This window comes from Micropterus salmoides, unplaced genomic scaffold, assembly GCF_014851395.1.
Source record: "Micropterus salmoides isolate LMB-PRFRI ecotype aquatic unplaced genomic scaffold, ASM1485139v1 Ms_hic_scaffold_22, whole genome shotgun sequence".
Taxonomy (NCBI): domain Eukaryota; kingdom Metazoa; phylum Chordata; class Actinopteri; order Centrarchiformes; family Centrarchidae; genus Micropterus; species Micropterus salmoides.
The window spans coordinates 16,275,406-16,343,424 of record NW_024041373.1 but is presented as its reverse complement, the minus strand read 5'-3'; the positions used below and the strand labels follow the sequence as shown (position 1 = coordinate 16,343,424).

Genomic DNA, 68,019 nt, shown 5'->3' with positions numbered 1-68,019 from the left:
AACAGCCATGCAGACCAATTTGAGGCAGTGTGTGGCGTATGGTCTGAGCACTGACAGGCGGACCTTCCCACCCCTGCAACCTCTGCAGCAATGCTGGCAGCATTCATATGTATATTTCCCAAAGACAACCTCTGGATATGACGCCGAGCACGTGCACTCTACTTCTTTGGTCGACTGTGGCGAGGCCTGTTGTTGGAACCTGTTGAACGAGTCACATGACACCGGGGAGGGAAAATGGCTTATTGGGCTCAATTTGGACATTTTCACTAAGGCGTGTTCTCACTTTTGTTGCCAGCGGTTTAGACATTAATGGCTGTGTGGTGTGTTATTTTGAGGGGACAGCAAATTTACAATTTTATACAGTGTTGTCACATGAAAAGATATAAACAATTCATTTTTGAGATACTGTATACTTATACATGGAGTTATGCATGTTTAGTGGTGTGTGTTTCTATGCAGGCTTACAGGTGTTTAGCCTTGCTCTTGAACGTACCTCTAGAGCATCAAATTATCTCCACCCAGATCAAACCCCCTCATTAGCTGAGCTTATTTAAGGCAGCTCAAGGATGCCTTTTTCCCTGACTGTTGGTTGCCATATGAATCCTCTGTGATGTTCAGGTAGGTGAGCGAGTAAAAAAACCTGTTATGTTTTTTCATTGTGTTTTCTGAATGACTGAGGTTGTATGTTTTGCAGCAGTCTGCTGCCCGCCTGTTTTATCTAGTTTGGCTGATTCCAAGGTTCCCTGTCTGGAGTGGCATGATGTGGTGTTCCTTACAGAGCACCCTGTGTTAAGATATGAGAAGCTTAAGGAGCAACAAGTAGGGTATGATGACTGCCTGAGGTAACTGTTATTTACTCTTATAAATCTGTTGCTAATATGTATGTTTTTAATTGTAGGTTGTCAGCTGCTGTTTTGCCTTTGTTAAACTAGGATTTTAACAATTGTTGCTGGTACACTGTAGCTGTAGTGCCTCCAGGTGGCACTCCCTAGTTGACTATACTGGTATTTTGGATATACCCAACTGGTCTATTGTGTTTATTTAACTTGTTGTGTTGCTCTTTTCAGTGATTCTAGTGGTTGGCTTGTGGTGGAGGCTAGGCACGCTGGTGTGGGTTCCTTCACCGACTAGTGTTAACGGCACTGGGACACGATTTGGTGGTAACTCGATTTGCAGTGAACCAGTTTGCAGTGACTATTGATTGCAGTGGGCACATGCGATGGGTAAGTTGGTGCACCCCTGGAGTACACCCTTAGTTTGCCTCTCCAGAACTGGACCTGGCCACCCCTGCCTTTTTTTTCTTTTGGTTCAATAATAGTTATAACTGGGAGTGTGTTAAAATTGTTATACTTTTATATTCCATTGTAACTTGATTAGTTGTATTATTGACCATCCTCTCTTCAGGCACTTCCAGTTACCAATTATCAATAAATGAATTATTCTTTTGGAGCCACGTCTGTCTTATTTCAATAAACCCGTCTAGCCTTTGTATAAAGGGTTAGTCAAAGCAGAAATAGATGCTGAAATGAGTCTGCTAACATTGTATCGTAGCTTTTGTTTAAATACTAGTGATCAGATGGAGAAGCTAAACCTACCAAAGTGAAAAACCAAACTGTATGCATCCTGTAGCTGAGATGTCCAGGAATCAGTCACACCTACCTGCATGCAGACAAGATGATCACATACAGAGACATTCATGAAGTTTTGTTACATGTAAAACTTACATCCTGATTAAGATCAAATCTGGGATAAACCAGAATACTAAAGTGCATGTAAATGTTGAGTGACATTGAAGGTTCCATGACTACAAAATGGATCAAATCAGTTCTTTTCACTGATACTTGATGTGCATGAGTCCTAAAAGAAATATTTGCAAGAAACTATTTTTGCCAAGTAATAGAGCTGGGATCTGCATACAAATGTGTCTAAACAGGATTGTTTTTAGGCCTAAGTTCAGGTTCTATAACCTCCGGCACATTCCTACACAAGGTTGTATATTAAAGTGTGTATTTATCCGTATGTTAAACATAATATTCACATCATATTGCTTTGCATTTGAATAAAGGCCCCGCATATGTGACTTAGCAAAGTGGGATCCTGGGAATTCATTTGGTGCTGAGTATTTAAACTCTCTTACAGCCTTTTAGAGTCACCCTGAGAAGAGTCCGTGGTCTTTGTGTGTTGGCAGGCCCTGCTCCCATGTTGTAATGATAAGAATAGATGTAGACCATTTAAGTATCAAATCAATAGCAAATTAAATTTTTCAGCAGTGCAAGCTACACTCAGAATCACCTGTAATTAGCTTTGACAGACTCTGGTTACGCTGTTCTCATGTCAGTTTGCTCCCAATACACACACTGCTTAGACCTACTCACAGCAGTTTCTGATTATAATTTAAATCTAATTAAAATAATGCAATTTCTTTTGTCTTTTTTTGGGGGGGGGGGGTGCAGGTCATCAGCATATTTCTGTGCTCACGTTCTTTATGGGTGCAAGTGGCACATGGATTGAACCTGAAGTAGGTTAAGCAGAAACTCATGCGTCTAGCCTGGTGGTGTGGTTTGGAAAATGGGCTGGGACCTGATTTAGATAAAAACACGATGACCCACAGGCGCTCTTATAATGAATAGTGTGTCCTCCGAGCCTTTCGTTTTCCTCCAGCTTACTACATTTGTCATCTTCATATGAATAAACAGGCCTGTTTAATCTGTCCTTTCATGGGATTTTGTGGCATTTATACACTAACAGCAGGCTCTGTGTAGCCTACAAACATGCTTGTTTTGTCCGGTTTCCACTGGTCATCAACAGAATCTCCATTGCAAATCAACTGCAGAGAGATGCAGTACCGATCAATCATTCTCTGAATTTGTGGGAACTTTGACAGTGTTTGGAATTCCGATCAGACCTCAGATTTGTGATCAGTGCGGTAGGATGTTTTTGTAACATAAACCTCAGTAACTGCTATAGCTTAAGCATAGAAAGGCCTTAAAAGTTCACCTAAGGCTGCTAAGAGAGGCAGGATGATGGTAGACGTGTTGATGCTGATCTGTCAGTCTCCCTGTGCTCACTTCTGCAACACATCTACTGAGTGGAAATTAACTGCACCTGAATGACACGCCATGCTGGGACTCTACTGTCTTTTTAATAGACTTACACCTCATTTGGCCTGTGAAGCCTCCTATGGGATGGCCTGAGGCAAAGACACACTCACGCACACAAATGCATGCACGTACAGAAAGCCAGAAGGAGATGTGTACGCCAGAGGGATAAGCTTAGAAAAATGTGGAGAGAGGGGGCAAAAAAAAGGAAAAATGTTAAAAGGAGAGCCTGGAAGAAAGAGACTGCTTGCAGGAGGAAGATGAGGGGGAGATTTGGGATGAGAGAGAAGAGTCACCAATGGTAGAGACAAATGTGGAGACAGGAACAGACAAAGAGACAATGGTAAATAAAGGAGAAAACACAGAATGAGCTTGTGCTGTCTGTGTTGGGCAGTGGCGACAATGCTGATTAGGCCATCGCTGCGCAGTCAGGGAGGGAGCGAGGGCTGAACAATGCATTCCGCTTCCCCTTCACAACAACAGACCTTCCCGCCTGACCCCCTAACCTCTGTCACCAGCAATACGTGTCACAGCCACGACGACACCCTGTCAGACCCACCGCTCCCTCCCTCTCTCCATCACCCACCGCCCTCCCACCCAACCTCAAGTCCGTCAGTCCAAACTTGTCAGCTGATGAACCCCAAATAATTCCCTTTTGGAACGGCAGGTGCGATAAAGGGATATGGAACTGGTCTTACATATTTTTGATTTCTAGAGGTACAATGTTGCTCAAAGGCTGTTCGGTGATGGTACAGATGTAGAGGGGATACGCTATGATTTAGCCCTCCATACTAAAGTACAGAGGAGTTTCAAGATTCTTTTTTGTCATCTTGCTATTGTTTTTCTTTCATATTGGGGTATTTTAAGGTTTGGAATTTGAATGGACAATGAACTAAAACTGGTGCAGGAAACAAACGTTTCTGACTTTATTTCCCTGGAACACACATGCACATAAATATAATAGTAATATATTTAATAATACAGTGAATAACTTTTAATAACATTATTAGAGCTAAAACAGTTAGTCGTTTCATTTATTAGTTGATTGATAGAAAATCAAATAGCAGCTGTTTTGTTAATCAGTTAACCACGTAAATCATTTTTAGCAAATATTCTCCGGTACCAATTTCTCAAATATGAACATTGGCTGCTTTTATCTGAGCTGTGAATTTAATATATTTTGCTTTTGGAATGTTGGTTTGAAATAAGTAATCTAAAAACATCACTTTGGGTTTTGTGAAATTGTGGTTCACTCATTTCTCACATTTTAAAGACTTAACAATTACTCAAGAAAACAATCATCAGATGAATCAATATTAAAAATAATTGTTAGTTGCAGGCCTGAACATTGTGACCCAAATGAGTTTGCGGTCTCTGTCCAATAGTATCTCTAACTTACTTGGTACTACAATCACCAAATCCCTGAATAAAAATCCCTTGCTAAACAATCTAAACATAACGTTAAATAATGTAGGAAAACAAAATTTTGTCACTGACCTACAAGTTGTCACTGAACATTTTGCAAATATATTCTGTATGAACATTTTATGACTGGGCAAATACACAATCATTAAAAACATTTACTCATAATGTTGACTAACAGTTTTTATATTGACTAAAACTGTAATTCTCCCGCCATCATATATCACTCATATCATTTGCTGCAAATTAGTAATGTACCCTAAATGTAATTTCTATGAAGATTTCAACTGCCCCCGCAACCCTGCATGCAGGATAAGCGGTTGACGAAGAAGAAGAAGAATGGATGGATTCCAACTACAAGAAACCTCCATAGATAACATACTAATGCTTACTAATTTGCACCTGTTTGTTTTGTATTCATTCTGTGTAGTTCGATATAACTCTAGCAGATGGTTACAGCAGAGTTAAAAATCTGCTGCAGAATGGCATCCCTCTATCAGATGTTAACAGTTAACAATTAAAGCAATTCTCCAGTTAAACCAGATCTAATTAGCTTTTGCCAGTTTCCCCCCTCTCTTGAACCCCTAAACATTCCATCTGCTGTATTGGAGCTCCTGATACTGAACTCCACTTCTAGGAAGATGAGCCTATCTCTCTCTCTCTCTCTCTATATATATATATGTTTTTTTTCTGGCTGGTTTGAAGTAATCTTTTGTCTGGTGGGACAGGGGGAGGGGGGGTTTATTGTTTACATATTAAGTGACATTCTGTAAGGGTTTCAGCAGCATCTTGACTCCCCTAAGCTGAGGAGCAGCTGAGGTTAAGTGGTCTCCTCGCTCATGGCACCCATCTTCTTCTTCTCCATGACAGCTGGGGACCACACCGTTGCCATAGATACACTCACCACTAGCCCCCCCGCCCCAACTCGACTGCTCAGCCACTATAGTAAGTAAACATATACATACACCTACATATGTGTATATGAATTGTATACGGTATCAGTTAATGTTTTTCCCTGGCCCTTTATATTCTCCTCTCCAAGTAACTGAACTAAAAAGTGAACACTGAACAACATGAATAATAAATCTGAAAGCAGAAAACTCTTTTCTTTTCATGCACTCTAAGGTTTAATTGTTATCTATTAGAACTGATTATGGAAAATGGAAAGTCAGTTTTTGGAACAGTAAAAATAAATTTCAGTCACTGTAGATGACTGCATTTCTGTTTGTTTTGCTCAAATTGCAGAACTTTTCACTGGAGGTGGAAGAATTCCAAGAGATAAACCAGTGATCAGGAAAATAATTTCAAATACTATTTTCCAATAACACACTCCACAGGACAACTTCTTGTGTGCCAGGCTACAAAAGACACAGGTCTTTTTCACTGATTGAATGGACTGGAATTTGCTTTGTATGCAGGAAACTGCAGTTTTAAAATGTATGAATACTACAGGATCATTTATTTCCAAAGCCAGCATAATTCACATTTGTCTTAAACTGTATCAATTATATGTAATTATTTTAAAGTATAAAAGATGGTGAACTAAAAATCATATAGTGAGAGATAAAATGACCCAGGACCAAACAGGATATTTATGTCTTTAGAATGGAAACCATCTACTAATCTTTTAATTACAGGCCGAGATTGTTAAAAAATAATACACATATAGTAACACAGGCTCACCAGCATCGTAGCTTGCTTCAAGTCATTTACCAGACATTACTGGTAAAGCACTTCTTGCAGTGGTTTATATTGGCTGTAAAAACTGTGCTTGCAAACAGATATAATATATAAGAATAAATATGTGTACCAAGGTAATATCTTATGGTCATAATAGTTTGTTTCTTTCATTCAGAAACTAATGAGGAGCAAAGGCCTAAAAGGCCACTCAGCATCACTGGACATTATGGGTATAATTCACATTTTCTTGTGAAAAGCCATGTTCTAACTATGTCAAGACAATATTTGCTTGGAGCAAGCAATTTCTTATGCTGAACTGATGTTGTCAATTTTAATATGATCACATAATGCTCTCTATTCATAACAACATAACAATAATTTTAATGCTCTTAAAAAACTGTGACTGTTCATAATTATAAAGGAACACCTACAGCAGCACCTCTGACTGACCACTTGAAAAACATAACATAACATAACATAACATCTAATAGAGGGAATGTCTAGCAATTCCATAATCTTACTAGTGTAAAAGTAAAGGTAGATGCTAGCATAATAAATAGATATAAACCCATGAAGTCCTGTAACAGGAGACTGTAGTGGTTGCTCAAAACTATGCATTGTTAATATTGTATCATATTTCAGTCTTGAACTGCCAGACGTAATAATAAAGACACTATGAACATATTGGTTTAGAGTTTAAGCTAATTTCCTTATTTCCAATGATGAATCAGCATGATGTATAAAAAGAGCTGGCATGGACTTGGCTTGTAATGATACATGAGATGTCACTATAACACCCCCGAAAGTCATTGATTGGCCTTGCTTGCCCAGCATGCATCTCTCTCAGGGTGAACGTACAGAGGACACAAAAATCCACTGAGTAGAATTTTCACATTTATGTAAATGTAGGAACATGTAAATCAACATGTATAATTGGATGTGTTTTTAATCGCACCTTATTGTTTATAAGAACAGTGAGCATTGTTGTTCAGTAAAACAATGTGTTTAGAAACTTTACAACAGCTGACAATGACATCGGGTTCACAGTGGATGACTTTGATGAGCGATTATGATAAGTTAAAGCTGAAAATCTGTAAATGCTCGGATACAAACTCTTGTAAAAGATGGCAATTCCACATTTCCTCACAAAAATAGTATTTTTAACTTTATTGACTGAAGAATTACCCTCTCTAATTCAAATTCAACAGTTTCAAGGATTTGCAAAGATACATTTTGATGGAAAGATATACTTATGTTTTGTAAAGGCAACTTATTTATTATGTGATGTCAACAAGTGTGACGTATTACTGCCATTAAATAATTTGGTGTAACGATATACTAATGATCTATTATGAGTTCAAGTCAACAATTTTAGATTCCTCATCTACTGGTATAAATGTATTTCTGCAGGTCACTATAAAAGGTCACATACAGGTGGAGCAGGTGGATTTTGATGCTGCTGGGACTCCTCTGTAGGCATGTCCTGTTAACATACCAATAACACTGTCCTGTGTGATCAGACTTTAAAAGCAAATAGGCAAAGTGTTTGGATGGGACAGCGAGGAGGCCCCACCCAGGACCCCAGACCAGCAGGCTGAGATTAGAGGACATTTGTTCCACAATATTGCTGCCTCCTGGTTTCCTAAGGCTGGTGCGTTTGCACAGAAGGTGCAGGCAGATATTTGGGCAGCGGCCAAAGCCTTTCCTCGCTAGCGGGCCACCTCGTAGAGCTGCAGGTGCTGAAAAGGACTCCCCACTGTTTCTTAGTGTGGTCTGCGACCCTACAGGCTGATGGAACAAATGCTTGTCTAGGGAAAATAAACTTATCTCATTTGGATGACAACACATAGCCTGGGGTTACTGTGTTGTGTTGCACCAGTTTTGAGAAACAAGTCGGATGAGGTCAGTGGCTCATCTTGCGTTGTGAAACAGAGAGAGTACTTCTGATGTAAAAGTGATAGCAAAGAATTCAGTTTATCTCAGGATTTGCCTTGTATTAATATCTGAACTGTCAAAAATCAATATTTTGTTACTGATTACTAATGCTAAACAAGCCTAATCAAACGGGAAATGATTATGATTTTACCTTGCACTTTGGGAGCCTTTGGTAGGTAACTGAGAATGTTGGAGGTATTCTCTGTGGAGAGGCTCTCTTTTCGATGACCTAGCCCTGACCCCTGAGGTGAACCCTATCACACAGAGGTGTTAGCGTGCCACCCAGCGTGATGGATCACCCCTCAGATGCCTGTGATCTAACAATCATGGCCAATCATCAGGACTCTCTCTCTGTTACTATAATGATCGGCAATGATTCTGGCCTGGAGTATTCAGATGATGGATGAAGGCTCATGCCGGGTCCTGAGAGAGGGCGATTCAGGCTGGATAGAGCCAGGACTCAATGTCTATTGACAGCGTTGCTAGGTTTTGTAGTTGTTAACATCTTTATCATAATGAAGTGAGGATACTTAACCCTGGAGTATGTGGGGGTCTCTTGGTGCCTTAACACTGATGTTTAAGGTGACCCCCCTCAGGGAGACGCCCACACATTGGCTAACCATTTTGCCAGATGATATGTTAATTTTTGTGACCTTAGATTGAGCTGGGTTACTCCCACATCTACTGAAAAAAGAGGATGATGAACTCAGCATGACGTGAGGGACTGTGATTTTTTTTTTTATATGTCTTTAATTAAACTTTCATGTTTATGTTGTTATCAGTTATTTGAGCCATCAAATAGAAACAAATCCATCTGCGGCACAAATGCCAAATGCTGCACAGTAACTGAAATGCATGCAACAATTTGAATGATGACTACAACAACTCTTTCTAATAAATATAGAAGATCAAAGCAATACAAACAATAATCTATACAGCATGAGCTCCATTTGTATGGAAAAAAAGAATTTCTGTAGCAATAAAATGTTTGAAGTTGGGTTCTGTACTGTATCTCTATATAATACATGCAGCTTCTATGTCTGGCCTTGGATTGGTAAAGGCTGTCACAAGCTCACATGAGTGCATGCATCACGGAGCAGGGGTACTCATCCAAACACCACCCAAAAACCCACTCCCCCGGTGTGGGGAATTACTGGGCCTCTCCCAGCTCCTGGTAACCCCTTCATTATCCACACACCAATGGGTCCGGATCAGATTCAGGGGGTGGGGAGTGGAAATTGGGAGGCTGGGGCTGCTGTTCATGCATCTGAACAATGCCTCAATGTTTAAGAATTGGCCTCATGGATGGGAAGTGATAGGGTTCAGTTGTGCTTGGTCTGGAGCAGGCTTCCTTGTTTGTTGTTTTCATTTGGTCATTTGTGAGAATCTGCTTAAATGGCTCCTCTGGATCTGTGGGTATTTAATTATTACGTGCTTAATTAGCAGCATTGCTTCATTGAAAAATAAATATTTGATGCTGTATTTTCCCTTTTCCATGAAGTGTGTGGTTGTGCTTAGCCCTCTCTCTGTCTCTTTTTCTCTCTCTATATACTCTATTCAGTTTTAAATTAACATCCTAATGGACCTCATCTGTCCAGAGAGAGCCTATTAACTATAAAGCCCTACTCTCATCCAGGGTCCCTGTCACAGAAGGGCTGCAGACCCCACCCACATGAACATGTCCCTCACTGTCCATCAAACGACCAGCCTCTCACATCAGGAAACAAAAATCAAATGTGGATAAAACCAAGGGGTAAAGGATTTCATTGTATATAGTTAATAACCTACTACTACCAAAAAATTAGATTGCTTTAATTGCTTTATCACCTAGGCCTTGTGAGCTCAGCAATTCAGCAATCAGCCTGATTTGTTTTAAATGAGCTGCCATGGGAAGGGATGGGGAAGCTTGATGCTCTCAGTCCTCCAGCACCTATAAGTGAAGCAGTGGACTGAAGGGGTGTAGAGTGTTCCTGAATAGTAAATTGAATGTCTATAAATGAATGAAAATCAACAGTGTCAGTCCCTGAAGTTCCCTAACATTTTCTGCTGGACAAAACAGTCTTCAAGAAACAATACGTTTAAGGGGCTCCTTTTTTGACACACCAACTCCCTCAGGAAGTGGTGGCAGCCCTGGGATTTGAACACTAGTGTTACTGAAGCAATTAGCATATTCCTGTATTAAAGGAGGGAAGCGTGACAGTGTTTTCCAAGATGTCAGTATGTATCATTAAAAGGCATATTTTAATTAGGGACATGTTAGTTCGTTACACTAAATGGATTAACATTGCTTGTCAAGGGTAGAGATATGTTTTACATTTAAGTCCACTGGGGAACAAGGTCTCAATTTAACAAGACATCTTAAGTTGAGATGGGTCTTGTTAGTGGGGATTCAGAAATGGCACTTAGACAGTTTAATATTTTGAAAATGTGTGAAGATACCATATCGCTGAGTTGCTGTTTGTGTGTGTAACTGAGTGTAGGAAGTCAATTATTATATTGCAATTGTCTGCAGGCTGTGATCTGGAAACAATACGCTCAAAGGGCAGACAGTTTGCTATCATTTGCAAACTATATTATTAACAAAAGACAAACTTCAACTCAAATCAGCTTAGTTTTACATTATAATTAAAAAAAACAAATATATCTTAAAGCTTCTTTGTCCCTTTCAAAGTTTATGATGAGAGCTTTAAAGCGAGGAGCTTGACAGTCCACTTTCTGACGATGCAGCGAGTCTAGGGTTCTGCATGACCGTTTGGATCAAAGAGTGGTTATCTCTCCTATTGAGCTGTTTTCACCTCTGTCTTCTCTCATTATGGGGTGAACAACTAGAATTTCCCTCCATTAATCAGAACCCAATTCTCAGGAAAGCCATCACAGAACTCCTAACAAGCCAAAATGCAAAAAGAAGCGTGGAAATAAAAAATAAAATAAAAAAACAAGACAAGCATCTCCTGAATGTCATAGATGTCCAAGAATTGATTTCTTCCCTGCTAGTAGGAGAAAATGGGCGAGAAACTACTGCTTAGCCAGAGGTTCTACTAAATTAGATTCACTTTGTGTGTGCAGTCAGCAATCAGTCAGCAAAGTCAACTTGAACTGGTTGTGCAGTAAGCACATATTCATATAAATTGGCTTTTTTTCTGCTGTGAATGAAATAATCCCCTACCTGACCACAGTGGATAGCTCTACATACATTTAGACAAGTTGTTTCCATATATATATGAATAATGGTTTGTGTTAGAGAACGTATTTCCAGAGTTTCCATAAAGAGCGTGTCAAAGGATTTTAAGACTATCAGGATGGTTACTGGGATGTGAACCCTGCAGCTGTGTTTTTACATTTCTTACACACCTGCTGTGCTAACAACACCCCTGCAAGGATTATATGCGAAAGGATTTGCAGCCTAGAGGCGCACAAAAAACCCACCAAAAAGTGCCAGAATTCTTGACATGTGCTGTACACATTAAGTTCCCACTAAAAGAAGAGATTAATTTAGACTTGCACAAACATAGACATGATGACAGATACATTTAGGTGAATCACAAAATATATGCATCCAGAATTTCCAAACCTTTCCATGCTGTGCCGTTTTCCATGAGTAAAAGATGATCTTCACTAGAATATCATCACTCCCTTCTTCTGGCTGTCACTGGGGCCTGTCTAGGTATAATGTCCTGCCCTACTTTGCCAGTTCTTGATTAAAATGTTGACTTTTTGCTGGGTAATAACCTGATTAATGTAATTGAATGTAAAAGGGCGTAGCTCAGCAGCACTGCTGATCACTGGAGATGGATTAGGAGAGAAGGCTTTCAAATTGAATACAGTTCTCCCTCCTCAGCTTGTTAATTGTGCCGTTTACCACTACCTGAGTCAGTGACCACTGCTATTTAGTCTCTCTAATGATGATGCACAGTCCGACCCAACCACAGATAATTAAAAAAGCCTTCCCCACACCCACCCCCCATCTCTCTCTGTCTTGAGTTTGGTGTTGCATTGACAAGCCGCACTAAGGCTAGATATTGAGCTGTCCGCTTCGCAGAGTCTTGGCTGCAGGACCACGTAGCCTTCAAAATGCTGTTGTGTTGTGTGTTTCCCAGAAAGAAAGTTAGGTATAGATCCTTGGTGTTTGACTGTGATTGACCGCAGAAAGGTTTAAGGTTTCATCATGTTCTTTCAGTCAAAATGGTTTCAATTTCTATTCTACTATTATTAATTCTAACATCAAAAAGAGAAGAATTTTATTTATTTTTACTTTGTCTAAGCTTTGGAAATCATTGATTTCCACATGGAAGTCTTTTTAAAAAGTGTGGTTTATTAAATCCCCTTAATCCATTGTGAATATTTTCAAGCCATTTGACTCCAGCTGAGGAAGTCAGTCAGGTTTTCCATCCATCATAGACAGTTTATGCTTAGGGAACTTCATTAGTGTCATAGCATGCCATGTTTGTAACCTGTAGCTGAATAAAATATGAATGAAATGTTGTTCATGGGAAGTTACAGCAAAAATGGTAAAGAGGCCCACGAAACACTGGGTGGTGTATATGTCTCTGGGTTTCACAGTACAATGCAGAAGTTCACTCGGTAAAACTGACAATAAGTTGCTTTGGAGGCATTACGAGCTGGACACAGAAATGAGTTTCCAGTTGGTGGGAACTGACATTTTTATTTGTGGTACTGTGCAAAGAAGCACTTGACCTCATTGTCAAGACCAGTGAGAGGAAGTACAAGCTGTTTTCATCTTTGCAGAACACAGTGGTGAAAAAATGTCATTATTATCATTATAGAGGGGTGGCGCGGTATTGCAGTGGTTAGCACTGTCGCCTCACAGCAAGAAGGTCGTGGATTCAAACCCTGGTTGCCCCAGCCTTTCTGTGTGGAGTTTGCCTGTTCTCCATGTGGGTTCTCTCCGGGTGCTTTGGCTTCCTCCCACCATCCAAAGACATGCTGACTAGGTTAATTGGTGTCTCTAAAATTGTGCTTAGGTGTGGATGTGAGTGTGAGTGGTTGTTTGTCTATGTGTGGCCCTGCGATGGACTGGCGACCTCTCCAGGGTGTGTTTGCAGGATAAGCGGTTGACAATGGATGGATAATTCTATAGGAAATTATTAAATGTAGTATAATGCACCATATTTATTTACACTGCTTGCAGTCTTGTGCAAGTGCTGAAATAATGAGGGGAGAGAAATCTTTGGCTTGTGCAAACTTCCTTCCACCATTGCAGAACAAAATAATAAAGAGAATGTGTGCGAGACAAAGGCAAAAGACCCCCACAGTGCCTGGGTCTCTGCTTCCTGTCATGAGTATTCCTACGGGGTTTCACATGACAAAACGCAGAAAGTTGTTTTGTCCCCGGGCCTGTCACGATACACCCTCATAACTGCAGCTGTGTGTTTGTGTGCATATGTGTGTGTGTGTGTGTTTGGTTGTGCACTTGCATATGTGTGTGTAGCTGTGCTTTTTTGTGCTGGCATGTTGTCTCGCTGTCTTCCCTGTCAGCTCATAGCCTGGCACCTGCTCTCGTGTTCCTAATTAGTCTTATTTAATTAATTATATTCTACAGCACATAGCCTCTCTGTTCTGTTTCTTTTTGTAGGTTTCAGTCCCGTCCTTCTACTCTTCTAATTCCTTACACTTTATATGGAGACAAATGAGAGTCTTTCCATGTTGTCTATTGCAGTAGCATGGGAGTTTGTTGAGAGGCAGAGGAGACTGTGTTCCCTGATACAAACATCCCTAATCCCTAACAAAGCAACATTATGGAGAACTTCTGATGTTCAACAGTACTCTAGGAATTGCCTCCGCATTACCCATAAAATTGCTGAATGTATCACCCTAATCAATATTGGAGTTTATGCTTTCTTAGCTAAAGCTACATATTTTGCTAGTGCCCTTTAAATATGAAAATAAATCAAATGCCTTTTTGAGTCAAATATTATTTGAATTTACATCTACATCTATTACTTTCAGATTGCTTTAATTTGAGCCAGAAAAACAGCAGTGCTCATCACTGGTGGCTCTGGCTAACTCTTAGCTCACCTGTGCAAGCTAATGTTACCGTACTTCCATTGTGGAAAAATGCTAATTTAAAAAAATATAGATATGTATTTTAATATCATCATAATAATAAAACTTTAGTAACAAACTAGTTCAAACTAATAAGTAAAACTTTCATGTTGGTCTCACTTTGTAATTTGCGCCTCTTTTCCACAGACTATATAAAAGCAGTGGACATTGCCAAGTACACGTAGTGATGTCCCCCATTGGTTTATGGGCATTTTGGCCGTCGCCAAAGTGACCATATGACGAGAGGCGTAACGAGAGGGTGACGCTAGTGAGGGAAACGCATTGCGTAGCCACACCCTAAAGCATAACCTGCTTTATCTTCTACTTTACTCTAAATTTGACCATAATTAAAAAATTTAACACCATTCTGTATTAAAGATTGAGACCATAAACCCATTAGGACTGTGTTTACTTAGGTAATATATCAAGTGATAAGGAGGGTAATTTTTTTTTGACTTCTATACACTTATTTTTGCAACCAGTGGAGTCGCCCCCTGTTGGCCATTTAAAAGAATGCAGGTTTAAGGCACTTCCACATTTGCTTGCACAGCCAATCTATTTTACTTTATTTTAAATTTTGTGGGCCTCTGCAGCAAGGTACTCTGACATCACAAACATCCATTGGTTGAGGCAGTTGAGCCAGGATGTGCATTAGAGTTACAGTAGTAAAAAATAAGCTGTCCTCTAGCTGAATCTAAACATGACAGCCCTTTTGGTTAAATATAACATGTTAAATAGAAAAAAATACTTTATCTAGTTGTCCATGTTATTGTACTTTCAAAAGCTGCACTTGGTAACTTTTTCCACAATCCACATTTGGTGTGAAATCAACGATTTTGCTCGCGAGACACACTGACATCCCGCTGACTCACAGACAGAATCTCTTCAGTAAGCTGCAGGAAAACAAGTCAAGTTTCAAGCATGGTGAGTAAACAGAAATCAGGAAAGCACATTACTTGTGACAGTTGGCCTAAGCACCTCTTTCTTCTCTGTTAGCTTTTCTGTTCCATTTGTCAGGTTCACTTGGCTTGTGTGCCCGTGTTGTCTATTAGGTGTATTTTCACTGTGCTTAGCACTACAGTAAAGGTCTGAATTGAGAGGAATGAGAAAGAGAGAAAGGAAAAGAAACAAATTTATTAGCCCCTGGAGTCACTGGAGCAATAACTCATCATTTGGCCACAAGAAATGTAAGGAGTATTCATATCTGTGATCAGTTTTGTGATAGTCAGGATATAAATACACAATACATGACACTAAAGCCACCAAAAACATATCCTAAAATCACCTTTATGTTGCATGAGGTGTGATAATTCCTTAAGCCAAGTGACACCAAGAAGGGGGCATCCAAGGTACACAAGCCCATCAATGAACGACGAGTGGAAACAGTGTTGAATTTCACTTCCTGATGTCAAAGAAGAGGGGTAGCCAGTTGCAGGCAGCCTCCCAGCTGCCCCTCATGCCGTGTTTTCCACTAGAGGATCCTGGGCTTAAAGAAAAGATGCCGTTAATAATTCAGAACCTGGATAAACATCACCCAACACCGCCACAAAAGACAAGATCAAACCTTTGGCAAAGCAAGTACTGCAGCGGGCTGATAGTGTTTCCCTGTGTAGCTCGCTGTACGTAGACCATATGGACATCATAATCACCCGTGGGATGAATCAGCAGATTCTTGATCTGGAGCCCAAAATCACACGACACCTTAATTAGCTGGTGTTGATATCGCCCTTCACAGTGCTAATTTGTCACCGCCAAAAAACACAGCTTCTGGCAAGCATTGTTCTGTTGAATTTTGTCGACACTGTTAAGGAAACAGAGATGGAGCATTGAAGGTGACAACATGTTTGAGTTATGTGAGTTTAATGCCCCCTGACAGGTAGCTCTACTTGGCAAAGCATTTCTTTTATCAACAAAGATTTCACATTGATGTTACATATCAACAGTCAATAATGAGGAAATAAGCGCAAGTTTGTCTCTGTTATTTCCTTATTAATATATGCAGCCATCATTAAATTATTTGGGATTGTGTTTATTTATTCTCAGTGACGGGCAGCTCCCAATAAGGTGTAAATAATTGCTGTTCTCCTCGGGAGGCATAGCCACCATGAAGCAGTGAGTTGAAAAGGTCAGACGTGTTCTGCACGCCAGCTCTAAAGTGGTTTATTAGCATCCCAACGACATATTCAAGAGATCGTCTGAGACATAATTACCTGAATAAGGTACAGATGAATACTGTATTTGGGGGAGAAGGCAAGGTTGGTTGGATATTGGCTTTGTCTCCATTAACCTGGAGCACAGTGTTAAAGGATCTGTTTGTGGAGAGAAAATGACAGGGAGTCGGGCTGACAGGGCTGGACTGAGACAGTTAAAGGCCCCTTGCTGCATAGGATAATTAATAAATAAAATACCAGGGGAGCCCCTGCCATGCCTTCGTCTATGACAGGGGCTGTCTCCAGTGCGCTAAAGCATTAAATGACCAATTTCTGTCAGACTAACTTCCACCTCGCTCTCTCTCTCCCTCTCCCTTTCTTTCTCCCTCTCTCTTTTGCTGCCCTCTCGTCTCCACCACACTCACCCCTCTCTCCCTTGTTCCCTCCCTTGCTTCCTCATTTTCTGAAGTGGGGCTACTTTGCTCTCTTTGCACTGAGTTTTTCAGCGACTGATGGCTCTAGTTCATTTCTGCTGAATTAATTGGTCCCTGAATGAATTCTGTTGACAGGGCAATTCATCATGTGTTTGGCCTGACAGTGACTGGGTGTTGGGAAGGGGGGAGGGGGGGCGTTGGGAGTGTGTGTGTGTGAGTGTGTCTGTGTGTGTGTGTTGTGGAGGGGTGATGTGGTGTGGGGAGCCAGTCAGAGGTGGTGGGGGTTGGTGATTGTGGCATCCCACTTTTCTTTCGCCCCTCTTTGCCTCGTCTCGTCATTTTCCTCTGTCCTACTGGAGCACCAGAAGGCTGGATGCTCTTATTGCACTGTTTTACCAAAACAGTTAGGACTCAAACAAATCAACCCCCCCTCAGTCTGGGCTTCTGTCAGACAGAAGACCCACTCTCAGCTTGAAGAGGGCATGCAGGTCAGTGCTACCCCATTTTACAAATTTGGGCCTTTTGTTCACTTCCTACCCAACCTCAAATCCCTCCTCTCCACTTGATGTGCACACACAGGAACACCATCCCTCACCCCACAGCTCCTCAGCCCTTTTGAAGAGTGACATAATCAGGTAGCGAGGCATATTTAGTGCTTAATTACACAATGTGTTGCACAATGACCATTCAACATGATAATTCAGCTCCTGAAGGGGAATGGCTCCGCACTGATAACTGAGATGGGAATGGTGTAATAGCATATAGTTGGCAGATGAGGCCTGGGTTGAGAAACCCAGCAATTGCATTTCTCCAGACAGCTCTGTGACTGCTCATTATTCTAATTGCAAAGTATGCTACAGTACAGGATACACACAGAGCCAGAGCATCCTTTGAGCTTGAACATGGAGGAAACCTCTTTAGGCTGTGTTGAGTCAATCAATGCTCACTCATTACAAACATCACAAAGTCATGTTCTTGTCGCCTGGATGGTCTCACCCGCCGACAGTGAAAATAACCTCATAATCATTGTTCTGTCACGATCAGGATCATCAGAGACCGGGCTTGAACTCTTTAACTCCCCTGCCACACTGAAATTATCTTGATATGAGATGAGGATTTATTTTCACATGAACAATTTCACAAATTATTTATTTATAATTAATTTATATAATTTTTCTAGTTTTCATCTTTGGACCAGGATAATAAACATACAGTTGCATCTTAATGGCAGCTTTAAGACATTTATATCTATTTAAGACCAACATATTTACTTTTAAGATATAAACCAGCAACACATAAAGTAACTTCACATTAGTCTGGGCCGAAGGACTGCTTCTTCTCAACCCAAATTCATTTGGGATTAACAGAGTTAACGAAGGCGGTGTTGTGAACAATACTGCACCCGTGCAGCCACTAATTAAAGCTGCTTCTAATGAGGGCTCGTTGATTGACACAGCAGGGTTGGCCTCTCCCCTAGCCAACATCAACTATGACAGCCACATGATGAGGCTGATGACAGGCTCCCATGCAGGCAGATGACAGGACGTCACTGCGAGACCACCACCGCTCCTTGTCTCTGAACAATACTGCACTCATATCACACCACGAACTTCATCCAGTCTTGCTCTCTAGTCATATCATGGATGTTTATGCAAAGAGAAACGATTATATATTGTAATCAAGGTATTTACACATTGTATTTTGTCAGGGTTTATTCTGTTCACTTGTCCACCACCGGTGGAATAAGTACTTAAAAACCTTTACTTTAAAAAGTATCAATACAATATATAAAAATACTCAGATATAAGTAAAAGTCCTGCATTTAAAAGCTTAGCAAAAGATGAGTATGAGTACTACTTGACCCCTGTGGCTGTTAATAATAATGCATCAGTGCAAGTTGTTTTTTACAATTGTAGCTGGTCCGGGTGCAGCCAATTTCACTACTTTACATACTGTTTGGTGATTTAGTCCAGTGGTTCACAATTTAAAGGGTCAAAAGATAAATCTTGGAGAGAAGAAGAAAGGAACGAAGAGAAATCAAAGCTCTGCAGCATACATTCATCTTTGTTTTTGTGAAATATTATTTGATCTCTTTGGGCCTTGAAGTTATTTAAATGGGACCATCTGAGAAGTTTTAGAGGGGAAATCCCTTTGTTGGTACTACTTCTAACAATGCAGAACATGTGAAACCTATGACAAGATTCCACAGGTAGATTCCACAGTATAATTTTGGTTTTGTATTATATTTTTAGAAGCCTATCAGGTTTTTTTAATGGAAGAGATACGCTATCAGATAAATGTAGTGGAGTCCAATCTTCCCTATGAAATATAGTGGAGTATAAGTATGAGTAGCATAAAAGAAAAATAGTCAAGTAAAGCACAAGTACCTCAAAATTGTACAAATAAAATTAGTTACTTTCTGTCACTGATAACAACCATCAATTTAATTTACACTTAAGAAGTCAAGATCATAAAAATGTGCAGTTTAAACCCCCCCCATATATATATATATATAATTTAATGCAATACATTGATATGTGAATATGACTTCAACTTTGCAAGGGATTGCTTCAGACTGCATCCATCTAGCAACTCTTTAAAATGGGCTTGTTTCACTGCATATATTCATATATCAGTAATAGACATGAATCATGCCAAAGAGGCCTAGCTGTAGGGCATCACCAAGCCAAGTTGACAATGAGGGTGAAGTGTTTGAGTAAATCTTGCACAAGGCCCATTGGCCCCCGTGGCAGGGCCTCTCTGTGTGGGTTTGAGAAGCCCCGAGGATGACAGGTGCTTTTCGTAATGCCTAACTGATGAGAGCCAATCAGTGCGCCCCATTCTGCTGGTGTGTGTCTCTTCTCCTGTTGTTGTCATCTGGCCCGCTAAAGTAAAGATGAGCTTGACTGACAGATGCATCCGGGTTCACAGTTTATTGGTTTCTACGAGAGAGCCAGATATGCCAATTTAGACAGGGTAGTGACAAAAAAGTTCCCATCTAAATGGAATAATTTTACCACTGGGAATTCTCAGCTGTGAGAGGAAAGAGCGTTTGTGTGTATGTGTGTTGGTTTTTTTTATCTTTTAACAAGGCCTGAATGACAAACACATAGGACAGTTAGGGGGCTGACAGAAACAGAAGCTTTTGATGCTTCACGGGGGATCCATGAAATAAACAATAGGCAGAGGAAGCAGGGAAATTGAATTACAACTGGCTGGGCTTGTGTGTTTCAGAGAGTGTAGAGAGGAGGTGAGGCAGCAGCAGTGTGGTATAGCAGGATGAAACCGATGCATCATTAAATATACTGGAGTCAGAAGCTGGGGCAACGCTCTCCTGCCTTTCCAACTGTCCTCCTTCTTTGTTTCACCCTCTTTTCTCTCCCTTTCTTTTTTTTTTTTTTTTACCTTCTTTCCCCCTCTGTCCTCCACACACACAAACACACGTGTTAACATAATGCAATTGTTCTTTTTCTTGTAGACACGTGCTACTTTTAACAGGAATCATAATATAGAGGATTTCTACAGACATCCACACACCGATACACACAAACAACGCACTCTTCAGCCATCATACATTTCATATTTTAGAACTGTAACCCGTATGAGTGCCTCCTGTAGTCCTGACTGTTCATAAAACCAAACATCAATACACCAGCAGCAGGAGCGCTCCCCGGAAACCTTGAACTCTGAATCATTTTCTTATGGGGTTAATAATGAGGGGACACCAAGTCAACGACTGACATATAAAAGAATTTATTTCTCATGTGCACAAAAAGAATTGGAACATAACTGAAACAGAACAATGATTGAGGCCACAAGGCTTTCCGTATAGATTTTCATCAGAAATCCTTTTTATGTCCATGACACATCTCCTGTATCATCTTTACAACAGCAGAAGACCCATTCCATGATGGTGGCTTGCCCTTTGCGCCAGAGTTTCATTTTCAGATACGTCGAGCTACATGTAGACAGAAATAGGCAAATCCCAAGTGCAATTTGTAGAGGATTCTCCTGAAGAGCAGGACTGCAGTCTGTTTCTGTTATCCGGTGCCCTCGGCAATGACAGTTAACCCTGGTACCAGATAACGTATTTGCTTGTGTAGGATTAAAGTAAACTTCATCTTGGATGCCTTACTCTAAAGAGTTATATTGGGTTGAGAGAGTGGAGGGAGGGAGGAGAGATGGGTGACTGGGAATAAGTGCGGATGTGTTTCTATACGTGGAGGCACAGATGACTGTAATTTGGATTAACATAATTATCACAACATCTACAAACAGCAAACAGGACAATATCTTTGATTGTTGCCAAGGACTTCAGTTTGATCAGATCTTCATTTTTGGAGCAAAAGCGAAACTAGTAGAGAGAAACCATTTCACACTGGAGGTCTTTTGTATGTCTTAATTTTTATGCTGTTCTCCATGGGGATTACTTATTTTGAGCCCAACAACAAAAGATGATACAGAAAGCCATTTAACTCATTGCATAGTGACATAAAACATCATCATGACATTATCATGAAAACAAAATAAAATGTCAAAGACAACCTATGTGATGTTAGCATCTGTAACCTGCTACTGCAGTATATGTAGCCACAGGTTATACAGTAGTTGCGCCTCAGAGCACAACATTACATTAAGACACAAATGTAATGCATGTTTTTTTTCTGTCTGTATATCTACAAGGGGAGCCAGTACATTAGTATGATACTGCAATGGTGTGTGTGATATTATTTACAGAGAAGAATTGTCTTCACATTATTCACAAATTATTCTACAAAGCAGCTTTTTGTTGCAACTGATGGAATTTTGAATTGCTGAATTTCACCTTTTTCATTACACCCATATTCATTATGTTGTTTGCCTGCAGAAAAGTCACGAGATACAGGTTCAGTGTTGACTACTTATTTAAAAGATAATACTGCTTTATTTATGCATACATATACTGTAAATAAAATATTAAATATCAAACTAAGTCTTTGGCAAATGTAGTTAAAAGTACATTCACAAAATATCTTCCAAAAAGCAAACTGAATCAGTATTTCCTTTCAGTCCCTATGGAGAGTAGAGCGTAAATAGAGGAGGGTGATGAGTATGTGTTTGTAAAGGCAATTAATTTCATTGAACAGGCATGAATTTACGTTGAAAAAACAGGTTTGTAAGGCAATTGTTGAAGCTAGTTTACAGTTGGTTCACTCAACTGCATACAGCTTTCTAAACTGTGTAGGCATCTAGTGGTGTGACTAAGAAGCTGAATGTAGTATAACCCAGTATAGTAAAGTATAACCCAGGAGAAGTGAATTTGTTCATGTAGCCATAGGGTTGTGGCTTACAAACTCCTCAGGAACTTGAAAGCATTGCTTTTACTCAGCAAAAGATGTCAGTCTCTCCGCTTTGTGTTTTTACACCTGCATTATGCAACATAAATAGTTTCAACTTATGTTTGAAATTGGTGAGTTAATTAAACTTAATTTTGAGTGAATGTACCAAATAAATTAAACAAGCTGAGGTTATAGTGCAAAAAAAGAGCAAAGGACGATCATGCATGGACATGGACATGACTGGAAAATGAGGGAAATTGTGACTACTCTGAAGAAACCTTTGATAGCTTTTTTTTACATTAAAAAAAATATAATTAAAAAAGTATTTAAAATTCTGGCAAGACCATATTGTTCTACCATGTTTTTTAATACTTTGCAAAATGATTTACATTTTTACATCTGATTGTTTACCACAGGGAGTGTGATGTTGCCATTGGTCTAGATAGGGTCAGTAAATGTTGTGGAACATGCTGTGTTTATCTGATAATGTAGGTGGGACTGGAGAAATGGGAGCAGAAGACGTAGTCAAAGCACCAGAGTAAAGCCCGTCCTACAGTGGGGAGCCTCATTAATTTTCCAAAAGGGCCCCACGACACTGGTTCAAGTTGCTACACCATCAAGCTATGGGACCATTGTCATCTCCCCTGGACTTCTCTGTCTAGAGCAGAAAAATACTGCAGTTCATCACATAAAAGGAATGTGAGGATCCAACAATAAAATAACAACGACAACAACAGCAACAAAGAAACAAAAATAAAAACCCACAACATTTTTCCACATGGTATTCTTCACACTGTTTTTCTTGAATTTATATTTTATAATATATATATATATATATATATATATATATAATCTCTTAAAGTCATTCTTGAAATGTTCAGGCCTGTGAGAGATTGAGGGCATGATGGGTGAGTTCTGAATGCCCACGGGGCCCTTTGTGACCCACAAGTGTGTAACGCTGAAGTAGGGCTAGATGCACTGGCGTCAACTTTGCTGATCCTTCCTCCACATCACGCAACATCACGGGGTTTCCTCTAGGATTCCACCACACTTCCCTTTGACCTCAGTGTTTCTCAGACGGGGACAATATGGAGGCCGAAACCCTGGCCCTGCAGTTTGAGCTGGTCTCCATGGTAACTAGTGGCGGTCGTAGGCAGTGGCAGCAGTGGGAGGTGCGGAGCCACGGGATGCGGCACTATAATAATAAGGGGAACCTGAAAGTTAACAGAAGAGCAAGCTGTTGGAAACCATGAGGCCAAACATCATGTAAGACGTGTAAGATGTGTGTAAAACTCCACGTACAGAGAATACATGGAGCCTGAAAATTTGTATTTTTGTTTTTGAATACGATTTTAATTTTACAACATTTCTAGAAGAAAAAAGTTCATTTCTGTATGTGTATGTTTGAGTTTTTGTTATTTAAGAGAAAGTTGCTTACTTAGTAATGCTGGATTGCTGAACCGCCACGCTTCATTGTAAGTGGTGTATTGTGGATGAGAGTAAGGGTTTCCAGAAAAGTCCCCTCCTAGAGAACAAACAACAACAAACATTAGCAAAGAGCTAACAAACTGAAATGACTGACAGCTTTTGTAAAATATATATATATATATATATATATATAAAAAAGCATTTTCACCAAGTTACATTTAAGTTGAAGTCTGGCATTTTTATCCTGGCTGTTTGTAGCCTATAGCTTGTCTCCATGGTCCCTTCAGGTGAACTGATTGTTTTATTAATCCTCTGTTATTCTTCAGGATTTCCTCTATTCTTTCCTTAAGTGAGTATTTCAGTGCTTTTCCCCCTGCTTTTAAATGATGATGCTTCGCTTCAAAACTCCCTAATAGGTTCTCTGAGACTCTCATTCGCTTTTTGTCCTCCCTGTGTAGGTTCTAGTGGAAAGGACGGGAGGCTGAGGGGATGTCAGAGAGTGATGCTGTGGGTCCACAGGTTTCTTTCTTTTTATGACACTATAAAGGTAGGGTTTAATATGAAGCTGCTGAAGAATGGCTTTTGCTTTAACAGTGTTTGGGGCCAGTCACTAAATCTTAGTCATTCACCACCAGTTGAAAAAAACCCTGCAACCTCTGGATTAAGTAGCTGTGTTTGTATGCTTGTATGTGTGTTTGCCTAAGTATATCTATAAGCACTTTCTAGTGGCATATAATGAAATAAAGCACAAGTAATTTTCTTAATTTGAGATATCAGCTTTTAACTCCATGCATTTCTTAAAATATTACCCTCCACACTGAGCCCACTTGTAAATACTGCACGCCTGCGTTGATTATTGCTCAGTGTGAAAGGTACATGTCTCAGAGCGATAAAGGGAATTGTGTTTTCAGTTGTTTGGAGGAGAGATCTACACACTCTGGCAGCTATAGCATCCTCACGGCTGGTCGTGTAACTCAAGCTCATCCCTGAGAGAGATAGTGATTTAAATATTTACAGGCCCTCCACGCCTCTGTGTTTTGACCCTTAACTGTTTGCTGTGAACCTGAACTGCAGGTTAAGTAGAGGGGAAAGAGATACGCTCTGCAGCCCTGGGTGTCCGGGGAGGCGAGGAGAGGCGCAAAAGCAGTGTTTATCGACGGGGCTGGTGAGAGTGCGCTGTGTGGACATGGCGAGGGTAATGAGTGCTGGGAGCTGGAGTGTAACTGAGAGGAACTGTCCTATCTCACGGCGACTGATTGTGGTGATCGCCTATCGAGTTCATCTAATGTCCTCGTCCGCAGACGCTAACTACACGCTAACCACAGTCTAACAAAGCTATAACAAGCTCTTTTCAGTCCTTTGGGTCAACAGAAATGCTTTAAGGTTTCTTAAGCCTCTCAGCAGTGAATGTGCTTTTGTATGTGTTACTGATGAGGACATCACAGAAAAGCATTACCACTTGTTCAGCTGAAAGTGACCTCAAATTCTTTAAATAAGAAGGGAACTACATTGTGAAAATAAAACATGTAAAAGCAGAATTAATGGCGTCATAAAAAGAGAGTAGTGTCACCTACCAGGAACCATTCCAGCGAGTGTGGAGGTGGGGTAGCTACCTTGTCCTGTGGGGGGGACATGAGGCGGGTAGCCAGGTAAGGTGGTACTGGCCATGTCTCGACCTGCAGGCACACAGGAGGAAAATTCTTACAGGGATGCTGATCACAGAAAAGTTGAATAACTTGCCATACACGCTAATTAACAACGTTTCCTCAATTAGGTTGATAAGAAACCTAATTTAGGCATTTGTCTCCTAGAAATTACAACAGCAGGGTTGATCATTTATTAGGGTACAACTACACATTGTCACCAGTATAGCCAAATATTTGTCTTTTTGATACTACTTTTTTGTAACGTCATGCATTGTATGTCATATTTATAGGGGAATGATTTCTCTGCTGCAATTATGAGATTTTATAAACAAGAAACACACTAAAATCACTAAAGTGAAGAGATGCATATAGTCACTGAAACTAACAAGCAATGACACTGTCTCCCACAATGCATCGCACCATTTTATTTCTTCCAGCATGTAAGATCATGTGTTGCAGAATGTGTCATGAAGGCACATGTTATCCATCCATTTTCTAAACTGCTTATCCTGCATGAGGCTGCAAATGGGCTGGAGCATGCACTGGGTGAGAGCCTGGGTACACAGGACACCAGGCTATATTATGTCAGGGCAACATACATGTTGCTCTGAGGACAGAATTTAAATGATTTATATTACTTCTGTAACATATAAACAAACATCCTAAGCAGCTTTAAAACTGCGAGGAGCATCAGGCTACTGAAAACTCCACATTCATTTCTGTGTAATAATGACAGTATCAGGCCTGGCTGGATGAAGGGGCACACAGGACAGGGAGATATGGTTCCAAAGCAGGCCCCAGCATCAGCCCTATGTCTCTGCCCCCCCCCCCCCCCCCGTGACCCCTCAGACCTTGGGCCTGTCACGAGGCTAGAAGGACCTGGAGGCCTATTGTTAACCAGAGAGATGGGCAAGGGGTCAGAGCTGGAGAAAAGCAGGGTGGAAAGGGGGAGAGAGCAGTCTGTTAATGAGGGGGCAAACAGTCAGCTTTGCTCCTGTATACACAACAGTAGGGCCACAAAGCATGATGGGATTGATGGCTTTGCAACGTGAGAGGTGGACACTTTAATTAAGTGCATCTTTGAAAATTGCTAAATTAATAAAAAATCATCACAGAGGTAAATCAACTGAACTGAGTGAGCTTGATTGGAATTTGATCTGGTTGCTGGGGCCTTATGGGTAAAGTTGTACCTGCTATAAAGGGCTGGCTGGCATACTGGCTGTAGCAGGAGCCATGGGCATGGGCACGGTAGCTGGGAGTAGAGGCATCTACAGAGAGGCTGGACTGGTGGGGCAAGATGTCAGCTAGATCAGAGTCCCCAACAGAGGAGGGGGTGAAGGGGGCAAAGGACGCCTCATGGGGCTCACGCTTTACACACATGGACGGTGGATATGATGGGTGAGAGTCTGCCGGGTGAAAAAAAAAAAAAAAAAAAAAAAAACTAGATGTAATTTAGACATGCAAATCCACACATGCTATACATGCATTCACCTTCAGTCACTCATATGCATGGTGGAATGGATGTGTAGCTTTCAAAATGTTCAAATAACCAACTAGGAAAACTGCGTGTCAAAAACAAATAAAATGTGTCGCAGCAGAAGTTTTTAGATTTGTTATGCACATAGACGAACACTGACAGAGACAGGACAAATCTTTAGCAGATTCGTGGTATAAATTAAAGGGAGCCTGAAGGATGAGGAACACTACAAGTGCTACTATACATTAACTTCCTATCTTTTACCAACTCAAGACCCAACACTTTCATAAGAATTCTGAATAGATAAGCAGTCTTTAGCAGTTGATTTGTTCATTTACATAGTTTATAATAATAATCTCATATGCACCCAGCAGTAATTCATTCAGCTAAGTGGAAACATACACCAGTGAAATGTTGCAACAACACATCGCGCCTGATCAATCAAGCTCAAATGCGTAAAAAATTTCCCCATGGTTTTAGGAAAACAAACAACATAATCTCACGGCTGCTTTCTCACAACAAAATCACTCCCACAAATAACTAAACAATCGGCTTGCAGACAGTTCAAAACTCTACACTTTGATCTAATTTGGCTGATGAGTCTTGGCATCTTTCATTTCACCGGCTCTGCCTCTTGAACCTATGCAATCAATGTGAGCTCTGTCTCCGGCCTCTCCACGTCTGCCGCAGAGCCCGTTCTGTTCGCTGGGGCCTGTAGGGAGAGATGGCTCTTTCCCGACACCATGATAGCCTCATTAGCTGCTTCCCCCATCATTGTTATTTTACAACAGGACTGTGTGTTGCAATTCCTCATTAAGATAAGGGCTGTTCTATGGAAGGGGGATGCAACCCTGTCAGCCCTATAACCCTAATACCAGGGAAACAGGCAGTGTAACTGTCTGCTTTCCCATACAAATCTGTAGCAGGTTCCCCTAATCTCTTTGTCTTTTTGACAGCTGTAAATGTGGAGGATTTAGACAGAGGTACTGCAATTACACAGAATACTTTGAGGCAAATACCATTGTCATGGAGGGAACAACTCAATGTAAGTTTGCAACAATGTAACTTTTAACTTATGATCAAATCATTAAAAAGAATGGTTTCTCTGGCAAGAACAGAACTACTCTAATGAGCAGGCTTTGAATTTAATTGGGTGGACCTAAAGCTTTTCATGCACTGTGTAAGTATGTCACAAATCTATTGAGAACAGGGTACGAATATAGGAATGATTAAAAATGGATAGTGCTCAGTTCGTTCCTCAGTTAATTATAGCTAACTTGCAGTATGTTAAAGCATTTCAAGTTAAAACAGCTTTCAAAAGTCCAGTTAACCAGAGGTTGATTTGAGTGCTTAACAACCACCATCGACAAAAGCACTATATTCAACAGCCTAAACTATAAAAAAAAACAACACTATGTGGCCCACCTAACCTTGGGACATTGATCTTAAATCTATGATAAGACTGTGGATGCCAAACAAGAAGCCCAGGCCAGTTTATACTGTATCTGAGTCTTCCCGTACACTACGGTAGGCTTGTGTTTTCTCAGCGCCTGAGCAACCGTTGTCAAACAGACAGGAGTTACGACGCAACAACAACCGATACAAACGCTGCGTTCAAGACCACTGAACTCTGAAACTAATCAGACATGGTGTTGCTTATTGTCCTGGAGACGAGGCAAAGCCTGGGTAAAGGGAGTCTGTCAAATCACAGGCCCTGATGATGGAGATGGAAGATAAACTCTGGGTCCTTGGGGACTCCTCTTCCCAGCAAACACATCTCAGAGTGGAGATGCTATAGAGTTCTCCAACATCTGTCTCTGCCCCACCACTGATACCACATCTACAGACCCCATCAACCATAGAAATGAACTATTAAGAACCTACAGCAGTCCTTGGAGTGATGCGTCCAGATATAGCTGCAACAGCCTTCTCTCATGTGAGCATTTCATTTTTAAATGCCCACCGAGGAACTTTGGTGCGCAAACCATTTGCTGGCAGAACTCTTGTTTTCAAAGGCTGACACTCAATCCACAGACAACTTTTTCATTCCAACAGCATGTTCAATATCACAGCAAAACTTGTGTCTTTTGCAGGTACACATTCATGTTTTCAAGTACAGCCAGTTATACATCTTCAAGCCTTAATTCCCCTGCATTGCTGCATTGTAGAGGTGGTCATTAATAACCACTTACACCAGAAAGGAACAAAAGAACAATGATCAAAGGCTGCATCCAGTCGTGAGTGAGTAAAGAATATTTGTGGGGCCAAATACTTTGAATTCCCCATCCACAGGTTTAAAGTAATTCATTATCAAATGTGTGCTCAAAGGTTAGTGTGCTATTGTGGAGGGTGATATAAACATTAATTTCCAAGCCCTGGGCTGCGGGCATTAACTGAGCTGAGACAAGCCGTTTGTCACTAGGCCACACACCAGGCACCGCAGGTGAGGCGGCTGCTTGTTGTTTGCCACCCAGCAGAGAATAGCTGGTACTGCCAAGTCGTAAACTGGGCTCGGAGAGTGGTGTACATTTCAGCTTAAATTAATCGGAAATAAAGAGTTTTTTATTTTATTTTAATTTTTAACTCTGTTCTCTCATCTATTCAATTTCTCACTCACAGGGAGTGAGAAATACATGGGTATGAAGGTAGATAGATTTAAAGAGAGATAGAATAGCAATGGATCTTCACATCTGCTAGAGTTGTAGTATGTCAGAAGGGTGCCCATTTACACCCAGCCTCCCCACAGGCTCTGGTGAGAGTGATTATCAAGCCCAGCCTGCACAGAGACTACTGTACTCACAGAGGGCATAATCCTATTTAAGTACTGATAAGCAGCTTCAATATTATACTATCATTTATTTCACATATAACGTTTATGTCAGGATTAGAATAACTAAAGTCAAGATGGATCTGCAGACCACTGTGTGTTGCTTGTTCAGTTCAGGTGTCAGTTAAAAACTGTGCAGATACTTGAATGCTGGGCCAGAGCCAGAGACCAGTTAATCACGACACGTTGTTCTATCCATGGACGCACTGAACAGTTCACAGTGTTCGTTTACTGGATACAGACACATACAAGTACAACAGCTTCTCCACAGCTTGTATACACCACTCACAAAGTTCCCTGTTTACTTTTTACCCCGTCGGACTTGCATAATGCAACGGAAACATGGTAACAAGTAAATATAAGACACCATTTTGATTTAATATAATCTACCTGCCAATATTAGTAAGACTTTAGTCTTTTTTTACTAAATGGTAACATTACAATGATTTTTACAATGATTAGTCATTGTCAAGGAGGGGAAACCATTTGTAAATCATTGGTGCTTCATACTAAATCCCACTGGTGTGTTTCAGTGTCCTAAATCCCTCTCTGATTTGGCTATTACCCTCATTCCTAGGTAACCATCTCTTCCACACATTAGGGTAAACAGAGGACACAAAAGATGGCCGACATTGCTTTCGCTAGCGCCCTTGGTACGCAAAACTGAGCACTTCATTAATCATTCATCTTTAATAGATTATGCAAATTTCAGGACATGAAAATCAACAAAATCAATAATGGTATGAATTTTAATTGGGAGCAGAAAACATTTAAAGAATGAATATAATCTCAGAGCTCCATCCAGTATGAGAGCATAATTTATTGATAATTGGCTCCCAGCCTAAGTGAGGAAGGTAATTTAGCATTTTTCAGCCTTGGCATACATTCCTATTTACAGGGTTTGCTAATGGCAGAAAAAATAATATTATGCACTAACAACCTACGTCCAATCAAATGCTTCATGCATTACTATGCAAAGTTGTTGAAATTAAGTAATAAAAGTTTACTATATATTACTTCTGAGTTTAATTTAGTGCTTAAAATACTCATTCACTCACGTACATTTTTTAATGCTTGCGCTAAAGTATGCTGTCATTTTCCACTTTAAAAAAAGTTTTGTTAGTTCGCATCCTCATTATTCAATCTGTGGCCCTGACATGTATTGCTTTAGGAGGCCCCATGCCCCCAGGTGGCTTGAAGGCCACCTGCTTTGAGTGTGCTCCCCAGAGCAAGACCGCTTTCATAGGAGGATCCCAGCATAAAAGACCAAAACACACCTTTCTTCTCCTGAGACCCAACTTTCTGGGGCAAATCTACCTCCCACATATCAGGAATAAAAGAGGGGTCTTTCTTTTCCCATAGCTGTGTGCCTGGGTCCAGGGCAGGACTACAGGGATCATTTGAGAAGGGCCACTGCAGTTTTCAATCATGCTGTCCACCTCTTTACTTACTCTCTCTCTCTCTCACACACACACACACACACACACACACAGTGGACTCACTTGACTTTGATGCCCACTGCATAATTATGGATGTTTTATTAAAAGGCTGGTTTATTATTTTCAAGTCAGAGTGGCCATCAGTAAACCTAACCCCTCCTGGGAAAAAAGCCTCTGCAGCCACATTGATACAATATTACAATTAACCAGGTGGACAGCAAAGGAAAAGAAGCCATAGTGCAATAAAGGGTGGGTTTGTGTGGGTTATATGATACAGATTAATATTACAACATATTCAATACATTGCACCTGCCATTACCTTTTTGCTCTCAGTGGAAGTTAATATTGAAAACAGCACTCAGCTCATAGGTTGTAAAAAACAATAATTCCAGGGTTTCTTTCACTGTCTGTGTCTCATCTGTATTTAGGTCTCTCTCTCCACAGCATGAAGCAGCCAGCCAGCCACGGAGCTATTCCAGCCGCTGTCAATCAACAGGCTATCATAGCCTTTGATGACAACGTTGTGGCGCGGCGAGAACAGCAGCTGTCTCTTATGAGAAGTGCTCCCAGTCAATCTGTTAGCAGGCCGATCCGGGCTAACACAATAGCCAGTTAGGAGCAGTGTGTGAAAGGCCTGTAGGATTTAATGGACTCAGATGATTTATCGCCTCGCTCTGTCTCTCAGAAATAAACACACAAAGTGCCTCAAAAAGTGGTTTGAAAGAGCGTTATCATTTGGTGATAAGATTTTTATATTGCTGAAAAATGTGTGTGCCTTAAGGATATGGCAGTCAAAATCAGTAATTTTTTTATCAGCTCCAATAGTGTGCACACATGGCCTCTGTTGATTATAGGATTGAATAATTAAACTCAAAAACGTGTGGAAAACAGTTACGGAGATGCCATGAATCAACATGGAAATAGGTAGCACCCGAAGCAGAGCTAAACACGCTATACTTGTGTTCTCTGCACTAAGGGCAGCTGTGTGTATTCTTTTAGGGATCAATCTAGTGTGAGTCAGATTGTACCTGTCACAACAGAGTAGCTCTGTGAGACACTGGAGGCGAGGTCGGAGCTGGCGCTGGTGGAAAGGCTCGGCTTCACGTCTTCCAGGCCAGCGTTCAGGGATGGGAGTGAGTATTCATTTGCCTGTACACAAATACACAACAAGTGCAAAAATTTGTCAGTGGAGAAATGCACATGTAAGTAGGTGGCAATCAAAAAGAGCAAGTCACACTTTCCATATAAAATATTTTCACATTCCACCATATTGTGTCATGATCTGGCCAATATAGCTCATGCAAGCCCATTTGCTGGGTGCTAAGTTTAGAGCAGATGTCCCAGTCTGGGAGACAATACATGAAATATGTCTGAAGGAAACCCCTGATGTATCTGAGGAAGCTGTCTGTGATCCTCTCACTGTGTTTCCATCTGAATATTTCCTGTGAGTTCTGTGAGCACCAGCAACCCCCCTCACCAACCCGTCCTGTCCCCGCTCCCCCATGCTTTACCAAGACCTATGATGTATGCATGCATTAGGGCTTGTCTGAGGAGAAGGCAGAAAGGGAGAGAGGGATGAGAGAGGGATTGGGAGAGGAGTGAAAGGATGGGGTGTCAGCTGGCTCTTTGTGCTCCACTGCAGTCATCCCTGTGACCAGTCAAGGGAGGAGACATTCAGGGCTTTGTTACAGGAGAGACATGTGGTGTGGTTTTTTAAAGGGGAGTACAACCTCAAAATCAACCTTTGTGCTTTGCCTCTAGGATGAACACATAAAACTGGGTTAATAAAATTATAAAATACCTCGTATTGTTTTACACCTTTTATACTATTATTAGTATTTTCTACTTCATATTGGAGGTTTTCTTTTCTGTTGTGATAAAGGTACCATGCAACTGCAGGCCTCTTCCATATTTACAATTTAATTCAAAAATATGCAAAACTGTACTGGACCAGAGAACTTCCTGTAAGGATCAACAACTATTTTCTTTGGTATTTATTCACTTTAATCTCAGGTTAAGACTGTGCTAGCAGCTGTGATGAATACTGTTTGTTAATGAGATGACACTTCCTGACCTGACTCTTCTTCTTTGAAGTGTGTGTGCACACATTTGTGTCTGTGAGTGTGTGTGCAACTGTTTGTCTCAATGGGACTGAGTCCCACAGGGGCGAGCTGGTGACCCCAGTCTTGTCTGCCTCTATCCCAGATAAACTCTAATTGTCTGCTTACAACTGTTCCCTGGCACAACGCTGGATGTTCCTCTCTATTCCGCTGGGCCTCAGCAGCACAAGAGCCATTTTGTCATGCAGATGGGTTGTGGGCAGGGCTGGGCAGGGCTGGGTGGAGGGCGAGTGGCAAGCACAGAGGGGCCTGAATGACCTGACCACATGGCTGCCAGAAGTGTGGGAGGGATGAGGCCTATTCAGCCTGGCCTCTTCAAAATGGCTTTTTAATGCCCTAACGCAGACACCAGACAAGCCCCTAATAGCCTAATATCCCACCTTTTCACCAGTTTAAGAAAAGGAGGGGGTGTTGGAAACACGGAGAAAAAAGGAGGTGCACAGAAAGAGTGGAAAGCAGCCTGATTAATATTACATCAAATTAAAACTGATTTTTCTGGACCATTCTGATGCAGTTTTTCTCCCCCCTCCTCCACCTTCCTCTCGCCTTTTTAATACCTTCTCCTCCACTCTTTGTGATTGCAAGTCATTTCCAATTCGTTTTGGTATTGATCTTGCCGTAGAAATCACTTTGGTAATTAGCTGTATTAGAGGCTGTATAGCAGGCCGAGGGGCTGTCCCTCTGATTTATCGTCGCTGTAATTCCCCGCGATCGCGCAGAGATGAAAATGAACTCAATTAGGGCACTGCTAAGGCTGCATGTGCACCCACATAGAGTTCCAATGGAAAAATTAATAGTCTCTTGTTGTTTAACAGTCTAATGAATGTAAATAAAGGTTATCCGCTGTAATAGGCTGTAGGCTTTTAGGTTGCTTTAAGCAGAAGTTGCACCGTGCTTGTTGTCACCTGCGTCAGTATGTGTACCAGTTAATTCACAATAAAACGTTATATATAAATAAATGTAAATTATTTCCTTTTTTACTACAACAGCTTGAGGACAGACAAGAAGAAAGAAACCAGGATGTAAGTGCAAAAATGTAGAGTGTAAATCTGTCTGGCCAACCTGTTCAGGTTTGATGTGTTCTGAAGTAGGGAAGACATCAGGATAAGAAGGACGTTCAAAAACACGGTCCAGGGCCTCCAGCTGCTGCTGGGTGAAGGCATCTGCTCGCAGGTGCTTCCTTAAACTCTCCACACTGCCCTGAGAGTCGCTGCCGGGGCCTGAGCCATCAGAGCCATCTAGAAAAAGAGGGAGAAGAAGAAGGGAAGGGTGGAGGGAGGGTGACAATGTTCTGCATCAGGGCATAGCTCTAGTCTTTTTACCTGAAATTATTCTAACAGGCTAGCAATGTGAGATAAGCATGAGGAGATTTTTGTTTCGTTTTGAGCTCAAAGGGGGTGAGAGTGACGGCCTGAGGAGCAGTATTAAATTCAGGGAGACCCACCAGCATGTCTGGCTTTTAACTCCCTCTCTGTTTTTCACACTAATACACTCACTCAAGGAGCTCTTTGCTGCCCCCCCCACCACCTCTCCTCGTGGCCACCATCAGCACGGTCATCATGTGATAGGTCTATGGTAATTGATGGATTACCTTCAGTGCAAATATATACTTGTAAGGGAGAGCGTGTGTTTCAGGAGGAGAAAGTAGGGCTGGCGATTACATACAGAGCCTCTCATTCTGCCAGCGGGAAATGGAGAGCCATTATTTAACTGCACTATTTCCTCCTGAACATATTACCCTTTCCTCTCTCTGTCTCTCTTTCTCTCCCTCCATCCCCCACATATTGCCTGTCTTCTGGAAAACAGAATGGAGTGGGGATGGTACTCAGGGCCGAATGAGGACAGGGCGTCGAGGGCAAGCATATGCATTTCCTCACTCGGTCACACTCTATATAAACAAATGAGCCTATGCTTCCCTCGTTCTCCTGGTCTCTGACCCTATCAACTCGTCCAGGGAGCCCACCGCTGCCATTGCAGCTCTCCCTCTGCTCACTCATCAAGTCCTGAACAGTGAAAGTAAAAAAAAAAAAACATCCAGCCAGCATCCCAGGAACCTCCACTCTACTGCCACCCTCCCTTCCTCCCTTTACCCCGCCGCCAACAGCGGATGAGGGCTTTAGCTCCCATACAAATCTGTCATTCTAAATTTGCAGCAGATTATGTTCTCTCCTGGGCGAGCCAGCGGTGATATATGATATGCAAGGCCGCTATTGATTGCCTGATCCACCAGCAGAGGAGGGAGGTGAAATGAACTTGGAATGAACATCATGCCTCAACTCATTGTGCGTATAATACTCTACTTAATCCCACATTTTTCTGTGCTATGGAATTCAATTGATCAATCATGTTCCACTGATGGTACCATTTCAGGGGCGTTATTGCCATTCTGCTCGGCTGCTTGACCTTTTTTCAATGGCTGAGGCCAGAGGATGAACCCGACTCGCACCAAGAAATAGATCCATGGAGAGAATGGAATAGAGGACTGCAATTGAGTATGAGGGTGTGTGTGTGTGTGTGTTTCACTGTTTCACTGTTAAAACATATTGACTTTAGTTTTGTGTTACATTTGTGAAGGAATCCGTTTTTTCTCCTGCTATGTGTTTTTCCTACCATCAGTCAATTGTGTTTTTCCTACCATCAGTTAACCAAATATTTTAGCACAGACTTTCTTTCTTTTTCAAACAGCTCCCTTGGGTGGAGGGTTGAGGTTGCTGGTGGTGAAACAGCATTAGTGTTGCTGTAGAAACTCAATTGTTGTCTGTGCTACAGAAGAAAATGGAGTCATTAATTACCTCGTATCAGCTGGTCTGAGAAAAGAAGCAAGCTCGATCAATAGCAACTGTTTGTCATTCACTATGGAGGAGCGTGCTTGTACTCAGCACCCCCTCACACACTTAATCAGACCGTCTAAAGTGGCTGCAGAAGCACATAGATTCCCATCATAGGATACTTTTTGGTGCACTTTCTGTGATCTAAATGTATGAATCAAGTTCCACAATTAGGTTTTTAATTTAGGAACCTGCTAATGAATGACGGGCATTTTAACACAGTGGCTAATAATAAACAACAACTAAATTTATATCAACAACACTTTGTTGTTAAAGGTTTGTTTCTGCCAGTAATGGTTTAAAACAGGGAAACAGGCCAAAGCTTTCATCATGATCAGTTCAAACACACAATTTTTTCATCTCTAACTTCATTTATACATGTGAATATATTTCAAAAGTATGTGGTTAAAGAATTAATGATTTGGTCTTTAAATGGAAATACTAGTGAATGATTTATTTTTAAAAATCACCATTAGAGGTTCATGTTTGACATATATCATAAGATAGCAGCAATAAATCAGATTCATCCTTTGACAGTCAGCGTGTCAAGTGGAGTGTGAAGCCCGACTGTCAGATCGCGCGCACATTTGTGTGTGTGTGTGTGTGTGTGTGTGTGTGTGTGTGTGTCTCATTGACTGGCTTGTTTCATTTTCTCAGTGTTTCTTCAACCCCTTTGGGTGTCTCAGCAGGTTTTCTCTTATCACTCCCACAGCACCAGCTGACTGCGTCTCTTTGCTTTAACACCAAAGTGTGAGGAGACAAACTGAGATAAAAACAAGACTCTCCAACAGTGACATTCACACGACAACCCTGAAGCAATTTACTTTCTGGCAAATACTTTCTTTGATCAGGTTAAACAGACAGATGCTGTTTGACCTTGTTGTATCCCAAAGTTATATTTTTCATCATGATGTATTCAAACATTTTAAGTGGACTCTTGAGCTTTGTACCAAACTTAAAAACCCAAAGACAAACTCAACCAATGGGCAAAAAACTGCAATTGGCATCCATGTTCAAGAAAATCGTGATAAAAGGATCTTAAGGAAACTAATATTCACACTCATGTACTTTTAGCTATTTGTACACACGTGTACAGAGTTAACCAATGACAGTAGCTACAGTGAAATAGACAACAATGGCATCAAAAGCTGTTCTGTTTTGCTTTGGGGGGGATGTTAACATCCTGCGGTGGCATGGTGCCACTTTATGTCCTTCTTTCATCTCCCGTGTTCCTGTGATAAGATAACTCAGAGGAGAGTAGAGGTGGGTGCTTGTTTGAAAGGCAAATGAATTCCTACACACTGTCTCCGTAAATCAATGGCTCAGGGTTTCCCAGATCAGAGGCTGCGAGTCCTCTGCTGATAGGTGAAATGATGCTATCGCAAATTGTGGATCATTTGTTGATGTTTTTAAAAATGCAGTTATGCTTGAAAAAAAAGAGAGCATAAACAAACTGGTATACCCAGAGGGTGTACACTCCTCCCCTGTAAGCTAGCTATATTTATGAAACCTCTGAAGCGGAAAGGAGAGAGGTGGGTAGTGTGGGGGAGAGAGAGGGAGAGAGGCAGCAACACTGCCATGGCTGTTAAGATCCTGTTATGTTGTGGCGTGTTTAAGAGCTTTATTAATTCGATTTAGCATCACCAACCAGTGTACTGACTGTCAGCAGGCATAGCGACGCTTATTTGATATTTGCACTCACTGCCAGCCACTGAGGCTGCGTCCACAGTATTTTAAAGCACTCTAGTTATTTTATTTACTTTGTTTTAAATTCTCGGATAAAGTCCAATGCAGATAGTTAATAATAAGTAAATAAAAGTACATGACTATTTGAATACAATTTGTGAGTCTGACATTAATAAGAAGGTGGCTGTAGATCAGCAGGTAAGTTAACCTTTAATTGCAAGGTTGGTGGTTAGATTCCTGCCTGCTCCTGCCCACATGAGTGTGTTTGAGCAAAACACTGAACCTCCTGATGTGCGTTTGTGAGGGAAAAAACATTGATTTGGAATGTATTGATTTGGAATGTAGAGGTATATTTGCACACGGTGTGAAACACGCTGCAAAAATGTCTATTTTATAAAATAAAATATGCCAGTGCAGCAAGACTATTGCAATGTATTGTAGAAATAAGTTGTTAAATGAGTAGATTGCTGCACCAGAAACCAGAATTTTTTTTTAAAAAGTACTTAAAACACTTTGCATTGAAAACAAGTTTAAATAATCTTTGTTTTCACTTGTTTTAAGAAAATAAGTTATTCGGGACTCAATTGCAGGCAAAAAAATGACTTGATGAGAAGGAAGGGTATGTTTGCAGTAACTCCCTCCCTCTGTAGTATGACTCCATTCCCATCTCTTATTTTTCTTTGTCCTCCTCTGCTTTCATCTCTACCCTCCTCTGGACCAGTCTGTCGTTTAGCGTTGCCACCCCGTGTGGCGAGTATTTGTGGAAATGCAATTAACGTATCTCTTCTTTTTTCTAGCCTTTTCTTCCTCCTCAAGCTGAGTAATGCATCGCTCCATTAATTCTCGGCATCGCTGCCCGTAATTGACTTTTTCTCTGACATGATTCCTCTCCATTGAGTGAATTCCCTCTCCTTATATTTTTGTGACGGATCTAATTGTATATTGTTTACAACTATATCCGCCATGTTGTTGAATACAAATGGTTAACCCACAAGACTCACAAAGATGATGGGGGCCAGTAAGAGGAAAAATTAAATGTTGAAGCAAAAGAACGACAGAGGTAGAGCAGAGAAGGAGGAGGGGGACAAATGCAATGTCAACCCTTTTGTGTCCTTCTCTACTGTCAGGGCCCTAACAGCTTCTTGTCTCTATGTTACGCTCTGTGGCCCGTCTCAAACCTGGGCTTTTCTCTCTCACACACACCCCATCACGGCCATCATGGTACTCATGATTCCATTTATTTCTGTCTCGCTCTGGAATGCATTTATTTTCTAAAGTGATCCTCTATTGACTCATTGTCATGGACTGGCTTGACTAGCCAACCAGTGTAGGCCCAGGTTCAAATCTATACACCAACTGATTTAAACTCCGCAAATGGTTCATATGTGCTAAAAGATACACATCGGACAATCTCGAAAAAGGGCCAAATATCACATTTGAACAAATCAAAACGGGGACTATTCATTTTTTTCTTTAGCTATTGAACAAGCTTGATATGACGATGGCTGCCGCGTGCTTTTGTGCCATGAATGAACAACCTGCTAGACCATATTTTTTTCCTCCCCACTCACACACTCATCAGCTCCTTCTACACTCATCCCACACCCACGCTACAATCACAAGTTATGACCTTTGCTTTCTCCATCTAATTTATCACTGTAGCTCCCTACTGCCTGTCCTCCCCAGAGCTCCACTGGGCTCCATCCAGTACGTGGTAAGCCAGCAATGAGAGAAACATACAGTTGGGTCACATTAACCTGACCGCATCCAGCAGCAAGTTCAGGAGTAACCTGTCACTATGTGCAAGACTAGGAAAACACTGAATTAATAAAACTGCAGCTGTAATAAAAACAGATTTTCCTTTAAAAAGACAAAAAATTAGAGCAGATATGTCTCTATCTCTAAGAAACGATTGAAAGGCCCAAACTTTTCAAAAGAGAGCATGGACTTCCAGCACTAGAATACACATTTGACAGTCACACAGCAGTTGTCACCCAATCCTCTCTGCCTTTTCTTGGCTTCCACTTCCACCATAGGTTTAAATGACTGAGTGAGAGCATGCTGTACAACAGGCTAATTTCCCCACTTCACTATTAATGCATTTGGCAGGAACAACATTCCATTTCCTGTAATGAGATACACAAATAAATCTGGCTATGGATAGATTCAGAGTGGGGTGGTGGAGGTGATGGTGGAGGGAGGAGAAGGAGGAGGTGGAGGAGGATGGAGGGATGTTGTGGGGGGCAAAGGAGGGGGCGCATTGAGACGCATTCTCCCAGCACTGGCATAATTGGTATCGCTGCTTGCAGACATGCAAACCAATCTCTCCACAGATAGGGCTGAGACTCTCTCTTTTCCCCCCTTAAGGCTATTTCTTTTGTCTTTTCGATAGCTTGCACATCCAAGATAGAGGGAGGGAGGGTGGGGGGAGATGTTAATTTGTGAATTAATAGCTTTTCTCTGCAGAATTGCAAATTCTTCTAAATGTCACTATGTTCACTGTGTGAGGAGCATCCGAAGCCACAGAGTTACACACAGACACACTTAACACACACATGTCCATGCAAAGGTGTATACGTACACATGCACAAAACCTAATACTAATCCTTGGTCAACTCTCACTTAGGCTCACTTAGACCTCCTTCTTTCCTCCTCCCCTCATAATCCCACCTTTTGCCCATCATTCCCTTGCTCCTCTGTCTCTTGTTTTCCTCCTCCCATCTTCACTTGAAGCTGTCCAGTGTAACATGCTACTTTTAATTTGCAATAACACGTGACAAGGACAGATTAATGGCTCTTATGGCACCTATGTCCCTGAAGCTCATCTTACGCGGACCCGGTGTACATAACGAGTGTCACACTACATTATCTCTACAGCCCTCCAGTAATGGGGACCTTTTTCTTCCTGAAAGGGCAACTGCTGACTTCAACCACACTGGGATCACACCGTCACAACACCAGCGGTAGGACCATGCAATGCATTTTCATGTTCACCACGGTCAAATTATCCCAATTTAGACACCAACATGTGATGCTTCAAATCTTTCATTGGTTTACAGACATGCAACAAAGTCAGGTGAGTCATTTGCAGAATATTCTCAACAACAGAAAACCCAGCTGCACTAGGTCTCCCTTCATTTTTTAATGTATTTATTCACTTACCTATGTACTCATTTATGTATTTACTGAGTTGTCTGACAGGTAATATGTAACATTTTAGCAGATAACTTTCTGCTGTGACATAGTTTTGGCTAGCTCAGGTAGATGATCCGCCTGTAGCTGAGACCACCCCTATAGCTTTGTTTTTTAAATTAACAAGAACGCTGAAACTATTTTTAAAAATGACCATGAATAACCAAACACAAGAGCTGTAGAGGGTTTCTTGACATTGCAGGTAAAATTTTGAATTATTAAAAAAATATATATATTTTAGGTTACACTAAACTGCATCTTGTTGTCAAAAATCCGCAGTTATCTTTGCCTGATAACAATTCTAAATAAGTTACACTATGCATTACTGTATATTGAACTGCATGCCATTACATGGAAAATAGGATTTTCCACAGTCACTTTAGCTTCATTTCTTTTAATTTCTCGGGAGATTATTTATTGGAAAAATCTTCCCCGCCCCGTTCTCACAAGCTGAAAGAGCAAAACACAGTAACTGAAAGGAAAGTGTTGTGATCTGATTGACCAAAGCAAAAAAGAAGGTTGTCTAACTTCACACTTACAATGTCCTATTTTCCTTCCATCCAAGTGGTTGCCACTCCAGAGAACTAAAGAGACAGAAACATAAAAGAAGGAAGTGGCCTGTTTTGATGAGTGCTCTTTGATATCATTTTCAACCACATCATACCTTCAGCCACCTCAAAGTCGTACCACAGAATCACAAATGTACGCACACACGCACACACGCACACACGCACACACGCACACATGCACACACGCACACAAACACGCAGGCACATGCGCAGCCCCCTCCCTGCCTCCACCGGTCTGTTCCTACACCTGTTCAGGCCTCCACCAGGGACATGTTAATTCATAGGCATTAAAAAAGCCAATTGTTTGCAAAACCGATAATCTATTAGCCCTGAGGCGGTGTGTGTCCACTCTCTTGCCTTGCCTAGGAATGAAAATTTCTGGCTTGGACCGGATAGGCTTCCACTTAATCTTTGAGCGTATCTAGGTCTTTTTTTCTTGCCAGTCCCCTGGTGTTAGTCTAGTATACAGTCTCACAAAAAGACTTTATTATTGAATGTTTTAATGCTGTTCAGCACCACAGAAAAAAATCTAATTAAGTCAAAAATGTATTTATGTATCTAAAAGGTGCAGAATATTAAATGACTGGTAGTTAACTGATTGTATCAAGGCAGAGAATCGCAACAGAGCTTATGTTTCTGCCTTTTGTTACGTTATAGAAATGAAAGCTAGTAGCAGCAGCATTGATACCTTGCCAAGGGGGATTAGAGTTGTATGACAGCTATATGGGATATCTGCAGTACATCTGAGCATTGTATAAAATTGAGATGCAGCTCTGGAGGCGTATGGTAAAACGTTAGGGCATCAAAAAGCTGATTGAATCACAACACTCTCTCAACACTCACCCTGCCTTGATATACAACATAACAAGTCACTGGAGACAGCACACAGAAACGCACTTGGCTGCAGCGCTGTCATAAATGCCATCTTCTTCACACACAGGGAAAAAAAATAGGAAACGAGTGATGGAGAGAATTAAAAGGATGGAAAACAAAGGGATCTTGTGTCTCCCTTACCATCGTCTCGTTTCCTCTTCTCGCCGTTGGAGCGGGGGATACCCAGAATGCCGTTGATGGAGTAGGATCCTACGGGATCGTTGGAGGCGCTGGTCACAGGGGGCGAGGCTGTGCTGGGCACTGATGGAGAAAGCTGAGTTATTGTGTGTGTGTGTATGTACAATATATGTGTGTGTGCCTGACACATTTGTGTGTTTATTCCGGTGCATGTTGGTTAGTATGTGAAAATGCATGTGTTCATATTTAGGTGTTTTCTTTCTGTTTCAGAAACCCTGCTTGGCTCATTTGACTGTGCTGTAATCTGTGTGTAGCCTCATTCACACTCACCTATGGTGTGGCCGGGCGTAGAGAGTGGCGTAACAGATCCGTCAGGGGACGGGTGGAAAGGCTGCTGGACTTTGGTGCGAATAATCCTGGTAAAGTGAACAACAGACACGGATCAATCAATACTGCTTCCAGAGCATGGAGATTTCACACCAGCCCTGCCGCCCTGGGACACTTAAACATGGCACATCAGGTCCACTTACGCCTGTGCATGTACAAGTGCTCCATCGTTTGGGATGCTTGTATCCTCATATTCAGGCCCCTGTCACAAATAGCCAATCTCAGGGCTTTAGGGGCAATCTCTCTGCTCCTGTGTGAGGCTGAATAGGGGATGCCCCCTGAGATTGTGGATTCAATCTAGCTGGATTCTGAGGTTAGAAATATGATAAAGTCCCCATACCAGTAAGATGTGATGTGGCGGGAAAGTCTTCATTGCACTTTGGTCTGAATGATCTTGCAAACAAAGCATGAAATCACATCAATTCACCTCAATGATCGGCTTCACTGGCTCTACCTGGCCAACTCTAATAATCTCCCTCTCCTGCTCCCCACTCCCTCTTTTCTCCTCGCTCACTCTTTCTCTCTCCATCTCTCAAACCTGATCTTTCACTCCTCTCTCCGCCAACCTCATCCCCTTTTCTCATTTCTTTTCTGCTGTCCAATGTGCTCTCTCTTTTACTGTACTTTACAATATCTCTCTTTCAAACCCGTCGTCTCTTTCTTTCCTCCTTTCACTCTTCTCTAATTCATTCCTTTATTCCTCCCTCTATTCTCTGTACCCTCTCTGGTGTCTGTTATAGTTTTTGGTGTTTTTGTTGCTCAGTGCAGCACACAAAAATCCTCTGAGCTCACTGAGGATCAGAACCCATTGATTGGGACTCCGGGAAAGGAAAGTTGACGACGAATGGCAGCGAGGAACAGTGAATGCAAATGGTGATCTATAAATATATGTGACAGGAAAGCAATAGAGTCTCATTGGCCCAACCTGAGACCACTGCCACATCCAATGTTAATCTGTTGTGCACAAATAAATAAGTAAAGAATTAAAAAGTGTCACAATAATCTGAAAACTTGATGATGACAAAAATTAGAGGCCTTAGAGATAATGTTACATTTGTAAATTTGAAGATTTTTGTAATTCCTTTTTTTGCAAAACAGAAAGGTACAGTGGGATTTACATAAGCTCAGCTTTAGCTCTTATGGGACATGATCGCATTTCATTAAACCATGACTACGGTAATCTTTTGATTGACCGACAAACATGAGATCATTGAATAATAGGGAGCGTTGTGTACCGACAGAAATCCCACATGGAATTCCTCTCACTGGAGAAGTGCACCAAAATCAGACTTTTACAGACTGCAGATGAGGTGAACGACGTTCACATGTGCATGCAGCATCCAGCAATAAGCTATCAGTTCTAAATCAGGCAGCTGTGGGGTTAACTTCCTCAGGGGCAAAAATGTACATCAGACTCTTTTCATTCCCCTCACTATTTCATGTGTCCTCCATACTCTCTCCTTCAGGCAGGGCAACAAAGGCTAGTAGCCTCCTCCAGAAAACACACATCAATATTTTATTTGAATTTCTAACATCTTGCCACAACAGTTATCTGACCTCATGACTGGAGGGAGCCTCATAAATTCAAGGACTTTGTTTCAAGTCTATGTTGTTGATATTGAATAAGCAATTTGGATGGGTGAATTAACGACTTTGTGTGTTTGGGTGTTAATATATATATATATATAGAAAGATTAAAATGTGGATCAATATGAATGAAAGGACCTTATGGGTTCGTCCACTGGGCATGGTGCAGCGGGTGGAAACTCCTCTCTGCGGCAACAAAACAAAGTGCAACCCAGTCTCTGTGTAATCTTTAATAATTCATGCAGGAAAAATGTGTTTAAAGCCAGGACATCCTTTTTAGTCTTTAGTCAACAGAGCAGAGGTCAGCCATATAACCACAGAGACCACCAGGGGTCCACTGTCTCTTTCTGTCCCTCTGTCTGCCTCTTAAACTTCTCTTCCTCCTCCACATATTTCCCAACCCTCTCTTTAAGACCAACAGTAAGAAACAAAAAACAACGTTAGCCATTTAAAAAAGCCTGTAGTGTGGAAATTATTACTAGAGTTAAGGTTAGATTTTCTAAACATGTCACAATACCCCTGTGCACTTTTTGTGCTGTAATATAAATATTAATTAACCTTTCTTCAATGCTAATATACATTTTGGGGAATACAAAATCAAGAGTTAGTATTGTTAAGGCCTGATTTGTGAGGTCATGCTTTGTGGGCTGGGGGGGAAATGCTGTTTTGTGCATTTCCGCAAGTTCTGATGTTAATTATTAATGTGCAGGACAACTTAGTTTCAAAGGATACACTTTCTCCTAATAGTGCTGTTCCACACAGATCAAACCAAGCAGGTTATCATAAATGTTTTCTAACCGTAAAACATAAAACATTGCCTCCACAGACCACTGAATACATTTTACATGGCTTTATGAACAACAGGTGAAAACAGAGAATCGCACCAAAATACCTGTTGAAACCATCTCCCATGGCAGCCTGCTTTTTTAATAATTCTCTCTCTATTTTTTTTTTTACTAAAGATTCAGCCATGTCCTGCATTTAGCTGGATGTGTTATGAGACTCTCTTCAGCTCATTAAAATGTAATGCCGATGACCAGCTCTCTGGAACAGTGCCTCCTAACCAAAGTTCATCACTGGCAGGCACCATGGGACTTTTTTCACTTTGCACACATGCACTGGGGCTTTTCACCAGCGTCCTCTGTCTAAAGATACTTTGTCCACTGCTGTCCCGCTTCAAGAGGAAAGATGAAGGTGTAGGGTGTCTGCTGCTTTACCTGATTCAGTGGAACAGAAACTCTTTCATAGTCCATTTACCCATAAATCAACACTGTTTTAGGACGGTAATTTTATTTTCTAAATGTATTTTACTTACATTGCAATTAAAACTAATAACAATAATGAAACTAATAATGTGTGATCAAAACCGGAATAACTTAGAATTGTCAAACCACACTGTTACCCTAAATGTGTGATCTGTTGTTGCTCCACGTTCACCTCGGTGTTGGAAAACAGAGCAATTGCTTGGCAATAAAGAGGCTGCTGCCGCCTCTGTCGCAGTGTGGTCCGCGTACTGAATGACTTTGTTGGGTATTTCCCTCCGCCTCTGGATCTGGTTACGCGGTATTGATCGGTTTTTATCGAGACAGATGTGATTCTTCGTGGCCCCAGCCTCAGCTCCCGTGCTGGCTGTGTCGTGGAGGGCCGCACAGGGGATTGAATTGCACTTGTGAGACCACCCCGGATAGGCTTGGCTGGAACTGACTCTAGTTCTGCCTTGTAGGTCAAGATAAAATGGCTATCTGCCTATTTCAGAGCTGATTTGGCCCATTTAGGCACGGTGTTTTTCACATCTGAATTTCCTTTTGTGTTTTGGCTCATTCAAATATTTTCTCTTAGGCTATATGTGTGCACACATTTACAAAGAAATGTAAAAATAGCTTTGTTTCAGAAAGAATTTACGGGCAATAGGAAAATTCGGCATTTTAAAAGAAATAATTAAGTAAATTTGAAGACTGTTTTCCACATACCTGTTGATGGATGAAACGCTGGGGACAGTGTCGTTGTCGCAGACGGCCTCAGCCAGTAGTCTGTCCCTTATCTCCCAAGCGAACATGGTTGGATTCTGGCGCTTATATTCAGCAATTTTATCCACCACTTTCGGCGTTGCAACCTTTGGTTTGGAGCCACCAATGACTCCGGGTTTAATACTGCCGGTTTCATAGTACCTGCATGGGGACAGAGTGCGTGTTGCTGAATGGATCCCTCCTTACAGCAATTCAACAATCCAGTCAGTCGTCTGATTGATGGGAAAAGTGGCTTAAAAATAATTTGTGTGGAAACAAATCTCCGCCGACCTTCTGCAGTTACATGTGAAAAAAAAAAATTACCTACAAACATGATGTCGGCTTTAATCTATTAATTTGTCTGGAAGTGTGCTGTTACATGGCACTGAGTGTCAGCTGGAAGGTGTACGGAGCGTATTTTCAACGAAAAGCAGTGTAATTAAAATCACACAATATAAGCAGTGAGACGGACAGAACAAAGGACAGTTTAGCTGTAAAAGCACAGTTTAGACCTCATTTCCAGTCTCCATGAGCTTACAGTAGCATGCACGACATGCCACCATGACCTATTGGTAAATGTTGGTGACAAACATTCAGTGTGTGTGAAATGAAATACCTCTGAAATGCCTTCTGATAGCTGAAAAAAATATATTTCAAAATATTATCTCACAGCATTTGTGCTCTGAAGAAAAATGATGTAGACCTAATTTCTCAGGCTTAAAGTGGACTTTACACTGATGAAAAAATATAGGACCGTAAAGTATGTATTTATGGTATTTTTCTGATGGGATTATGAAAGCCAAATGTGAGTTTATAGTGGCCGTGGATGTGGTGTTTTTCTTAATCTGCGAGTAATCTTCCAATTTGTGTCTCTAGACTTGAAAAGTCAGTTTTCAAGTGACCTCTTGGTACTTTTTACACTTTCTTTATCACCTATAGTCGCCTATAATATTAATACAGCCTCATTTTCCTCTGGGTTATTTTTTTATCCTTAATGCTTAGCTGTGAACTCCTAAAATTTATTTCATGATTATGATGCTTTTCTCTTGCAAGGCTGAAGGTGATGGATAAAAAATCTCGGACGCAGAACTGCTGTGTTCAAGCGGGAAAAAAGAGAGAAGGAAAGAAAAAAATGGCCTGCCTATATAACCGATGACTGAGGCTGAAATAGAGCTGGGTGCGCATATCCGAGCTATAGAAGATTGATGTTTGACACACATAGGGCTCAGTTAGTAGTGGATCCCCCCTTTTACCTGCCGAGGATTTTGCTGACACAGCCGTGACTGACCCGTAGCTGTCTGGAGATGTCGCAGGGCCGGACGCCCTGGTGGGCCAACTCCACGATCCGCTGCCTCACCACGTCCGGGAGGGGTCTGCCGTTTACAAACACCCCGCCAAGCTGGTTCACACCGCCGTGCCCTGCGTGGGACACAACAGCAGCACAGGGGAGCATAACATTACATACCTGCAGACGACACGGTTTCTCTTCATGTGGATTCGTTTTGGCTTTTCTTTTCTTTTCTTTTCTGCAGGGTTATAATCTACGCATTTACCTTCTATTTTCAGTCTAAAAGCTCAAATCACATTACTGTTACACACACACACACACACACACACACACACACACACACACACACACACACACACACACACACACACACACACAATGTATAGCCTACACTCACAAGCACACACATTTTAATTTAAGCCAATAGTCTTTGTTGCTGCATGAATTCTGAAATCTATTTGATCAGTAGTGGAATTTTAAATAATAGGCTAATAATAATAATAATAATAATAATAATAATAATAATAATAATAATAATAGGCCTATAATGATATGAATTGTTGGGTTAAACATGATAGAAATTGTAGCGGTCTGATAGCAAAATTCAAGTAGGATTGCTGCAGTGTTGCTTTCTAATAGGATTTAAAAAATAAAATAAACAAAATTAAAAAAAATTAAGTATAAAAATAAAAACACTTCACTTGCTCTTTTGATACCCCAAAATAAAAATAAGACTCCTCTCTCCCTGTAACATTGGCCTAGTTAGACAATATTTTCCAAGAGCATCTGCACTGCAGCTTAACACATGTCGCAGATATTATGTTTCACCCTGTTTAATTTTCCTTGCACAATTATTGTAAATAATTAAAATGAGCTTTGATAACTCATATTACAAACGCGGATGGTGCGAATGAGGAGGAATCAATAATTTACACACAGTCCGGGTCTTCTTTACCCATATCGTATGGAGCAAAACATGAAGGAAATAAACAGTTAGCTTCATTTTTTTTTACCCTCAGTTTGTTTTTTATTCTGAACCACCTAAATCTAAAGTAAGAGGTGGTAAATAAAGAAACATGGTTACATCCATTTACACACAGCGTGCTCTTGTCTCTCGAAAGTGACAGTCATTTCACAGGTAATAAAAGCTTTGTATTTAAATTGGGGCGTTTCTATTTTGTCACTAAAAAGTAATTGTTGTTCAAACCAGCCGGCATTTATTCTATTTGATTAACCTCTGAGTCAGTTTTACACAGCTAACTCCCAAGAAAAATAAAAAAATAAAAACAAAATTCTTCAGTGACCCATGTGCTCTTAAAAATAACTCCAGAAATGTTCCTGTTTAAAAACATTTTAGCAGCCATTTATCATTGTTTTCTCTGGTGTCTCATTCTCGTTTCTATTATTACCTAAATTAATGCAAGTAAATCTATTTTCATATGACTCTTCTGGCAAAACTTTGCCAATGTTTTTTAAGTAATGTATTATGTCTTGAAAAAATAACTAAAGACACTAACATGTTTAATACTTGAGAGAGAGCTGTGCTTCATCTTCAGTAGCCTACAGTAATTAAACGGTGGCAAATAACGAGCCTTAGTGGGCTTAAAATGAAAAATAACATAGGCCTATAAGAGCACGTTTCAAAAATGTCCAACTGCGTGTTTTATATGAAAATTAAACCGCTGTTTTTGCAAACAACTTCGATGTAATTTGTGCAGTAATTAAAGTTAAAACACAGACATATTGTTGTATATAAACTTATTCAGTATACTCACGGTGCATCGCCGAGAAGGGGTCCGCTTTGCAGTGAATATCCATTGGATAGCAAAGGAAAGAAAGGTAATCGACTGAGGTCGCCGTTTCGCCTCTGTGATGCAGCTTTATAGGTAAAAAAAAAACAAACAAAAACAAGGACTTAGATTTTGGGGTAAAACAGTCCCTGTCGGAAGAGTCCGCAGGCTGCAGCAGCGCACAACTTCTTGGTTGCGATGCTAAGTTTTCCTTCTGTTCGAGTCTAAACTCAAAAGTCTGCTGAAGGGCTGTCAGGTGCAGAGCATGACCCACGCGTGTGCAGAGCGCACCAGTCGCAGCAACATTGACTCAAACCGGGTCACTGTTTGTGTTTAAAGGACATCATGAGGAAAAACAAAGGAGTAGCTGAGTGTCCTCGGGTCCGCTCGGAAAAATCCCACTCCTCTGACGGCGTGGAGGAACCGGCGGGCTCTGTGGTTTAATCAGATAGGGGCGGAGATGACAACAACATGGACACGGCGAAGTACAGAGCGGTGTGTCCCCCTCTCCTCCAGAATGGGCTGTGCCTGAACGAAGCTTTGGGCTGAGAATGAAAACCCTCTCCTTGTGTGTCTGTTTCTAAAAGCTGCAGTCCCACAGATCACCCCCCCCCCCCCCCCCCCGCCCCATTCCTCCCCTCCCTCCCTCTCCTACCTCCATCCCACAGATCCCTCGCATAGAGATGGATGACTTGTCAGACAAAGGCAATAGATTCCAACACTTTGTGATTCGCCCAAGTAAAAAACCTGCAGCTCAAATGAGGAGGTCCCTGCATCCGACAGCCAGGAAGGGGAGGGAGACGAAATGGGAAATGATGAGACTTTGGGGTGAAGAATCAAGGAAATTAAAGGCAGGGGGTAGAAGAGAGGTAAAGCACTGTCAGGCTGGTGTGTGTTGTTTAAAGCGACGCTTCTCAAATGTTTTCATATGAAGGAGAACTCCCAGCAGAAACACATGATGGCACTGAGACTCAGGAATGGCCACATGGGAAGATTATTGTTGTTGGCACCACAGCCTAAAACATTTGAAACAATCATAATTCTACATTTTCTTGTAGATTAAATAATAAAATCGAACTACTTCCCGTTGTGCTGCGGACCTCTGGAAGCTCCTAAACATCTCTGGTGGCCCAGCGTTGTGAGGCTCGGGTTCAAAGTCTTAAAATCTCCATAAACAATGCAAATATGAAACAAAATTAAGATACGTTTTTGCAATAAACTCTTTTCTGTTTTGGAAAATGGTATGTGTTTTTGTCACCCCAAGCTTCTCCTTGCTTTGTCCAGCTTCCTGTTCTTAAATCAATCAGGGAAACAAAGAAATGCAAAAGTCTTTGCATGTTGCATTTATCAGGTTCGATGCAAAAAAAAAACAACAATTTACTAAAAAGCTGCCGTGCTTCATGTCCTGGCTGTAGCTGTGTGTGGTGAGGTGTGCAAGGTGAGCTCGCAACCTGCAGAGGCAGAGTCAGTCAGTAGGCCATCATCACCATCCCCGTCCACTCACCGCCCGTGTGCCGCATCGCTCTGTAGATGGCGCTCATACAGTAGGTTGCACAGGCCGCTGTGCTCACGCGGGCGGGCATGCATGCAGGTAGAATGATGCTGTCGGGGCTGGCTGGGTCAAAGGTTGAGGCTGTAGCTGAATTCTGCACTCTTAATCTCTTCCGGTAGAACTCAACCCAAAAGGAAACAGAGAGAAAAACATTCAAAATTAAAATTTCTTTGCAGGCTAATTTTTTTAAAGTTGCCATTCACTGTAATGGTATGTGGCGTGATAACATTAACTTCCGCATGACTGACATAAAGTAGCTGCGTTTTTTTCCAGTATTATAGTCTCAGAATTATTTCTATGTAGGCCTACTGATGATTTTAGCACAGTGTGTGTGTGTGTGTGTGTGTGTGTGTACAGTGTGGAGTGTTTTACTGTGGCAGTTAGAAGTTATCTAGCGTAATGTATAAAACTGTAATCTCCTTTAATTTAGGCCTATTGGATTTATGTATTTGTTGTTGGAAAACAGCAAACAGAATATAATAATAATAATAATAATAATAATAATAATAATAATAATCTGTTATTAACAGGCACTGTGGACTGTATTGTGTCCAGCTGCCCTGTGGACAAGTTTGAGGACGATTCCTCTTTTTGTTTCTGCTTTTTTTAGGGAGGGAGCTTCTGGTACAATATGTAGCACCATGGGCTGTAATTTCACACGTCAGTGCACTTTTGCCCTAAAGCTGCTGCTATTTCCCCCACAACACCCCGATTTGCCCCCCGTACCTCTCTGCACTGCAACGCTGACGTCCCCGTGTCACAGAACTAGAGAAAAACAAACGGCATGATAATTAAGAAACTGTTGGTCCTGACTTCACCCCTTTAAAAAAACCCAGCCACCAAGGACCTAATGCGATTATTGTTTTCGATTTTTGTGCCTGCATTATACAATGAAGAGCCTCGGTACAGTTATCACACAGTGGAACAGTTGATTTTAATATATTTCAGACACTTAAAATAATTACAAAAACGTTCCAGCTTTCTACACAGTGTCTTTTTTTAATTGCTATCAGCAGAGGTAAAATTCTAGGCTTGTGTTCTGACTCATGTTTCCTTAAAAAATACACTATTATCATTATTAAGTGATAAAAAGTTACTAATAATTTTAATACTAACTCTGCTGTTATTGGTATTTTAATAATAACAACATTGAAGTGGAAAGGCAGAGGAGACAGAGAGGGGGGCGGGGGTTGGGGACAAATCCTTTTCTTCCGTTGTTTTAAACATATGGCCTGTAAAGCGCGTCCACGTCAACAATCGATATTTCTGTTTTTAATCTTCCTGTTGTGTCTCTACTGCGTGTCTGAGACTATGCAGGGGTTCCCAAACGCTTTCACGTCAGGGACCTTAGATCACCTACCTTCACTAAATAAAAAATAATTGGAGATTTATCTAATCTGAATGTAAATATATGTATGTAGACGTGAAATTTGAAATTTAGTAGAAGTTCAGAAGTTTTCATTTTTAATAGCGACTAGGCATATATTTGAAGACCCCTACTTTCCCTAGACCCCAGCATGGGAGCCACTGCTCCAGCTGCACAAGTTCAGAGTTTGACTTTGTGTGCGTAAAGCTTGTTAACTGAAGTTTAGTCACGTACAAACATTTGTAAAAAACGTTGGATTATTGATGAGTCATTTTAATGATTAATTGATTTATCTTCATTAGTGTGAGCCCTTTAAAATGTAAGCAGCATCTGTAGCCTACTATTCAGATGCACAGAAGTCATTGAGGACACCCAGGTGTCAGTGAAGTAAACACTAAGAAAGCTCACCTACTGTGTGCGATGCATCTAATACTTTCTCTCGCAGCTCTTACATGTGATATATTTAACTGATCATTTTACAAAACTATCAACACATATAGGCTTATATGTAATTCCTTTAGATATATATTGTTCCCTATTAGCCAAAACATCCTCCTTATATCGGGAGTCACTTGTAATAACCCACAATGATTTGGTGTCTCCTGACACCCAAAGCCATATGGGTAGTGTATGCCAAACTGCAGGATATCAGCTGCGTCCTTACATTGCTTATTCATGTGCTTTATAACGGGAGCAGATGGATATCAATTTGACTCTATCCTCGACACCATCACAGATTGATTTTGTACTTGCTTTTAATTTTGCCATAATTAATTAGATCATTACAACTGTTTTCCATTGATCTTTTCATCTAAATCCAAAATTGGGGGGTGAATTAGATTGTGATCTATGTTTTCAATTACAGCCACCAGCATATAGGTGATGTTAATAGGTTATTAAGCAATTATTTGCAACAGTAATAATAATAATAATAATAATAATAATTATAACAATAATAATAATACACCACATCAAAATATACTTTCTCGATCCTAATTATTGACATTAAACAATAACAAAAAAAGCAGTGTAAATACAAGAAGTTATTGCACAATAGAAAAAGAAAGGAAAAAGGAAAAGCACACTATGCTTTGTTTGATCTTTCAAAAAATAAAAATAAAATAAAACTCCAGACAGGCTATATAAGCAGGGAGATGCAGCCTCCTCACAGTTTTGTCCCACGCAGTGCAACCAACATACCTGCAAACAAACGCTGACATTAGTATGAGGCAGAGGGAGAGATCCTTACCTGATCGACCAGCGCTGTGAGGCATGGCTCTCCCTTGTCTAATGGTGCGTCTCCCCGATGCAGCCCAATAGATCTGTCCGGCCTCCTGCGCTCCCTCCCCGGCTGGACGTGGTGCCTCTCCCTGCTGGTTGTCAGAATCTTTGACCGATCATCCAAAACTAAACGGTTTGGGCGACAACAAAAAGCGGAAGCAACCCTGCTCCAATGAACTAGGAATTGATAAAGAAAAAGAAATCAAAGAACACAGAGCGTTGCAGGTGCTGAATTAAAAGGAACTGTAAAACTTGCCTATATTGGTGTTTAAAACGGGATTTTAGTAAGAAAACCGATGGAGCTCCCAGTGTTTGACACACAACGGTGGACTTACATTTAAAATATATATATATCTGGCACTCACTGGTATGTATTATATTTATTTTTCAAACTTGGAATCGTATAGCTTACATATTATTTTCTTTAAAAACATTTAAAGTGTATTTATGGGAAATGTGGTGGTTTGGTTTGTGGTTGGGTATAGCTTTGTCAGTCTGTTCAGTGTTCAGCTTAAACTCAGTGTGAAATTATTAAAATGTTGTGAAATTATTTATGACAATTTCTGCAACAGACGTAATGCATGAATGGAAATTATTAGCAGACGGATGTCATGAAGTTTAGATGCCCCAAAACGTCCCATCCTCCTGAACACTGACTTTGGCAGGAAAAAAAATCGATACAAAGATATAGCAAAACGTGATTAATTTATTAGTAATGTTCACTAAGCTATGACATGTTCCTGTGCAGGTTTATAACAACACTGCTGGTAAAGGTTTACACATTTACAATGAGTCTCTCTCTCTTTCACACACACACACACACACACACACACACACACACACACACACACACACACACACACACACACACACACACACACACACAGACACACACAGCAGGTAGGGGTGTGTGTTTGTAAGTAGCAAAAGGCATACACAATACAATAGTGTCAATTCAGAATCCAATTAATCCTTTGTTTTCAAGTAAATTTTGGCATTTAATGGTCCGGTCAGTTATTTTGAGGTTTTACAGTTTTATAGCTTTATTTTTAATTTTTTCTTATCAGACATGGGTTTGACACCTTGGCTCTGAAAAAGTTATCTGAAGTGCTGTTCTCGAGAGATTTAGTCCAGTCAGATATCCCACAGATACATAAACTTCACAGAGGAAACTTTCTCTGTGTGTTTAACAGTGTGAGGGAATACAAAAAAAGTATAAGGGAGAGTAGTAAACTTAGTAACTGGAACATTAACAGATGACTAACCAGTAAAAATGCAATATTACAATATCCACAAGAACGACAGAGCGTGGTAAGGCTATAAAATTCAACATTAAAAGATTATAGCTTCTCTATCGGCTATTTAACAAACATTTTGTAGTATAAGACTCTTTACAGTGCTTGAAGTTCAGAAATGGCAATAAGACTGCCACTGGACCAAGGACCAGTAATGGATATTATGGAACATAATCTGAGATACTCAGCTTAAAAAAGAAATTTTCCTTAAAATGGCATTTAAACAGTTGCAATTCTAAGTACTGTCTGCTTTCAAAAACATCAGAACCTGCGTGACAGGTGCACATTAATATCAATTTTAACAATTTAAATGCATATTGTATAGAAAATATATGAAAAAAATGTATTTAAATAAAGTATTGGAATTATAATAAATGCATAAATATGGGATAAAATAGTCAGCTTCATAGAATTATAAACTAGTTGTCCAAATATGCCATGTACAATAAAGTTAATTTAAGTGTAAGGTTCTCCAAAATAATTCATAACATACATGAAACAGTCAACATGTTAATTTACACTAATTCACAAACTCGGTTTTAAAGACTGGCAAGAACACACACACAGTTGTGCTTTTTTTCCCAGTGTTATTGTTTATTGCTATGAGTATTAAAAATACATTTCCGGAAGTAAGGACTGAGTCTGCCTTGGTAATCTGGACATTAACGATCTTAATAAGTGTTTCTTTTCTCGATCTGTTCAGGCGACACGCTGGGGGTCTGCAGGAACGTCCGAATGGGAGGTACCCAAATCGAGGAGCTTAAATGGCCATAAAGCTGTGTGGGCTGTCAGTAATGGAACCTAAGCTCTTCTCAGAGCCACACACCACATTTACGGGTTATGACCGGAGTCTGCAGGAGAGGCAGATTGAGAATTGAGGGAGAGGAGTGATTTTTGGTTGGACGGCGTTTGATCTTATGGCATAGTCCATTAGACTGGTCAATGGTATCTACTCTGTCCAAGATAACTGAGGGCTGAAAGGGAGGGAGTCTATGTGTGGCCTGGGGGTGGGTATGTATCTTCAGATCCTCTCTTCCGGTCTCCTCTCCACGGACAGCCAAAGTTCTCACCTGCACTTCCACCCTTCATCCTCCTAAACCCTCACCCCACTGCCACCTCAACCCCCTCCTCTCCCTCTTTTAAAAATAGTGTCCCACTTGCTCATGGGCTGAGCATTAAATAAACCTCCCTCCTTCACCCTTCATGCCCCCCCCCCCATCCCCATCTCTCCCTGGCACCACCTCCTTCCCCTCACTTGGAGGCCACTGTAAGTCTATGCAACAAACTGTGCCCATCATCTATCACTCCAGACACCAGCACACAGAAGTCAGGTGTGTTTGAGCACATTTTTATAAATCTCTTAATCTTACATATAACATTACATAATCATTATATCTCTAAACAGTATTAATGATCAAATAATACATAAATATATATGCTTTGTATCACATTTCCTTTTGTCTGGAGGGAAACGCATGGCCAAACTAAAACAACAACAGGACAATATGTTTCCTGCCTGATGTCTGAATGGTTTGTTGGAAATCTGGGCTGAGCGACAGCCAGTATCATCATCATCAACTCTTGCCAGCTTTTCATATTTAAAGCCAGCAAGGGTTTAATTACCAAATGATGACAGTGTCATATGGTACCATGATGGCACAGAATGAGGGTGTGTAATGTGTGTACGTGAGTGTGTGTGTGTGTGTCTCCCTGTCTCTGTTGTACACATTTATTTGTGGCAAATGTGAGAGTGTGAACACCTTTGTGTGTTAACAGCATGATAGTAGGTAGCTGAAGGGCCTGAACAGGGAGACAGACAGCGGGCAGGAGGTGTTGTGGGAGGGGGAAAAAACACAGTAAAACATCTGTAATTTGTAATTCCCTAGAATTCAATGGCTGCTCATGGATTAAAGATTAAAATCTATTGTCTTGACAGATGGGAGAGAGAGGGTAAGAAGAGGAGGACACTCATGCACATCCCATTTCCATTTGTATATGAGCAGCACAGTTTGGCTAATCACAGTGAAAAAATAAGCTGTCTTCTTGCCTCACTCTGGGCAATGCCACCATGAGCCTTCATTCCAGCTGTGGAGACATTAAAGACAGAGGACTCTTTCTGTTGTGATGGGACTGTGTGAGCCTGCAATGAGTGTTTGTTTATTAATATTCCAGTGGGAACAAAGCACTGCGATCAGCAGATAGGAATGACAGTATAATACCACGACTCCCACCTTCCCAAAACATTAAACCAGCTGTGAAGAAATGAGCTACCAAGGTGCTGTGGATGACATCAAGTGTAGCACATTAGTCAGATCTCAAATCCCAGCAAAGCAGCAAGTTGGGTGACTGCGTGGAGATAATATCTCAGGGTTTTTTTTGTAAATGAAATTTGTCATTGGCTTGTTTGAAATATTGATAATTGTGCACAGAAAGGGTCCAAGATGCTGCATGGATGAGTTAGAATTTCTTGTTTAGTCTGTGTGGTCTGCACTGAGTTTGTGTGTGTCTATGTGTAGGGGGTAATGGTCTGGTCAGTGGACTGAAGCAGACCACCTGAGAGTTGTTTTTAGGCATTAGTGTGTGTTCTCTCTCTCTCTCTCTCTCTCTCTCTCTCTCTCTCTTCTCTTCTGTGTGTGTGTGTGTGTGTGTGTGTGTGTGTGTGTGTGTGTGTGATATATGACACTGGCCATCTGAAGGAGGTGCCTTGCTCGCCCTCTCCAAGCTGCATGAAAGGGAGCTGAGAAGCCTGATGAATTAAAGCCTCTCTTCAATAAAACATCAGAGTCTTTCAGTAACACACGCTTGAGATGCCCCAGTAATTGACTTTTGGACTTTAGGATTTACATGAACCCCTCCAAAAGCAGCTTACCTGTGCAGTGATGCCCCTTGAGTCCACATGCATTCCCTGCTGATGTGGATTTCCATAAACTCAGGCAATCTTTTTTATTTTTTCCCCACCTCTGATAAATGCAAAACTACCCACTGTAGATAATTTGAGGGATTTATTGAAGTGTTTGAATTTATTTATCTTGAATAAGAAATCTCTCAAATGAATCTTAATCCATCGGTATTTGGCATAGTTGTATTCTAATGTAGTCATTCTACAGATTCCACTCAATGGCTGTATGCTCATTTATATAATTAGCACAAGTATTAACATTGCTCTGATGTTATTTATTTAATTAAAGGGATTCTATACTTGCAGTACAGTCAATCCAGCAGTTTGTATATTAATGTTTGACATCATTCAAAGGTAGAAACCTTCATCATGCTGGGCTTATTGTGAAGGAAAAATAACACAAGAAAATACAATGTATTTCATGTAAAGATCTTATTATAAGACACACACATACACAACGATATTGGGCATGCAGCATATTGGATGTAAAAAACACACATTTGTGACTATCTGTCAGACCAAACGTTATTCATTGCAGTCGGTCAATGTAATCCACAAGAGGCTTTGGTACCCTTTTTGTACCTCTCACAGCCAGAACACAGACGCTTTAAAGATCTGCATAGGAATTGGCAATTAGAATTGCAATATTACACATGTCACCTGGTCACAATTTTAAAATTCAGAAATCTGTGTTTTTTATAGAAATAGGGCAGGACAAAGTTTTGAATTTACTCCTCATCTCACGCAGCACATAATAAACTCTTTAACATGATGGGGAATATAAGAATGAAGGGAGATCTATGGGAAGGGCAGAGTAGCTTGGCAGATTTAATTAATTACTGCATATTAAAATGTTTGTTTACAGAAGTGAGCAGCTACAAGAGGTCCGATGTTAATTAATTTAAGGCGTACTTCCCCTCAGCCTCAGCGATGTGTCACAAGCAGCAGAGTACTCCCTTTGGCAGGGACCCTGCGTCTCATTGGATATCCATCAATTGCTGTGAGATGTTTAAGAAACAAAGATGCACGGTGCACAAATTAAAACCACTGTTAACATGATTGCATATTAAGATATCTAATTAGCGGGAAGAAGGAAAAGGTGAAGTAGTTGAGGGTAGCAGTGTGAGGTGCATGAATGGCCATTCAGGAAACACAGAAGCCAAAGCATGGATGTTTGTCTGTGGAGCATCTACAGTATTTTCTGTTTCACTATTGAAATGGCCAAATCTCCTGCATTGGGATCATGCTAAGCAGCCCAGATGCTTGCATTCAAAGTATTTGTTGACAGATTTAGTGGCTGAACAAAGTCAGACTTCTTAACATGTGCACTGCTTCTGTCTGGTCTCTGGAGGTTCCTCTTTGGACAATGATGTATCTAACTCCCCTTCGAGGTCAGCTGGACTGAGTCCAGACCATCACCTGCAATCAATAGTGTGGGTAAAGCAGGCCCAACTGAACGCATGTGAGGGCAAAGACTCCACTCAGAAGCCCACTGTGGGAAAAAAAAAGGCTTGCATGGCCCATTGGCTTGCTAAAACCAAACCACAGGAAGGTTTGGACGCCTGACACACTGGTGTCTTTAGGAGAGAGGTGGAAAGGTGGTGAAAAGAGTGTGGTTTTGAAGAAATAATCAAAAATATTTTTAAGAGGAAGCAAAACCAAAATACACCTCAAACAATCAAACACTGCCTTGTGATAAGTAGCACCTGACAGCGAGGGTCTATTTGTTGCAGTGGGCCACATGAAGACACATCAAGCAAGCACACAATGAGAGAGCAAATGGGTGTTTATTGAGGTGAAGAAGGCTGTATTTGTAGGGATGCGAGTAATTATTTCACTTCTAAGAGTCATTATTGGCCCTGCCTGCTGTACTGTCAGCAGCTAAGAACCTTACATCTACATGCGGAGCACCAGTGTAACGTTCCACTGTGGGAATCTAACATGTGCTTCCCTCAAATTGCTCTTCTATCATGATTATCAGACCAGAGATCCAAATAAGTGCGAGCATCTCCTCCATCTCATGCAAATAGGTAACAAGACAAAACATGGTTGAAAATGATTTCAATTTTATTGAAGACCCTGAAAATAATGCTGAAAAATTCAACCTTGTTTTCTTTAAAAACATATGGATTTTTCAACGACATACATTATGTATATTATTAAGTTTTATGTTTTTTCATGTATGCCTTTATTTTGCCTTCAGTAGAGAGGTGACACGAAATTAGAGAAGAGAGCAAAGGGAGAATGTGCGACAAATATCCCTAGCTGGACTGGGGACATTATGATTTCATGGTCACCATCATGAACTGATAGTCTCCTAAACAGGTATGTTCAATGTCTATAGAAAATACTGCATCCAGATATACTCAAAATAAACTCAAATCCTGTCAAAAATGTCCCTGTTGACTCTATTTCCACCTTCTTCCTGTCTAAAATAAGATAGAAATGTTTTTTTTTGTTTGTTGTTTCTGTCTGTGTTTTTTTAAAGAAAGAAAAAAGAAAGATAGAAAAGGTCAGTGGCTTACCAACCCTTCATTAAGAGAAAAAAAATCCTACTAAGCAATTTGAAATTAATCGATACAACCATACCACATCTGTCTTGCTCACTCTCTCTCTCTCTCTCTCACACACACACACACACACACACACACACACACACACACACACACACACACACACGCACCTTTTCCTGCAAAGAATGTGACATAGAAAAACTAACCCATTTATCCAATATAGACTGTTGTTGCTTCTGCCCAAAAAGGCATGGTGTATTTTTTATTTTTAACTCTCAGCTGCCGACAGAGCTGCGAATCCTTCCTCAATCAAGACCTTCAAGTGCCACGCTGCAGACTCCACCACTGAAGACAGTGATGCCTGGGACACAGAGGCTGGGGAACATGGCAGATGCTCTGCTGTGTATGTGTTTGTGTGTACATTTATGTGAACTCCTACTGTAAGTGGGATTTGAAGAATTGGCACAGTCATCTGAGCAGCGCTCCGCATCTCTCACAAACAAATGAAGGCCCAGAGCCTCAAAGTGAGATTGATACCTCTTTCTGAACTTCACAGGGAATATTCTGAATATGAGGAGGGGTTCCTCAATCCCAGGGGATCTAAAGGGCGCCTTCTCTCTCCTCTTTTTTTACACACCTACACGCCAACAATAACAGGAAAAAATGGTCTGGGTACATCTTTTGTGTTCATCAATATTCACTCATTCATCGTGTGTTCTGGCAGCTGAAATGTCGACAAGCACAGCACAATGGATGGGCCAGAAATCCACTTTGTCTGAAATTGAGTTTGGAATTAAAATAGAACAAGCCCCAATTTTTCTGGACCGGAGGCAGAGCCATACATTTCACTTAGCGACTGAAAACTTTTCAATTTGTGAGGCGGGTCTTCAACAGAACCCGGCCATTAAATAGGTCAAGGATGGATGTACCCAGGCAACTTGTTCTCTGAGTCAGACAAAGAAAGTTGGGAGCACGTTTGCAAAACATCATTTGTTTCACACAGAGGTAAATCCATGCAACTAGGGGGTTATACACATAAGCAATTAACGGACTGAACAGATGTATGAGTTAGGGGTTTCTAAAGCGACAGTAAACGTTGTGCAGGAATAACAGCTAACTCCTTTCTAAGCTGGCTAGCTTTGACCGGAAAGATTATTAAAACCGGAAAATCAAAATGCAACTACACATATTTCAAGTAAAGTGTGTAGTCACATGAAACAGATCCGTGGGTGGGATTCATCACAGCCAAATACAACGATTAACACCACACGGTGACTTTGACAAAGCTGGCCCTGACGTGACTCACTGACCTGGTCCTGCATGGGTCACAAACTAAGAAAAAGTTTACGACATTGAGGCAGCAAACCTCTGAATATGTCTCTGTTAAAATCTGTCTCTGGACAATGTGGTCATATCTGCGAGGATCAATACAACAAGCTGATATATTTTTAATCATGTGCAATTGATGCTGTCTGTCATTCCCATGATGGATGCACATAGCTACACAAAGCACATGTCCACACATGGGGTCAGTGATTTCTACAGTTTCAATATTAATTAGTCTCAATTATTTTGTTTTTTTGGCTGTGATATTAATCACAAATGTTACATTTTCTGTTTTTAATAAAGTGTGACAAGTAATTTTAAATAACTGTGACTATTGTTAATGATATTCATCCTTTCAAACATGTACATGTTATATTATTTCTCTTTATTTGGAGCTTTATCTTTTGTATTTATATTTGTAGACATACTGTATATGCTTTATGAACACCTTCATAACATTGAGAACATGTACTACTGAAACTAATCCCCTTTTGCCCCATTTTAATCCCACCCTCCCAAAGCCACTTCATAATGATCTCCCCCTGAAAGGTAAATCAATTATATAACGACGACAAAAGAACCGTTTTGTTATAAAATGGTAATTAGTTTGGGTCCTGACCTCCCTCTTGGCACCTCGACTCCCCCAGCTGAGGACCGGGGCAGGTCCGCAGTCCACACTTAACGACAGGCAGGCGTAACACACTGGCTGAGCATTGTGGGGCCTTTGTCTTCATTCAGGGGGAGATGAAGTTCTCGCCGCCACGTTTATCAATCATGGAGGGGCTCCAGCTGTTCCACGGGCTTCAGCCTGGTTTCAACAGCCGGTCTAACAAATTGTCTGTGAATAGTAAGGAAAAGGGACCCCCACCACACACACAAACCCCATCATGCACACACAAACAACATTAGCATCAACGTACATGCACAGCCATATACTAATGCACAGAGCAGCATCACATGCTCACTGCTACGCTATCACAAATTCATACAAAAGCTTTCATCGCACATGCAGATGCATCAAAATACGCAATGCCTCCTATTGTTCACGTCTTGTGACAAATGTTTCTCTACAGCCTTTTCCCAGGCACGACCAACCCTGCCGTCTGCTCGGTGCAATTACAAGATGGATTAACAGCTCTTTCTAACGCTGTCATCATCACCTTGCATGCCTTGGAGGAATCTGAGGATGCTGCATTCCTGGATGAGAATCACGTCCAATTACAGCTTAATGAATGAAGGAGAGACATATACAACAGAACAAATCAGGCATACTGAAGCCACTCTGAGAAAAAACTTGCAGTGTAGTTTTTCTGTCTGTTAACTAGCCAGCAAAAACAAATCCTTAACGCAAAGTAGGCTCTCACTAAATGAAAAGTTACATGTGTCAAAAATATAGATAAATGAACATATGAATTAGCTGTTCTCCAAGGTCAAATAGTGATTGCTTTGTGATACTCACATGCCACGGTGTCAAAGCGATCTGCACTCTCACTTTTTCATCATATTCTGCACATCAACAAAATAGCACGAGAATGAAGTGAAAGAGACAAAGAGAGAGAGAGAGAAGAAAGAAGGAGAATGAGAGAGGGATACAAATTGATCGTTTGGTGGCTAGATCAGTCATAGTCATCCTGGGTGGATGGATGAATGTCTTTGATGGCCACTGCAGGTTCAGGCAGGGAGAGTGTCTGAAAACAAGAGAAATTGGTTTGGGCCCTCGGGAGGGGAATCAATGTGTGAGGGGCATGTAAGTGCTGCAGTGTTGTTTTGTGCAGGGCTATGGGGGTTGGCCAAAGTTTGAGGGGTCCTGAATGTGACAGCTGAATTCTCTTTTGAAATGTCCATGTTTTGTTTGCCTCTTTACAAAGACAAACTTCCTCAGTTGAAATGTGAATAACTTTAGGGTCAGATTCTAAATGTATAGTTGAAATGTATAAAATCAGATTCATGGCATTTAGACATCCAAATTATATATCAAAATATTAAGCTGAAGGATGAACATCTTGATGTTGTATTCACAATCAAGCCAAGATTGGGTCAAGGCCACTTGTTGTTTATCTTGTTGTATATCTATAGCACCTTATTGTTAAAGTCTATATGGGAAAGGCCTTTAATTCCTCTCACACAAAACTGAAATAGGCTAATATGAAACAGTTTATTTATTTCAAAAAGAATATTACTATTAAAAATATTTTCATTTTAAATGATCAAATAATATCAAATACACGTCATTCATTTGATCTAGCTCCAGCAGATGGCATATCCATTTTTGTTTTGTAGGCAGCAACGTAATGAAAAAAACAACATGGTGCAGGATGACAAAAGTGTGGCAGAAGTTAGCAGGCCGAGAACAACGGACTTCACATGAAAGGATTCACAACTTGGATTAATTTTTATGAAAAGATGTTTTGATTCTTTTGATTGGTGGACCCTCACAGACTTAAGGAATAATAATCAAGGAAGGGACACATGCAGACTTAACAAACGCTTCAAAGGTAATGGGAGTCGGCACTTTTTAAAAAAATGCTTCCACACATTACTTCTCAGATGGTTTGTTGTCATGATTATCTGCTCAGCAGGGCTCACTAGTTTCCACCATTTTGCTTTAACAATGAAGACAACAATTTCCAAGGCATGACCTGTTGGGCTTGTACAGAGTTTTGAATTCAGTTAGATAATAGCCTTGATAGCTGAGTGCACAAATAAGGACAACTTGACCTAACCTCTTAAGAATCCGGTTTTAAGGTCATAATCAGTCACTATAAACTTTATGTGACCCATGGTACAGTTGTTTCCTATAATTTTCATTGTCTGTATTCGTGACAAAATGCATTTCTAATGTATATTTAAATATACCAAATGGCTATTCAAGTAAAACATAGACATTGGAGTTAACTTGTACTCTCACCATCCTCCTCTGACACCTGCTGTCCAGCAGGCCTGAGGAGGTCAGCAGCTGGCCCAGTCACCATATTTCATTTTTTCTTTTATGGAAAATCTTTCAGCTCCAAATGACGTCCCTTCATCTCCTTTGGGTTGCAGGGCTTCAGTTTTTAATCTTTGACCAGAGGTAGTGGGCGGGGAGGTGGCGAGGCAGGTGGCTTAGGCACTTCAGGGAGTGTTGCACTGAGAGTGAAAGAGCCAAAATATAATCTATCTGTGGGAAGTGCCACTGTACTCGCAGGGTTTTTCACGCAAATGGCAGCCACTCTCTCATTCACGGTGGCAGTAATAGAGTTTTATTAACTGATTAGTCTCTATTTTCAGGGTGGAAACAAGAATCAAAATCTCATACTAGTTAATGGGGCCATTGTGACTTGAATAGTTATATCTGCTGGATTATGATTTTTCTGCCAGATAGTCTCTTTGAACAATGATGCAACAGACTGTCAAGTCGACTGTGCTCTGGTAATGAGTCATATGACAACTCCTGGGGTTTCTCCTAACTATCCAGGCAAATGTCAGCAGTATACCCCCCATTCCATTTGATGACCTATTAAATATTATGAGGGCCCCCTCCTGTGTGCACTGTAGTCTCACTCATATCAAGATGGTGTTTAATGCCCATGAGACAAACAACAGACAGATTAAAGCTATTATACCCTGCTGCACTCCCACATTCACCCTCTACAAAGTAGAGTTGTGATGAGTTGTTTAATAGTTTTGTGGCTTAAAACCAGTTTATGCAGTAAAGCACAATGTTGGGTTATAAACGACACCTGAGAATTTATAGTACAGTGATCTTTCAAAACAAAAGGAGACTTACTGACCTCTGCAGCAGCTCAATCTCACAGCCGGTGTGTCACACTTAGAGGACTTACCTCCCTCTGATCCAGTAGTTGTTATTAATAAAGCTACTGAAACCTAATCAACTTCAAATACTGCTTGTCAGAATGACATTATATTAAGACAAATGATGATTTTATTCTCAGCCAAATGACAGACTTCAAATTCTTTCAAACGTGGTCATTTTCTGGCTTATGAGTCAAGTATAAGGATCTAATTATATGATGATCTGAGCAAAAATAACTTTCATTTTCAAGAATAATGGGAAAGAAATGTTATAGATTAATGACACTATTTATCTTTTTTAAATTTCTGTCTTTCTTTTGTGATGGCAGCTCTCTCCAAGGAAAATATTCATAAAATGAAATTGAAGTCATAACTTAATAGGTTATTAAAATTTTTGAATGCATATCACTTTTCCTTTTGCGGCGTTGTAAATTTAAATTGAAGTTTGGGGCGTTCGGAGACACCGGCAGGAGTTTTTTTATGGTGACACAAGAGAGGGAGGACATGCATCTCTGTCAGTGGGGTATTTGCTATTCTAATTTTATGGCAGACCAGATTATCAGGCAAGGATGTCAGTGTATGTAGGCAGACTGCTGACAACACCTCAGCCATGTGTTTCCATTAGAGAGAGCCAGCGTCCAGGGGTTTGTTCCCTCTATTATTTTCTATTTCTGTCTTTTATCTTGATTTAAAGTGAGACTTTCTGCATTTTCCTCTCCTGTCACTTCCCGCCCTTTCTCACCTCCACCCCTCGCGCTTAGACTCTCATTCTCTTTCCCTCCCTCCATCTGCTATTCTCTGTATCCTTACTCCCCTTTCTGTCTCTCATTGCTCCTTAAGGGGGGCTGAGGTCTCAGCAGAGACAGAGGAGACAGAGAGAGGCACTACACAAATCCCAGGGGGTCGAGGTATAGAGCGAGTGAAGGTGGAACACCTATCTTTAGCCTACTTTCTATGTATGGACACAGTGCCAAAGAAGGTAAGATGTATGGAGGTGATTGAAAGGGGTGGGGGGGGGGGGGGGTGGAGGCAGAGGGGTCCATCATCTCAGCTGAATGGGTGGGAGAGATTTTCCTCAAGGTCAGGGGGCAAATTTATTTATTTCCCTGGAAGTTACAATGAAATTTTACTGAGTACTTTGCTCTGATGATGAGAGAGATCAGTGGTCATAAATTTGTCTTGCCATTTGGTTGCCAGTGATGAACCATTTATTATACCGCCTTCAAGGACACAGCGTGGTATTTGTACGATCGTGCTATTCTATGTAATGATATCCATTTCATTGTGCCATATAACACAAATGAGAAAATTAAGAATAAAACTCGCTCGGTGCAGAGCAGGTCTAGCTTTATTCATAGCTATCTAATGGGATATGTACAGTAAATGTCACATGATATTTGTGATGCCCTTGTCCTCGTTTTTACAGTAGCGGTTAAAAATGTTGACGTTGTCTTGCCTTCGAAAAGTACCAAGGGCTTTTAGGAAGTGCAGCACAGTTGAAAAGCTTGAGTTTTGGTAAATACATCTTTTTTGTAATGGCCATAAAACACAACGCTGCTGGGAATTTGTTCTCGGATAAATAAGATAATAAGAAATTACTTCCATAAACAACAACTTCAGCTCATGTTCGGTTTCTCACATTCATCATTCGCAAAGAATAGGGCTCTTGACTGCACATTTTTCCCTTTTTTGTGGTGCCTCTCAACACACAACAGACACCTCCAGGGTCCCTCAGAGGGCATGATGAACTAATGCTCTGTATTGATTGGCCATTTAAATGCCTCTTTTAGCCTTGGGAGTATGTTAATGCCATGAGGCCCTTTCTCCCGCTGTCCTGTGGTCCCTAGGGCCCTTGTGTGGATTCCTCAGTGGGCTATGATAGGGAGTTCATTAATGGTCAATTACTAATATCTGATGAGGCTCATTGTGTTACGACAGCGCCGTAACTTGGCATCTGTCTCTCCTCCTTTGAAAACAGACATCTCACCAACACAGGGGCTTTTAGAAGCCACATGCCGAAAGGAATGTGTTAGGGATAAGGAACAACATCCCATTATTTAAATGTAGGTGGCTCTTATGTGGGTTTAATGTTATTTATTAGACTTTTTATTTCAAGTGAAATGTGTGTAGTTTTTGCAGAGGGGCCCACAACGATTCCTGTGGGGATTTTTTTCCTCAGTAATTTTCGATTTCTGTTTAGTGATTGTGCATGGTGAAAACCTTAAAGTATAACATATTGGAGCGCTCACACGATCCTGACCTGTTTATGCGAGGAGACTTGATAGGCTGTCAGGCCCCAAGTGGGAAGAGCCCCCTGAATGAGGCGAGGCATCCTTTGACTGCTGGTCTGATATTTGTGGATAATAAAAGGAATAAATCAGACAATGGGGCTGAATATTTCATTTGTTATCCATATTCCTTATGGGAAAATGATACAGAAATGTAAAAACAGCAATTTCCCACAAGTCCCTGCTGGGATTGTGCCACAGCAGAAGGGCTGTTTTCATGTCTGAAGATAAAGTGCATCTTTACCAGCCTGTTCTCTCTGGTATAAATCTAACAGGCAGCTTATACATTACCTGTTCCAATGCAACACAGTTCTGCATAAATATGT

General features: G+C 40.9%; 1 protein-coding gene and 1 long non-coding RNA gene across 14 annotated transcripts; one reads left to right on the top strand and one right to left on the bottom strand.

Annotated features, from left to right (window-relative positions):
- Positions 1 to 663: 663 nt before the first annotated feature.
- LOC119917622 lies at positions 664 to 1,449 on the top strand. The gene is made up of 2 exons (XR_005447314.1): positions 664 to 842; positions 1,068 to 1,449. It is a non-coding gene; the product is annotated as an uncharacterized LOC119917622 (long non-coding RNA).
- A 19,067-nt stretch (positions 1,450 to 20,516) lies between these two features.
- On the bottom strand, positions 20,517 to 49,906 carry pax2a (paired box 2a). 13 transcript variants are annotated; one of them, XM_038737805.1, is made up of 12 exons: positions 49,367 to 49,905; positions 47,557 to 47,734; positions 46,268 to 46,465; positions 42,654 to 42,739; positions 42,327 to 42,446; positions 41,283 to 41,327; positions 34,100 to 34,275; positions 31,946 to 32,066; positions 26,365 to 26,580; positions 25,103 to 25,204; positions 23,539 to 23,625; positions 20,517 to 23,295 (listed from the first exon to the last, which is right to left on the bottom strand). In XM_038737805.1, the coding sequence occupies exons 1-12, from the start codon at positions 49,407 to 49,409 to the stop codon at positions 23,174 to 23,176; spliced, it is 1,494 nt and encodes a 497-aa protein (XP_038593733.1). In that variant the 5' UTR covers positions 49,410 to 49,905; the 3' UTR covers positions 20,517 to 23,173. The 13 variants fall into 13 exon arrangements, with proteins under 13 accessions (XP_038593733.1, XP_038593734.1, XP_038593735.1 ...); XM_038737806.1 differs by having other exon boundaries at positions 47,557 to 47,722; XM_038737807.1 differs by having other exon boundaries at positions 20,517 to 23,314; positions 49,367 to 49,904.
- Positions 49,907 to 68,019: the final 18,113 nt, after the last annotated feature.

Excerpts from the sequence above, each read along its gene's own strand:
- pax2a (XM_038737805.1), bottom strand. The coding sequence starts at position 49,409 with ATGGATATTCACTGCAAAGCGGACCCCTTCTCGGCGATGCACC. Across the intron at positions 23,626-25,102 it reads ACTCGCTGGAATGGTTCCTG|GAGGGGACTTTTCTGGAAAC; the intron begins GTAGGTGACACT and ends TTTGTTCTCTAG. Across the intron at positions 23,296-23,538 it reads CAGCAATCCAGCATTACTAA|TGCCGCATCCCGTGGCTCCG; the intron begins GTAAGCAACTTT and ends TTATTATTATAG.